The sequence below is a fragment of the Platalea leucorodia genome, assembly GCF_965183815.1.
Source record: "Platalea leucorodia genome assembly, chromosome: 6".
NCBI lineage: Eukaryota > Metazoa > Chordata > Aves > Pelecaniformes > Threskiornithidae > Platalea > Platalea leucorodia.
In genome coordinates, this window is record NC_138828.1 from 12,474,018 (window position 1) to 12,546,106 (window position 72,089).

A 72,089-nucleotide genomic window follows, 5' to 3' on the forward strand; every position below is an offset into this window, starting at 1 on the left:
TACTAATTACCATTTTATTGACAGATTGGTTCCTCTAGTCAAATGGACCTACCTACTTTCTTTGATTAACTGTTAAGGCCAGACTCTGCTTTCTTAGAGTAAATATGTGTTACTGTTTCCAGAAGGTGTCATTTATACCCAGGGGAAAAGTATAGGACTGTATTGATTTACAACTTCTCTTAAAAATATGGATTTTAAAATATACTGTTATTCAACTAGTCTCCTGTAGGTTGTGAGAGCTATTTTCATTTGCACTGGTCACATTTCAATCAATTTGCTAATTCATAACTATGTTTCTTCCTGCCTTCATTAAAGCACACACACGAACCTGCTTGATATTCACTTTTGCTCTTTTTGTTTGCTTGTTTGTTTGCAAGATATAAACCTTTTGAATTACTAGGTTATTACATTAGCTTTTTAAAAGAAATTGAACTCTAGACTTAGCCTTAAAAATAATTTATATTTATGTGGGGGGTACATAATTACACAGTATATAGATAATGTAATCAGATCTTAAGAAATTATATGCACTGCGGTCAGCAAATATTTGCTACTCAAGAGCTATCTAATTATATTCATTGGGTTGGTGGTCTTTTCATATTAATATTTCTACAGAACCTAAGATTTTCATCTTCACATACGCACAAAAGCCCCACTGACTTTTATATACAGAGTACAAATGCATAACTAGAGTATGTGTTTAAACAGACATCAAGATGTAGGCAGAGAGGCAGCAAGAGCATCTATAATTATGCCATGAGATATACATCTTCAGAAGTATGTATCAAAAGATGACAAAAATCTCTTGCTGTGGCCAAAAAACAAAACGGTAGAATTCCTTCTAACATTCACTCGCTATCTACTTCTAAAAATCCCATAGTGAGATGATAAAGTATCTTAAAAAATGACCAAAGTCATCATCCTAACGATAAGGTTCAGGAACCTGCATTTCAAAATGTGTCTGAATAAAAGACAAAACAAGCTTATGCCACACAAAAATACTTGTTTAAACCTGCAGCAGTAAACAGTTGTAAGCCTTGCAATTCTAAATGCCACCTAGCTGATTCACGCTGTGTCTTCACATCTCTGGTAAACAATACAGCTATTCCACCATAATGATCGAAGTTCATCTGTCAAAATGAGATGCCTGCAATCAGCCATCACTCGACACGTAACAGAGATGCGATGAGAATTAGTGTTACCAAAATGTATTAACAACTGTCTGTATCTGCATTACAAAAGAAATGAAACCTGAGTCCACATGGAGGCCTTATATTTGTACCATAACTATGTTGTCCTGTAACACGGTATTGCGAGTGCTAGTAACTAGCTGTAAGCTGTGAAGTGAATTTGCAAGGCCTCAGTGTTCAGGCTTCTCAGACCTGCCCTGTCTCAACTTTCCTTGAACTGCCTGCGGCGTTGTCTTACTAAGTTTTGCTGTGACAGTAATTTTTCTGTTGACTGGCATTTTTGTAATAGGACCAAGAGGAGCAGAAGTGTGAGCATAACACCCAAGAAAAGGGATAAAATCTAAGAAGCGTGTACTAAAAAGTGTGCGTGTAACAATTTTAACTTAGACTTTATATATACATACATAAGTATATTTATATGTAAGGTGTGCTTTCTTTTGCCCATAAAAAAGACTGTGAGTGCAGCAATACTGTGCAGCATGTTACCTTCAAACAGCGAGTGTGTGGTGTCACACAGAAAACGTCTGAAACTCAGCCGGCTGATGACAGTAGCTTTGGTAGGAAGTGACAAATGCTCTCAAAATTATTTCATCCACCTTCACAGTATCTGAAAGTAATTGATAAAAAAATGCTGAAAAGAACATTTCTTAACTCTTTCCTACTTTGTCCAGGCTACCTGACATACTCAAGACATACTCATGCCATTTAAAGATTTCTCAGAACATTTCTGAGTTCAGATGGCAGAATATAAAACATTTTAATCCAGGAAAAAATGCAGTGACGTACTTCTTTACTTGGTAACTATAATGTAATATGCAACCTGTCAACAAAGTAATATTTTAAAATGGTACCTGTGACAGAATATAACATTACAGGAATACATTTGTGCTCAACTGGTTTTATCAATGTTTTTAAGAAAAACTTTAAACAAAGCAATGTTTCAAAGAATGCATTATCTGAAGGATGACGCAGAGATTCTTAGGCATGGGAGAAGATACAAAGAAAAATTGATTATCTGGTTTCTGATAGCTAGATTTGCAATCTACACCACTTCTTAACTAAAATCACAGTGGCTAAATGTGTGGGGTATTGGAAAACTAATTTCTGAATTTCTTTTACAGAAATATTGACAAAGAGTAGAAGAAATGCTTAAGCAGCTGGCAGGTAACACACCATCTAAACGGCTGCACTGTGCCCATTTACAGATATGGTTTAAAAATGTTCGAAACTCCCATTTCGCTCAAAAAATACTCTCCCATCCCCCAGTTACTTACAAAGATATATTCTGATTGAATAAACTCTGACTTTTTTATGTGGCTCCTATAATACATTAGTATAATTCTTTTATTGAGAGAATCAAATCTAAGAGCACTTCACTGATGAGGTCCAACCGTCGCATCACTCATCCCTATTTCGCATTTCTTGCCTTACTCTGTGGAGGCAAGAGATTTCTCCCCTTTTTGGAAATACGTAACAAAAAGCAAGTTTTTATCTACCTCTTCTTTGACTTTGTGCATTTTATATGCCAGGTTTTCATTCTTGAGGCACACTGCTCACCTTCGTTTTGAACAGTGTTAAGTAAACATAAAATAATCAATAGAAGAAGTAGAAACGACAACGCACATGTTGGAATTTTAATATAAAGTTTGAGATCATCTAATCAAGAAATGTGCAATACATTCCAGGTAAGTTAATTGGTCTTGACTGTCTCAGATGTAATGGCCAAGGAACAGATTTCCATACTGTGCTGAGACAGGGCATCCCTCCTCCTGCTCCCTTTTATTAGCCATGGACATAACTAACCCAGGTATTTTAAAATTAGTAAGAACTGCAATTTAATTTGCATTGATTGGCACTTCTTATTTGATATATTCACATGGGCTGTTTTTCTTTGCCTGAGCTGCTTACACTGAAAAACCCACAAATGTTGTCAGTGTAACATACAGTACCATGAGCAGCGTAAGTTTAATTATACTTTTGCTTTCCTTAAGATTTCTCTTTGCAGTTGTCCTCATTTCATTCCCTTTTAATTTCACAGAGAAGATTCTGAGAATGTATTAGGATAGCCTATGATTTTTTCCATTTTTTTTTGTGTATAAGCTTAAAATTACTGCTGTACCCACTAATAATACAGACAAGTACTGCAAAAGTACCCCAAAAGTATATTACAAAACTTATTCAAAACCACTGTACTCAGCTGAGCCAAAGGTCCATTTTGCACAGTCTGCTCTGAGCACAACCAGTAAATAACAGATACTAAGGTGTGCGAGAGGCAAAAGTATAAACCAGCTCATTCCATGGTGCATCCTTTCAGTTTCTAGTACTTATGGCTGTTAATTCAGGGACAATGTAAATTCTCACTGTATTTGTGAACTAAAATATTAAAACTACATTGTTATCTTTCCATCTTGACAACAACCAATACCTTGACTCCAATAAGAGTAGGATTCTATTCTACTAAGTACAGTACAAACATATAATCTCTGCCATAAAGAGTCATCTAACAAAAATTTACTAGAGAAAATCTACAGGGCTAAGAGGAGTTTAGGAATGGGAGGAAAAAAAATACAAAAAGCCTATCTTACATGGCTTTTCAGATGAACCCTGCTGCAAAGAACAGAAGTTGGGTATTCAAACTGCCATCTTTTTCAACTGGCTAATAGCCATCCTTTGTGATTTAATTTGTGCAGTAAGACAGTAGAGACTACGTTTTGTTTGTATTTCTGCAATAACTGGCTAATCAAATGTTTCTTGACGGAGATCTCTCAAGTTGCAAAACAAAATTAAATTCCAACTGTATACAGTGTACAGAATTACTCACTAAGGGATCCAGGCCTTCTCTCCTTTTTTAATCCTAGAGAAAATATTTTAGTAAAAATAATCTATTTGCTAAAACCGTGTCAGCATAAGTAATAGCGTACAGAAGTAAAATTCCTAAGAATTACATATTGGATATTTTTCAAATTTTGTGTGCTATTTGTTTTCAATTCATGATGGTGTGAAAAAAAACAGTAGTTGTACTTTGAAGGAAAGATCATAATTCGGAAATGAAAAACTCCTGTTTATTCAATTTGATAGTAGACTGGGTACAGTGATAGTGTAGATTGTAGATGGTTATCTGAGCAAAAGCAAGGTATTTTGCTGAAGTGTAAGACTCACTCAGAGATGACAGACTCTTATTCTCACAGAGCTGCCCCCATGAACTTTCACTATGTGCCTTCAAGAACCTTATAACCTTTAGTTTATTCAGAGGATAAATCCCTTATAAGCAGTATAAAACCCTATCACCACTAACTCCTTATTTCAAATTGAAAATACAAGTTGTATAATGTAGGATTCAGTTCAAACTACTCAAAGAACATTTCAATTTGTAATTGCGCAAGGGACATGCTTTTTTTCCTACGATAGCTCTTCTGGATGCAAAGTTACAGCACAGGCAATGTTGCAATTTACAAAGGTGCTAATGAGCTTCTTTAAATAACACAGATTATTGAAGTAACGTTCTTCTGTTGTGATTTCACATTGGCAGAGGAGTTTCACACAATGTGAGAGAGCATCGTAATTTGCTTTTCTATTTTCTTTCTTTACTTCAGATAGAAAAAAAACGAAGAAAAGTGTCAAATAAAATGACACTAATTTATTTCTATCAAATAGTCCCCTATTAAAGCTCATTTTCTTATGCTAAACAAGCAAATGGGAACAGGAGGGGGAATTCCTTCTCTGGGTAAATACAAGCTCCCTTTATTGCTTTTCAGAATGTTACACGTTTCCAAAATGACAGCAATACTCACTTGTGCCATTTTAGCCAAGTATTTCTCAAAATATATTTATGAGTTTAAACACTGAAAAACATTCAGATGGGGTATGTTTTATATTTTGTTTCTCACGCTGCACTTTTTCAGGCAGTGTGAAGGAATATTGTTAATTTTTTTTTTGCATCAGAGATTTTAATTTATGGAGAAAAACAGATGCTTGACAATGACCTTTCAAATTTCAAAAGGGACCTGGCAAACAGCAGAAATGGAAAATTTTTGAAGAGGGAAAGAATTCTTTTAAACAAATGTAATAGTTCCAGGAACCATGGTAGGATTCAGATCATTCAGTCTAAGTGTTTATGAAGTTACAGCAATTTCCGAAGAAGACAGACCAAATACAATTGAAAGAAACATTGCCTCCAGTAATCTACAGATTACACTGTACCAAATGCAACCACCAGCATAAATAGGCATACCACTTTTAAGTTACAGGCACACTGAATACCTTATAGAAAACATTAATTTCATCTACTACTTAAAATGTCAAATCTCCTTTAAGTGCTTGTCATTTCTAAGGACAACAGCTACTGTTATATTATGAATATTCTTATCCAAGATCAATGACAGTCCTTGTTTATTTGGGCTTTTTTGCTTTTAAGGGAGTTAGATTGGGAGACAATTAGGCATAGATGCACAGTCTATGTATATATCTCCAATGCAATTTAAATATTATGATTTAATGGCAACCACATCTTAAGTGCATAAATAAATCACTTTTTTAAAAAAAAAAAAAAAAAAACAAGAAAAAAAAAACTACAAAATATAAAGAGGTCCCGTCATGTAAAATATTACTGAGTATTTCTCAAAAATCAAGCTTATTAAATACTCAGGTATGCCTTAAACGTTCCATGTCCTCTGAAGACATCAAGTTTCATGTATTTCTCTTTTCCTAGAACAGCTGCCTCTCATTTTAAATTAGGCATTCAAATTGGGTGTTGGATGTTCCGCCACAAGATTAATTTCTGCAGAACTCTACAGGTAACAAGAGTAAGATGCCTGAGAACAGACTGGGGCTCTGAGAAATCATGTATGACAATAGTGGAACCTATTGGATAATCACATTACCGTTTGAAATTCTCCAAATGCCAACTGTGGAAAAATAGTATTTCACAGGTATTTCACAGTATTTCACTCTGAAAGAGTTTTATTCACTTTTCATCGACATCCAGTAAACCCACAGAAAACAGGTGGAGAAACGATCAGGAAGCCAACAAAAATGTAAATATAAAATTTCACACAACTGAAAATGTTTTGCAGATTTACCAAAGGAACACATTGATATTGTTTCAACTGTTAGAAGAACATCTAGTTCAGGATTTCAAATTAAACAGCTTATTTCCATACTGTGGATTCTATGATTGCTAGTTATTCTTTAAATAGGTTTGGAAAGCCAAACTGCAAACTTGATTTAGAATCACAGGAAAGTACCTACCTACATGGCTTTCCTTGAGATTCATCTTTCAGAAAAACCTTATTTTTGCTCACCTCATTAGACAAAAATTTCTGAACCTGGTTGAGATACTCTGAGAATCCAAGGAAAACTGGTATTCCCATTCTCATTAGTAGTTTTTTTATTTAGTAAACTAAAATTTATCAGCACAGAAAGAGAACAAACCACCCATTAAAATGTAAGTGTAACTGAGATTTAACATGAATGTTTTCTAGAATCCTTAGTCAAAAGTATTTTGACACTTATTTCCACTGGGCACACAAGTTCTGGGCGCACAGAAATACGACAGCCCCAGTGAGATGACAACAGCCTCAAAAATACCAATAGCAATTGAAAGCAATGCTATCGTGAGAATGTTATGTTGCAGAAATGAGACTGTGGAAGAACACAAAGCTTACTCCATCCCTGCTCATTTGTACTAAATAGAGAATAATTTCCTTTGGTAAGAGTGGTTTTTAAAACACAAGCTGTTTTTCCCAGGAAAAAATGATTAGTTCTTGGGTTTCTAAACTCTTTTTTTCATTTTCAAACATCTCCTAAGAACAATGTACTTCAGAGTACTTTTTTGTTGTTGTCTTTTGTCCATGTGACAAACACTTCTTATCTACCATACTCTTTTTATGAACCACATAAATTTTTTCCTGATGTTAAGGCTTTCAAGATTTTAGATCCGAGAACCTTCTGATCATTAAGCTCAGAAAGTTTCAGAGCACACACTTAACAGTAGGCCAGAGCTGAAATTACGTGCTTCATAACTGGGGGGGGGAGAGGGTGTGGTAGTGACATGTCCTTGTTTAGAGAAGCTGTTCTTTGTACTTTGTATATAAGAACAACATTTACATTGTTTCCTTCGGCCTCATTCAGATGCAGAAGTTATACCACATTGTTTTCTTCATTTAATTAATCTGAGATATTCTGAGGATATGAGTCCACATGACTTATATTTTTGGCACTGATATCCGAAGAAACAATGCTTATTTCGTGATAATATATGCCATCACTACATACATTCCTTCTCATCCTTCTTTCTAATCACTTTTTTTTGTAAAGTTGATTCTTTTTTTTTTTTTTTTGCAGGCTTGCCTATGGGTTCGGACACATCGATTGCTTTCTTGCAATTGTATTCTTATGTCTGCCATTCTTCATGATCTAATTTAATCAGTAAGACAGTGCATTTAAGCATTCTCTGTTTAATATTCTGACCTTAATGCTATCGTAAGCATAAGAGAAAACCTCACATAATGGATTCCTCTATCATTTCAACATCATTTTTTTGTGTGTGTGAAGGTATAAGTTACAATATTTCCAGTCTCTGCTCTTAAGTCAATGTATGGATTTTTGACAAAATTTTCAGTATCCTTCTAGTCCATTAAGAACCTTCTTTGAGTACAGCACTAAATTACTCTTCATCTTTTCCTGTTCTCTTGCCCCATGTTCAATGATGTCTTGGGTATTGTCTGAATTAAAAAAAACAAAAACAAACAAAACAAAACAAACCACCAAAAAATCTACCAGTTGTTTCATTCAAATTCTGACAGAAAACTTACTCTAATTGAATTTTTATGCGGCTGTCCCTTCCCTTTTTTTCCAAGACGTTTTTAACTTTATGACTGCTAAACACCTTAAAATTATCTCACTTGCTCTCCTATTACATGGTCAATGCATATGATTTCCACGTATACATATTGGAAAAGTTCTTCTGCATTAATGTTGGAATGGCTATGAAGATTTCACGCTATAGCACAATTTTCCTGAAATTAGGGCTTGATAAAGATGAAGCAGAATAATGAGATTTTTTTTCTTAATTAGGAATTCAGAATTCTTGGTGGTGTCAGCACTATTTTTTTTTTTTTTTAAATTATGAAAACTATAATAATTCAAAGAGTTTTCAAACTTCACATTTTCTGTTTCATGATTTTGATGCCGATTTGGTAATGGTTTTGCTGCTTACAACTTCCAATCCACATACTAGTCAAGTTTCACTAAAGCTTAACAGCTTCCTTTGGTCTTGTCAATTCAGAAGATGATCAGAACAAAAAGTACCAAACAATATAAGAAAGGTTTTGCGTACCAGATTTCCAGTGAGCAAATGACTATCAATGTAATCTCCTTCCTTCAACATACTAATTTCAATTTTATTGTTTTCTAGTCATTATTACTTAGTATTTGACACATTTGATGCTGCAAAGTCTTGTCCATATGCCTTGAAGAAAGGCCTATTGAAGGCTTGAAGTCTTGAGAGTGTGTGCTGCTGAGCAGAGCCCTAGTTTATAAACTTCATAAAGAATCAGACACCACACATCTTGAATTTTTTTCCTGGGTTGCTTTAAGAAGCCTTTCACAGATGTTTTTTTTAAATAAACCTCAGGTGCAAACTTGTAAAATGCTCAGATTCTTTCATTGTAAGGTTTTGTATTCAACAAAATTCAAGAGTATAGTTTTAACCCAGTAGTCCCAGTATGAGCTGAAATATGCATAGCTCCTGAGGAGGACTTTGAATAGAAGTACGTGTGACCAAAAGTAAACTGCAATGAGGGACCCAGTACTTGTCAGATACTGTGCAGCAGACTAAATCCAGTTCTGTTTGTACCAGCGAGAGGGACGAGAACTACCACTTATCCTGATGCACCTTTTTCTCATTGTATTTCTCATTTCTCATTTTCCATAGCAATTTAGACAGATTTTAGTCAATCCAGCTGATGCAGGACCCTCAACTATGCATTCCCATCATCACCTTTTTGTCACCATAAATGCCACTGTGACTTCATAGGATGACAGCTCAGGGAGCATTTTCTAGATGAAAATTGCCATCTTTCCCCACCAATACGGGTACTTTCCACCCCCCCACCCCCCCAAAAAAAACCCCAAACCTGTTTTCAGCTGGATTGCTTTCCCACGCTGGCTCACTGTCCAGTCACACAAGTGGTGGTGCTAACACATGCTACAAGGTGGAGATGGTCAGGGCCACGGGAAGTCCCACAGAAACCCTCAGCTAAACGGTCTTCAGTTCTGTGGGACCTTATCGTCAAACATATTTTTGCTGCAACCACAAGGAACTTAAGCCTGCACTTCCCCTCTGGGACTTTCATTGCTTCTGTCTACCAAGATCCTTTCCAACTCTAAATCCTTATTTCCAGTTCTAAGACTTTACACTGCCTTGGAAAATTGTTTCTTCAGTGCTAAATCCAGGGTGGAGGTTAATTCATTCAACCTTAGAGCATGAAGAGCAGAGAAACTGAAGCATGTATAAACGCTCTAGCAAAGCATTTTAGTAGTCTTCAAATCATTCAAAACTTTCATGCATACGATGGCTATTCAAGATCTTATTTTTAATAGCTCACAATAATAATAATAGAGTTCATTAGCCTCAGTTGAACTCAAAGAAAGTCAGAGCACCAGATGAGAAGAGGATATTTTGAAACTGATACCTTATTCAGATCATTCTAAATGACTGTCAATTTCTTTTCAAAATTTGCCTTGAAAAAAATCTGATTTTTAGCCCATAGTAACCCCATATAAAGCCACAATACTTAACCTAATAAACTCTCTTATTACTGATTAGTGTTCTCCAGTGTTATTGATTTGTTCTTTGTTTAAAGCAAGCTATATTTTATAGAGCCAATAAAAAAAAACAATATGGGCTTTGTTGAACAGAAATGGATTTCCTGAGTTATTCTGTCACATTAGACACCCATGTCACAAAATTGCCTTCATAAAATTATTGATCCCTGTCTCAGAAGCCTCTTGTTATTTGACTTTTGTTTCCTGTATTTCCAGTGAAAGACAGCTTTTACTTGCTAGGAAGCTTTAGCAAGACATTAAGGGCCTTCTAATTTAGTTATTTTTATTCATGACCAGGTTGTAACTATTCATCTTTCTATAATATTTTTATTGCGTTCTTTCCCTTTCTCAGTGAGTAACCCTGTTTGTATTAATAGACAACAATCATTTAATCCTCCTTGCTATGTCAATCATGCCAAGTTATTCACTTATGTAAAAGACATTTCTCTCCTTTTCACTAGTTTTTGATAGCAACTTTCACTTTTCTAGGGTGTCAAGACTCTGTACACATTTGATCTACTGCAAGATAGATCTTGATGGGGTGGGAGGGATAAAACAACCACAAGCCCCTAATCTTGGTGCTTAGAAACCTCTATTTAGAGCTATAAGCAAATTGCTTACCCAACTGAAATGTGACATCTCACAAGGACAGCACAGGTGGCAGTCAGGGAGGGAGATTTTGTGAAGGAAGATGGTGAGCAGACTGTATGGACTGCAGATTCCTGGAATCATCCTACTCCTCTGCAGAGGAACCCTTGGTCGGTGCAAATGGCAGGTGACTCCTCCAAAGGCCATCCTCCATAAACAGTCCCCTGTCACCAGCCGAGGGAGGCAGCCACAGAGAGCAGTGATCCTGAAATCATTAAAGCAGCTCAAAAAAATCAAAACACACAGTTATGTCCTTTTCATAATCATAGCTCTTAATCCAACATCTGCTGTTGGTTACAATGGAAGTTCACATGTGTCAAATAGCTTTGAAAATCTACTGGCCTATAAAACATTCTGAAGAAGTTTGGTTTTCTTGTTGGTGATATGTAGCCTTAGTGAGTATACCTGTGCTGACTTTAGCAGGCCTAATCTCAAAATTATGCCAGGTTTTACAGAGATTCCAGTGGTAAAACATCTCATTTTTTATTTTTAATCTACAGAGAACTAAAAAAAACCCACAAATATATAGTTTTTCTTACTCAGAGAAGCAGAACACACTATATACTTGTATTCAGAACAGAGACACTTAATTTTAATAGCTCCATCCAGAAGCAGGTCATGATTAATATTTTGTTTTGTCACAAACCTTATTTTTTCAGTGGAATTCCTTACCACAAACATCCTCTTCATCTTCTAGGAAGAAATTTTGATCATTTCCAAAATTATGATGATAGAGTATTTCTTATTTTTTGCGATCATAAATCAAAAATAAACAAGCTTTGATGCATTTCACCTCTCCAGAGGTACAAGTGCATTACTGAGAATAAATATTGTCCTGTTGCTACAATATGAATAATTCATCATGACTAAGATCTCTTCATCTTTATTTTCCACTATGGCTCTTCCAAAACGCAGTCTTGGGAACGTAATTTATAGAACGTGTACATTTCTTACGTACTTTATCTTACTGTCTGTAATGTCACTCTCTACTTTAAACACTGAAAATGGCATGCCCATTAAATTTAATTATAAGGTATCCATTTTAATAAATATGCTGAGAACCTGTGTATTTATCAATGTTATTTGCCATTATCAGTTGTAGTAGTATGCTATTTATATACAGGACCATTGTGCTTTGTACCCTTTCTTTACTGGCAGTGTCTATGACAAGCACAAAACCATATATAATGTAGCAAGTAAAATAATAAACATTAATTTACTCAGCATCTAATATGTATGCTAGCTAAAAGAGAAGTGGTTGTTACTTAATGTAATGGTAGTTTTTTTGAATATTCCAGCAATGGGAAATACAGTGAGTTTTTGCCTGTACCATTGTTTTAAATTCTAAACATATTCTCAGAAAAGTCATTTCTTCTCTTTACTTAGTGAGCTGGTTATCATTGATTCGATTTGTTCACTCTCCAAATCAAGAATGTTTTTTATTGAATGTGAGATTTGTATTGCTATTGTTCACTTCAAAGATCAAAGTCCTTTGTCTCCTACATCATAGTCTGTGTTTGATCAGAGGTCTATTATTAAAATGCATTTTTGTTTTATGGAAAATATTTGCAGTCATATATAAAGTGACAGCTATCTTACTATAAAAGCAGTTGTTTTGAAACAAAGGTGCTTTTTCTTTTTTTTTTTTTAATTTAACAAAGAATAAACTTTTCTGTTCTGAATTAAGAAGATATGTGTTTTTCATGAAGAGAGAAAGAAAACATTGATCATTATTTAAAATAAACCTTCAGCCCAATATTGGGCCCATTTTTATGGGGAAGCTTATTAGTTGTTCAAGCTGCATATCCTTGTTTCAGATTCAATGACTCACTGAATAAAAAACCCAGTTAATGATAATTACTCAATAGCTTTCTCCATTTTTAGGCTGTAAGTATTTTAGCTCATGCTAAAATACTGGGTAAACATGGAGAAAAATTTACTCTAGACTTCAATACAGGACAATGAACTGTATGTTTGTACTCATGAGAAAATGTAAATTGCTTCAGATATTGGTACATTTGGAAACTGACGCTTCTTAACAGGTGCATATAATAGAAATAAATGAGAAATACAAGTGATTGTTGGTAGAAACAGTAGGTTAGTGAATTATCTGCGTAGTTTAGGAGTGCTACCATATGTTCAAACGTGCCTTTGGTCCTTAGCAGAATGTACTGATCTCAAAGCTGTCCCAAGCAAATGAATATGCAAGAAAAGGAGTGTGTGGTATTTGAAAGTCAAAGCAGTTTATTCAGTGTAGCTTGTGAACTCAAAGGAGAAAAAAATCAGAATGGAAAAGGAGAAAGGAATTTTACTTTCTGTGTTGAAAAAGTAGCAGAAAAAATAAACGGAGATGTTTTAAGATGACACAGTAACTACTGATCAAAGTACTATTGGGTGCATGGAAATAAAGTATGGCATTTAAATTTGAATGAAAATCAAAATGAAATCTAGGAATAGCATGAAAAGGAAAACAGTAGAAGTAGGTAAAGACAGTGCTCAAAGGTTACAACAAATTTGAAAAAAAGATGAGAAATAAAAAAGTATTTGATGGTCTAATAACTAGGGAAAATTCAAAAAGGAAAAGTCTTCAAAATCTTTCTTTCTAGAGTCATTAGGCAGGAGTTTTAAAGAGGCAAGGTGGCGATTAGTGCTTTTTTCACTGTTTGTTTCACAGAACAGGTGTTTAATTCTGCAAGTGTCTTTTAAAACCACAGCCCAAAGGATTTTCAGCATGTGAAAAACTAGGATTGGACTAACAGACAAAGAGCTCAGCAACAAAAAAAATAACAAAACTGAAGATGAAATGACTAAAAAAAAATTGGTAAGTGTACTTAAGGCTATCCATAGCTAAGCAGACCTATTTTTTTGTGTACTATAGTCTTTTATTTCAGGAACTCAACCTGTACCAAGTGACAGAAAATCCAGCTTGCGCTACGAAAGGATGCCTTCTTGCACTTTCAGCTGCATTTCAAAGAATTATCTAGTAAAAAAATTACTAACTTATGCCTATACAGCACTTCCAAAATCACATACACTCACTGTCCATGAGTGTTATTTCAATAAAAAAGAAGAGTGTATAGGTTTACAATATGCTCATGCATGATTTTTCAGGGATATCACTATTGTTCCATGTTAAATCCGAATATGACATTTTATTTGTGTAACTGGGGAGATTCCTGATATTTATCATTTCTTTGATTTTAACAACTATTTTATCATGCATCATAGGATGGGGCTATTGCTTGCAGCTGTGCATTCGATAAAAATGAAATCTGCACTTTTACCAATATAAAAAACAGTTTTACTGCACATACAGCAATGATATTTATCATGATTTGCTCATCTGAGCCAATCAAAGTCTCATCTGTACCATCAGAAGAGCAAAACAACAATGATCAATTATCAAATCCCAATAAAAGTGAAAATGAGGATTAACCTCATGTTACAGCAGCCTCTCTGACTCTCATGTTGTTAATCACATTTTATAAACAATCGTCAAATCTATGGTCCGGCGTGGACGTGGAAACCTACTCACAAAATATTTAGCATGCTCACTAATTCCTTTCCTTCTGTTCTGAATATAGGGACATGTTCATATTCCATATTTAATCGATTTCAATTTAGAAATCTGGAAAATCCTGGGATAAAATACTAATTTGAGTTAATGAACCAATAAACTGTTTATCTCTCCACAATTAAAAAGTGTGGGTTGTATAATCCTCTTTCTGTAGATAGCGATGTTTTTTTAACTGAATATCCTCAAAGGGAGTATAACTGTACTCTTCCTTTGTCTTTTCACCACACTAGGCTGTTTGAAAAGTTGATATAACCATGTGTGAGTTCAAATGGCCTCTTCCCAATCTTTTTGTGCCTAAATGATAAAGAAGCTATGATATAGAATTGTAACGCTAGCAATCTGCTAATACCATGGTGAAGACCTATTATACATAGAAGCAAGGGTGTCACTAAGAGCAGGCAAATATAGAAGTAGTGAAGGGAAGGTAAGAGGTGCCACAAAATACTATTGTTCCTTGTTCTTGTCAATTTATCAGGAATAAACCAAGGGCAGAATTTTCTTTGCTCTTATAGGAATTACAATTCAATGAGAACTTAAAACCTTCTTCTTCTCCCCCTGACATTTTTACCATGATACATACCTCTTTGAAGACCTCAAGCTCCAAGTCAGCACACGTACTTTCGCTAAGGCTTTTCTGGAGACACCCTTCAACAACCTGCGTAAAGGAAAATGGAATGCAGATGAGAGTCACTCAAAAAATTAACACTGGATTTTTACTTCCAAGCTAAAAAGATTCTTTGATTTTGGTGGACATCTTGATGCAACCATTCCTGCCCAGCTGGATGCCATTAAGAATCACAACCAGATTGCTACAGGGCATCCTGACAATGGTATTTAAAAACCCATTAAGACAAACCTTTAGTGCAACTGAGAGTTTATGGAATTAAGAAGGAAAAAGGCTCACTTCCAAATTAAAATAGCAGAAAAAGAGCTTATTTTAAAATTGTTCCAAAGAAGTTTGTATAAGGCCATTTGTCTATTCTGTTCTGACTTTTTTTTTTTTTTTTTTTTTTTTACACTTATGGACAGCCAGTGGCGGGAAGGAGGGAGGCAAAGGGAAGATGAAAAAACAAAAGTAGTAACACAATCCTGTAAAATGAATGTGTGGTTTGTAAAATAGGAATAACATTAGAATTCAAAGAAAACATGCTCAAAGTGTGCTTTTTCATTTTAAAAGGACTTACATACTAAACAATAAAAAGTATATTTCAAATTTATAATTAATATTTAAATTGCAAAAATACCCAGAAAGTTATCATTAATTACCAAGAATTTATTTCAATGAAAGAGGATTATTCAATTATTCTTTTAATGAAACTATTGCAGAAGCCATGATCATATACTGCTTTTATAAGCTTCCACATAGGCAAGCTATATTACATAGTTACTAGATATAAGGCAAGTCAGTAACAAACAGAAAGATGTGGTGGAGTCACAAAATTGAATTTTATGAATGTATGATGTACATTTCTAGTACTGGTAATTTGAGGTACAGGGACATCAACTTTTAGTTTGGACCGTAACTCGTCTCTTTCTATGCTTTTCCAAGTTTATTTTCCAGATCAGGCTTAGACTACATTTTCTCCTATAATGTTTTTGGATAACTTGGATAAAACAGCATACTAGAGGCTCATCTCTAAAACACAGCACCACAAACAAAATTACATGTGTAACATGAGCAAAGATGATCTACTTCATACATAACATTCCAATTTCTAAAGCCAGAATAGTTGCATTTCTTTGTTATCAGGAGTTTCCCTCATATCACATCCAAATCACAAAGAGATTTCTTGGGAGCTTCTTCCGTCTCCCCCTTCAACTTGTATTTCATATTACTTAATAATATTCGTCACAGAGGTTTCTACTGATTAACAGATAGTCTACAACTTCTGTTTCTTTTAATAAACAAATGAACTCACAGGAAGGAAATAGCTAGTCAGGCTTTTGACTACATTAACACACATTGCATGTGCAGCAACAGAAGTGTGAGATGTAATATTTGCTCTAAGAATGATACATCAGGGGAAAATAATGATGTTCAGTTTATGCTCTAGAACTTTGAACAGAATCCGCTAAGGGAAGTTAAATAGGCCAATAAATTGAAAATAAAGAAAACATGAAAAACATAAGAAGGTAAAATACCTACAAAACACTGAACTTGGCAAAGTAATCAAACACAGTCTTACCCATTTATTTAGTCCTGATATTTAGTATTTCACATTAAATTCTCCACACTTACTTGGAAATCATATATTTATTCTAAAGTATATGTAAAAAAGAATACCCATCATTATTTTTCAGAAAACATTAAATTAATTTGTGATGATGACTAATAATAGACAATAATATCAAACCAAATTGGCACTATTCGAATATTTTGTTGGCAATGTCATTGAAATATTTTAATTACACATAACAGGTTGAATCTCACTCACAGTATGAAAATTCCTTGTTTTTCTTCATGTCTCTCTGTGTGAAAGCAAGTATGTCTAGGCCTACTAATTTCAGAAGCTGCATAACTGGGTTTTAATTTTGTCCAACTCATTAAGTACAGAAAAAAAAAATAATTTCTTCGTATCTAGAACTAAAGTATGGAAACTCTTGGATGAGCTTAAACTGAATGTATACAAAACTGGTGCATGTCATGTCACAGACATGAACTTTAGTTCTGTTAGACAGTTTTAGCTTAAAATAGGATGTGGAAAAATATGAAATGTGAAGTATCTATTTTACATTTCCAAACAGATTTTTGAGTATTCTGTTTCAATATTTTCAAAGTGAAACTTAGAGCTCTTTATCTCAAAGCACCCTTCTTTCATACCCTGACTTAAATTAGAATAACAACACAACATGCAAACAAATGAAATTATTTTATATTATTGGTCAAATACAATCCTTCAGTATACTATCTTCCCCTTCTCCTAGAAATAGCCTTTACACCTCCTGCCAAAAATATTTCCTAACTTTTCATGCTACCTATTTTTACTATAACCTCTGGCCTAGACAATTCCTCATCTACTCAGTTCTCCAGCATGTTGACCTGCCAAACAAAAGTTTGAGGTTACAGACAAAGAAATAAAGAGAAGATGAGCTCTAAGTGCCATTTTCATTCGTAATGACTTGCAGATTTCTTTTTTTATACTGTGCCTTACAGCACTCTAATAAATGCTTAATTACCTTTTATGCTGTTGCCATTTAAAAAAAAAAAAGAATTTTCATGAATAAAAAATGATAACAGTATTTGTCTATATATTAAAATTAAAAAAAAAAAACAGTATATGCCATTTAAACCTATGACTTATGAAAAGAAGGTTTCATACTTGCTGGTTGTATCCATACATTCATTTAAGAGTTTATCTTTTATTACTTGAGCACTTCGCTCTGGGTGTTCAAAGGCTGTGTATAGCTTTCACAGATGGAGACAAGAAGCAGTGAAGCATAGAGAGAAAGCAGGAGAGATTCTCACATGACTAACTCTGCTCTGCTTCTCATTTCATGTGAAACATCCCATGATAAGTAAGAGCTGCAGAACGTGCACATCCATATTCCACTTTTGACAACATCAGTATTTTGATCAGCCAACAGAATATTCAAATACATTCAAGATACTAGATCCCTAGTGACCTGTGGTAAGGTGTCAGCACGCCTGCTGTTTATTGGCATAAGAGACTCAGCTGAGTAAATACAATCTGCTGTTTTCAGTGAAGAAAAAAAAGCATGGGAACAGACAAATATATTTGGCACTTGGCAAATGTATTAGGTATAAACCAGGGGGGATTTTCTCATATGTTTAAGGAGTATAAAATCAGATATTGATATTAACAATGGTAGAGCCACAGGACTAAGGAACAGCTAACTTGATTCAAATTGCGAGATTTTAGGCCTTTGGATGTCTGGTTACAAAGACAGTGGAACATACGAAATTCCTTTTGCTTTTATTTTGACCAAAATGAGTTCTCCAATACACCATTCTCTACACACAAAATATTAAGTAAGACAGTGAAACATCTGCAATAAATGCAGGATAAGGCCCCTAGCTTCAGCTCTTTCAGGGGCCACAATTAATTCTGAAGCTATTTGTTTTCTCTTTAGAGTGTTAGCAAATATTTGGTCAAGTCCAAAGCAGGGCTTATTTCATAGCAGAGAGCATTCAGCAAAATATGGCTACTGCCCCAAAGAGTCTGTCATCTGATTTCTCAAAAGATGTAGAGAATGAGAAGGAAAACAAGTAAAAGAAGCAACAACATAAATGAAGATGAGAAATAATGATAAGCTCAGGTTAAAGTCAGAATCACTGACAATATTATAAATTACATCTCAGAAGGCAATAATTTGCTATGTACTAGGATATGCTTCAGCTGTAAATAGGAAAATAATGAATGTCAAGCACTGTTTTTCATCTGTGTAACTTCATTCTACATCTTTTTCTCTTCTTATGGACCACAGCTTGAACACTGAAGCAGCAACCTCATCTTCCACCAAAATGACTTTACACAGTCTAGTAAAAGAACCAATTTTCAGGGATAGTGAAGTAATAACACAAATCTTCCTACATTTTTACAGCCGTATATGACGATGTCCACTGTCTTTGGTGGAAATTTCCTTTATCACCCTTTGCCAGCCTCCTGGAAAGGAGACTTATATAGTGAAAGACATATTCTGTCTCATTTGAAAGAATCACTTAAACATTTCTCATCTCTGGTGATCAGTCTTTCTTGCTATCTGCATCTTCAGATCATTGCCAATACAAAGGGAATTTCCCTTTCAGATCACTTTGCATTTCTTGCATCACCCACCTGTATTATTGTCTAATTATCTTCTGGTGTAGCTGAAGGATACAGCTACATGAGGAATGACAAACAGCAGAAGAGTTAAAGGTGACACCTAGAGAAACAAGTCTGGACCTTCAAGGACTTTACTAAATGGAAGTCCACCATTTTTTGCAGATGGATTGCATGACATAAAAACCTTACAGCTGGCTGCACATATGTACAGGTATTTGCAGTTTATTCACGACCTTATGTAGATTGGCAGTGGGGAGGAGATGCTAGGAAGGACTAGAACTGAACTTTTCCATATTCTCATGTACCATTAGATCAGATCTTCTAGTATTGTAAAGCAAAATAAGTAACTCCCCTTATGGCTATAACATTAAGCTACTCTATCCAGAGCAAGAACCTAACCTCATGTTCTCATTTATGTTCTAGATTCAGAGCCACAGTCCCTCCCAATTTCTCATCATCAGGAGATTCTTACTATTATCTGAAAATCAATGATTGGCTAATTAGACTGAAACCAGAAGAGCACTGTCTGGCATTACCAAGTAAGAGTCTGATCTCAAGGCTTTCGAAGTTTCTTCAGAAAAGGTAGTAGGGGACAAGTACCAATGACAATGATCATCTGTTTTCAAAGAAGGATGTCTTCCTGGGTGCAAGCCAGGCCCAAGTCTCTGTTGACTTTCAGCTGGGGTTCTTTAGATGAAAAATGTCTCAGGGAGCGAAGAGTTATAGAAAAATTAGTAGGAAAACACTTAAGCTGACCAGATCCACCAACTAATCCAGAAAAACTCAGAGGCACTAAGATCTTGAAATAATTTTACGGCGACTTCCTAGTATTCCTATATATCCCGACAACATTCAAAAAGCAATTAGACAACGCTCTCAGACATATGGTATGATTTTTGGGGTTGTCCTATGCAGGGACAGGAGTTGGACTCGATGATCCTTGTGGGTCCCTTCCAACTCAGGATATTCTATGATCCTATGTGATGAAATGGAGTACTTACATTAATATGATATGAATGTAATATTAATACCATATTTCAGGTATAGACAGTGATTGAGTTCAGAACGATGACCACAATGGATAATTTTTCATAACTCATTCATTAATTATGGTCCCTAATACTAGCACTTTTTCAGAGGCTTCAGTCATGAATACATTTCTCAGTTTTGTTGATTTAATGATAAAAAAATATACTGACTTAATTACAGAAAATAATTATAACCATATGTTGGAAAAATAGTTTTTCAACATCATACATATCCTATGTAGACCAAAGGGAAGTGAGGTGAACAGTATATTACAGTTATGCAGTCAATAGCAGTTTAAACTAGTTCCATGACTAAACCAGGTACTAAACTACCCTACTGTAGTCTAAATGAGTGCCTTAAGTGCAGTTAAAACAAATACAAATTTATCTTTTCTGGTGTATTTTCTTGTTTTATCTTCTTAACATGCATTATGCATATGTAAAGTTTTCTGGAAAAAATAGGTAAACCTAATACTACTGCACTTTCAACTGAGCATCTTCAGAAGAGTTAAGTTTTCTCTGCCTGTGAATGAGTCCAGTCCAACACGGCACAGAGAAAATCTTTCTCCTAGCTGATAACAGAAATGTTCCTTTTACTAAGTGGTGACCAAACGACATCTACTTGCTTGTCCATTAAGTCTTTTTCAGGGTGGTGACAGTTGTTCTAGAGTTCTTTTTATTCCGATTTCCATATGAAGTTTTCAGGAGTCAGGACTTAGCAATAAACTTATTGTAGCAAAGATAATCCTTCCTATTTAGCCTGTGATAAAGAGGTGGTGAAATTACCCACTACAGAACTTTCTCCTGATTCCTGAGGGCATAGCCTTTTCCCTAATATTCATCTGTTAAATTTAGTACAGCACTGAACTCTTAGAATCATAACATCTATTTCCTAAGGTTGTTTTCAAGTGTTTTTATTATTCATCATTCAGACTCTCAAATACCACTTTCTCCTCCATCTCTTCAACATCCCCCCTCAACACACACACCTTTTTATGTTCCACGGTTTTGCTTCAGTCACTATTTTTTTCTGGGCTCCCTCATATTTCTGACTACTTGCTCTTATCTTTGATACAGCTCTAGTCATCCGCTGAACCACATCGACTCACTGGAATGAACACAGGCTATCAACTTGAAACCTCTCCTCCTCTACGCTGATTTCAATCAGTTTTCTTCCACTTGGCCTATAATCTAATTTTTTTTAAGTCTAATTTCAGCTTTAATAGTACCTTCTCAGCAAAACCAACCAAATGTATTTCTGAAAGAGAATAAGAAGCAAATCTGTGGAAATTGTGGAAGGTAGAACAATACTTTTGCAGCTCAGGATTGATTCTTCTTTGGTTTGTAACATGTTTCTGCAGGAAATATGAGAAAATAACCTATCTTAGCCTGAGTTAATAACTTCTTTTCTGGTTTGCTTTTTTTTTTCAGTGGGGTTTCGGTTTTCCTGTACTACCTGACAAAATGAGAAAGGATAGCTGGAGGATGGAAGTAAACATATTGTTTAAGACAGTAAAAATGTAATGGAATACTGTTCTGGCAAAAGAACCAAAGATCACACAGCTGATGTAGACATTAAAAGTTACTGTTGTGTTGTTGACAGCAAGTATTACCTTCTTTGAAAAACACTGACTAGCAAGATAAGAGAAATAAAATTACTTTGGGCTACTTGCAGTTTTGATGTTGTGTGCTACTCTTCTCTAACTGCTTCACAAGAAAGCCCCAGACTTTTCTACACAGGAAGGAGCGTATATCTTCTTTCACCTATATTTGCTTCACTGAGCTTTTGACCTTGGAGTTCATCACTGCATCCTGCAGCACAACAACACAGAAGCCATGCTTTGCACATTCAGGCATCACACTGCAGTGCTTTTTAGGCTCGTTCCTCCACTGGGTGGAATAAGCAAGGAGAAAGAATAAATAAGTAATTATGAGAAGAGAATTGGTCAGGATTATAGATAAATTGAAGCCTTATGGGATTAGCAAAATGATATGTGTACTTGAAAAAGTTGCAAAAAAAAAGACAGAACCACTGAAAAATTGGGTGGAGATGGGAGAACTATACATGAAGCAAGGAGGAGGAATGCATCTGGTACTCTGGAGAGAGTGAGGAAATTGTCAGCAAAGATGGGTGGGAAAGGCTGCAAGGATTCCCTGAAAAACATGGTGATGAAAAGATTGCATGCAAGGGATCTGAAGAGGGAGAAACGCAGAGGGAGAAATCACTGGTGTGTACAACCAACCTGGCATTAGGAAGTAGAAAGCCTGTACCTTTCAATAGGGCAGGCATGTTTACCAAAAGGCTGGGACCTTCAATCACATTCTATGTGAATATGCCAGTGCCATAATTGGTTTACTTTTGCAAAATGCATAAATAACTATGCATGAAATTTAGCAGTCTGTTTTCCTGAGAAGTGATTTTATTTGATTGTGTAATGTAATCAGATCAACCCAATATTCAGGTATAAATCCCTTTTCCCCTTTTAATATTTGTACAATCATTTGTGGAATCAGTATATGCAGCAGGCTTTTATCCAAAGGCAAAGTAACATTATTAAAAAGACTATGCTGCCATAGCCTGGAAGGACTGTTGGAAACCGCAGAAAACTAAACAAACTTCCCTGTTTATTCATTGGGGTCAAACCTGCAGGCATGAAAACTGTATTAAAGTGTATTCTTAGTTTTTTATTTCCCTACTATCTGTCAATACATTAAAAATCACAACACCTTTTTCCAGTACAACAAATATATACACATATAATGGAATAGTGTGCCTACTTATATTTAAAACTTCTTTTAAATATTGGCCAGGAAAAACAATGTTGAAAAAACCCATGGTTTCTGTGACAAAACAAAATCTGTATAAACCAATTTTGGTTTGCATCTCATTAAGAGATTTATATGCCCTAAAGTGCAAAAATATAAGAAAAGCAACAAACTCCAGCTCTGAAAAATGTCCATTCTTTTGTGACTTGCTCTAACGGTAAAAGAAATGCCTTTCTTTTTACCTTTCTGACTACTCCTTGTCCCCCCATTCTCCACCTTGTGTCAAGAAAAGAAGATGACTGGGGTGCAGCAGGCAGGAAAGCAAATGCTTTTCATGTTTTCACTGCAGTGTAGGGTACATAATTTCTGGGGTCTCTTTCATTGCCAAAGGAAGGTACTTAGAGATCGTGACAACACTGCAGCCTTTTTTCTTCTGTCAAGCACATCTGAGTTATCAAATAAAAGATTTGAGATTATAACTGCCTGAAAAAGAAAATGAAAGCCTTACAGAGAAGCAGATGCTACAGCATTATATATTCCAACTGTATACTGTGCTATGCATGGCCAGCTGTAGCAGGAAAACTGCTTATTTTAATGTTACACATTGGTCTTCTGTGCAGTGTCACAGCATTACAACATCTGGCTTTCCTCCTCTGTCTGCACTATTTGCTATAGCCACCTCATACGCCTACTTATTGACATTCTCTGCTCTCTGGAAGTAGCTTTTGCTGAGGGAATATGCATCTTTTTCTGTTTGTTTACAGGCACTACACACTTCATAACCACAGTTGCCCCTCAGCACAATTCAATTTTCTCAAATAACCTTAGTGCTTGAGGTACCAGTTACTGTAGAGATCATTTTCACTGTTTACTGAAAAAAAAAAAAAAAAAAACAAAACAACAACAACTTGATGTTAAACCATAATATTTTGAGCAAGTGTTACAACAGGGAAAACTCTGCATATGAAAGCATGTAGGAAATAGAGAATTTACCCATTGTTTTCAATAGTCATGAGGAAGTGATTCTGCTATCTTTTTCTGCTATAGTGATATACAGTAAAGAACATTATGCATAACCCTGCACAACCTTGAAACAACTGATATTTATAAATTCAAATTCCATCCATGCCTGGATAAGTGTAATGGAAATTTTCTCAGTCATATTATGATCTTAAATAGGAATCTGAACCAAGCCTTATTTAAATAAGATGAAGAATACCACATATTCATTTTGTCTTGAAATTTCTCATCATCTTGTTCATAATCATACAATCTTTTCAAAGATTATCTTGTATAGGTATTGTAACCTAGAAAATAAATAATACAAAAAGCTTTTCTATTAAATAATGGGTTCATTAGCCCTACATATGAAAGAAAAACTTTTCATTACACTTGCACCAAGCATCAGGTTGGATTATTATTATAATGCTTGAAAATGATACGCTGCCCAATTTACTCTTTGGAAGTACTTCTGCCAAATGAAATCCTTTCTGTTAAGGGATGCTAAGAGCAGATGCCTCCTCTCGCAGCTCTGGCCCAGGACTCCCTCCTTGCCCAGCTGCTGGAGCCCGGCCTAGTGCACGCAGGGACCCAGGGTCTCTGCCCAGGCTGAGGGACACAGCAGCTGCTGCTTTCCTGTTTGCAGGTTCAACCAGTAGCGAAGCGGAGCATGGATCAGGTAGCTGGCTCACGTCCACTCACACTGGTACACCCCAGTAGCTGGCACTTAGTCCTTGCAGCACTCACACGTGGACAGAGAGTGAGATTATGCAGAGAGATAGTGAAGAAAGGATTTAACAAGAAGATAGAACAAGCAGGCACAGGGCTTAGTCAAACAAGCACAGTGACTGATCCCATTTTACGCATGACCAGCCCCTTTTATCCCCCTATTTCTCCTTTGTTCCTCCCCCATTCCCTTCCCCTGCACGTTCCCTCCTCAGTTTGCCTAGTCCCGCTGAGCTGCCCCCCAACATTTTGACCCCTCAGTTTTCCGTCCTTATCGGCTGCAACATTCTGGTTTGCATGCAGTTTCTTGATAGCCCATCAATTAGTGTGACTGACAAGGTCTGGTTTTTGGTTTTGTCTCTGTTAAGTTTGCCTGTCAGGTTTGTGTCATTTTGTCTACGGCTTACCCCTTTTTCCTTATTATCCCATTTGACAAGGTCGTCAATCAGATAATCTTACTGAAATAAACATTTCCACATGCCACATGTAGCAAGGGAATAAAAGGCCTGTCATGTGCTTGCACTGTCACTGTCCTCTGGCATCGAAGCATCATGAAGGAAAATGTTGCTCGGTTCAAATGTAGAGAATCAAAAATGTGATCATTGAAAGGAACACAAAGATAAATGGGATCTACGGGAAGAAATCCTGCAAATGAGAAAGGAAGTGAGCAGGGAGCTGGTGAGTGAGAACTGAGATAGGCTGTAGGGAAGAAAGCTGATATTCAGACTAAGGAGAAGCAAGGGGAATGATGAAGTCAGTATGTAGCACCTATAACCTTCTGATTACAGCGAGAATACCTCCAGATCCCCCAGCGAAACCTGGTATTCTGATGTGCTCCATCAGCAGGGAAGATGTGTGAATCCTTCTAGCAACATGCATCGTTCATGACTGCCAAAGGACTGATACCATTGGAGGATGAAAGCCCCTAGCACTACATCTGCTCTGTTAGCTCAAAGGCCAGAGGACTGTGTTGGAGATTTAAAGGCTCCAATGCTGTTGATGAGCTGGTTATGAGATAAGCTGGAATGCTTTTCTGTTTCTTGTTTGAATATAGGTCCAAAAGGTATCTATTGCACTGACTGTTATTTGATATCAATGTAATCAATAAATATAAATATAATAAACCCTTCTGTCCCAACCATACCTACAAGCTTACTCAAAGATGTACACAAAATCAAATTTAAAGCAATAGAAAAATTGAGATAATCTCGTTGTACATATCTGTTATTAAACTACTTGCTGCTGTCAACTGATGTTCCCTTCTTCACTTCAGAAAATCACTCCTATTCATGAGACCTTTACAGATAATGTACTAACATTGCATAGTCATATACGCTCTTTATACCATCAATTTACTTTTTGTTGAACATGTAGTGAATGGAAGAAGGAGCTTCAGAAATAAAAACACGGCAGCTGTATCTGCACTGCAGATCTGCATTAGATGTTAGCCTGTTCCTTAGCAGGCCCGTGAAAAAGTTTTATTCCAAACTTTATACTGACTTTTTAAAGGCTTTCTTTTGCTAGTTCTTAAATCTTTGTTTTGTAGGTTTTTCTACTACAGATCCCAAGCCAAATTCCTGAGTATTTACAAGAAACAGAGAATTCAGTGGAGTCCATATCCTGCATGTGTACAGAATTAAACTGTGCCAACCACACTGAAGAACAGGAGGTTACAGACACCCCAAAGTGAGCACCCGAAACTAGTGAATACTGAGCTTATTTGAGCTTAATTTCTCTGCATAGCCATTACCCATCTGTAAAATGGAGATAATAAAATCCCTTAACCTTATGAGGATTTTGTGAATATAAATTAATGCCTGACATTATATTAATGAGTTCCATTTAAAAAATAGCATAGAAAAATCAATAATTTCTGCTTAAAGAGTGCAGTCTGAATAGTTTGAAGTCAATAAGGCATGTCCACACACTGAACAAGGACAAGAGAACAAAATACTGAATACTCCTAATTAAGGAAGTATCATCCCTGACTGAATGAGTCAGGGATCCCACGTAAAAAAAAATACTCTGTGATGATGTAATTAAAGACCATTATAATGCATATGCTCAAGGGAGCCAAATGAAGGATGCACGGGCAACTTTAATTTTAATGTTTTCTAATTTGAGTGTTTGACTTTGTGACCTTAATATTTTTTTAATATAATTTTCTAGGTATAATAATAATTACTTGAGTAGGAAGAGAGAAATTAAAGTTACACAAGATTTTCAGATGTGACCTGAAAACCAATGGGCCCTGGACAACGAGGAAGAGAGCCTTGAAGCTGCCAGACATTTCAGAGACACTGAGAAGACAGTACAATTGCAGTAAGAAGATAAGCAAAGGGACAAGTGTAACACAAAGAGTTTCTCAGTCCCCTGATTTTTAAGTGTTTATGACAATGACATATGAAATATTTACTAATTTTTCTTTCCCAACCACATCAACATTCAGTCAGACTCCTGAAGCTCCATCTGAAAGTAGAATTAAAGTCCACTCACACCCTATAGTTTTTTATAAACAAGGTATTTTTCAACAAGGCTCTTTCTGAGGAGGGAATCATAGAATCGTTAAAGTTGGAAAAGACCTTTAAGATCATTAAGTCCAACTGTTAACCTAGCACTGCCAAGTCCACCACTAAACCATGTCCCTAAGCACTATGTCTGCCCGTCTTTTAAATACCTCCAGGGATGGGCACTCAACCACTTCCCTGGGCAGCCTGTGCCAGTGCCTGCCTACCCCTTCAGTGAAGCTTTTCCTAATATCCAACCTAAACCTGCCCCGGCACAACTTGAGACCATTTGCTCTTGTCCTATCACTTGTTATTTGGGGGAAGAGACCAACCCCCACCTCGCTACAACCTCCTTTCAGGTAGCTGTAGAGAGAGAGAAGGTCTCCCCTCAGCCTCCTCTTCTCCAGGCTAAACAACCCCAGCTCCCTCAGCCGCTCCTCACAAGACTTGCGCTCTGGACCCTTCACCAGCTTCATTGCCCTTCTCTGGACACGCTCCAGCACCTCCATGTCCTTCTTGGAGTGAGGGGCCCAAAACTGAGCACAGGAATCAAGGTGAAGCCTCACCAGTGCCAAGTACAAGGGGACGATCACTTCCCTCGTCCTGCTGGCCACACTATTCCTGATACAAGCCAGGATGCTATTGGCCTTCTTGGCCACCTGGGCACACTGCTGGCTCATATTCAGCCGGCTGTTGATCAACACCCCCAGGTCCTTTTCCGCCAGGCAGCTCTCCAGCCACTCCTCCCCAAGCCTGTAGCATTGCATGGGGTGGTTGTGCCCCAAGTGCAGGACCCGGCACTGAGCCTTGCTGAACCTCATACAGTTGGCCCCGGCCCATCGATCCAGCCTGTCCAGGTCCCTCTGTAGGGCCTTCCCACCCTCCAGCAGATCGACAGTCCCGGCCAACTTGGTGTCGTCTGCAAACTTACTGAGGGTGCACTCAATCCCTTCAAACAACAATTATAGTTCATCACCAGTTTTTGTTACCTCGTAAAAACCATGGGACATTGAGAAAGCTTTTGCTTGTGACTCAGAGTGCTCCTCAACAGTCTTAATGATGACTGGATTTTACAGAGGAGCTTTCATGAACTCATGATTAGTATCAGATCTTCTTTTCTAATATATAGTAGATTTTTCTGTCTCGCCACAAAAATGTGATCTCACTGCAAACAAGGGAGGTGGAAAGAGTGATCAGCCCACTTTTAGTGGCTGCTATTTTTTCCAGTAACATAAAAAGAGAAGACAATTTATTTTAAAAAATGTCTTATTGTATTTTTTCAAGGTAACAACCTATTACTTTGCGGGAGAATAAACAAAAAACAGTTATGCTACTCTGTGCTGCTTAAAGTTCAGATGAGGCTTTAAAAAGAAACAGATATTTAACAGAGGAGTCTCAAAGCTATTTCTCAAATGTGTCTGGTATTTACAATACTTTCTATATTTCTAGCACCTTCAAATGCCAACAGCATATTGTTTTTCCCACTTGTTTCAGAACTGTACAGCACATATTAATTAAGGATCAAGCCTAATGCTGATTCCTGGCACACCACTGCTAGCTCCTGACAAACTGAGTAGATCATACAGCTTAGAAAACAAAAGGCTGTGCCACATCTGTTCTCCAAGCAAAGTCAGCACATGACTGTGTGAACAGTTGTGCCAAGACTAAGACAGTGGTGCTACACATTACACAAGGACAAGCCTGTACTCCTGTACTCCCTTTTGAGGCATAAAATATACTTAAACCAGCTCTTTCCCCTTCCCTTCCCTGTTCCCCGCCCTGCCCTGTGTCTCCCATCCCCTTGCCTGCCCTCCCCAGCAATTCAGAAAAGGACTGTTTCTTTCGGCTATAGCACCTCATTATGCCACCTTAGAACTCACACAAAAACACAGACTGAAAATTACAGTACCATGAAAAAAAGCCATTACATTAATTAGCATGATTCATCCTTTACGAATTCTCTGCAGTAAACACAGATTCTTGTCCAGTAAAGAGTACGCTCAGCAGCAAACCAGAAGGGTTGCTACAAATGTTACAGAATGAAAGGCACGTACCTGTTGGATCTGGCAGAAGGAAAATCCAGATTAGAAACGGGGTGAACTCAGTCTGGCCAGGCACAAATCCAACTCCAAGCAGCACCTCAAATGTAATGTTCACATTTGAATTAACTTCTGTTCACAACGTGTGTCCCCTAACAGTTCTGTACCCTAAGATTAGCACTTGCATTAGCAGATATTGCTGAGGTAGGAGGATTCCCTAAACGAACTGACAGCATACACTGAAGAGAATATTGTATTGGAAAATCCACATCTATCCTGGTTTTAGAAGCTGGGAAAGAGGGCTTGGGAAATATCCCAAATATTACAGAAATGATATAGAGGATGTTAAGACCCCAGTGTAGTTATACTCTTACATGTGTCAAAGCAGACAAATTTAGTTCTTCCAGCTTTGGACAAAATTAAAATCCAAAAGACATCTTGAATGTTCTCCAAGTAGCTAAATATTACTGAGATGTATTAACGTTCCTACTCCATTTTCTTCTTCAGGAAAAGGGCAGATGTGGCCTTCAAACCTGAACAGTCTTAGGCTGTTTAGAGAGTCCTCTCAGTTCTTGTAAAATATATTCATTATCACAGTGGAATCCATAGCAGCCATATCCTCAAAAAAAAAAAAAAAAAAAGTGTTATTTTGACTCCTGCCCAACAAATTCCATCCCAATCCATGTCTGAGATGTGCAGAGAAGACGAAAATGTAGTAATTGCTAATGACACCTTAACTGCAACATGACTATTTCATTTAGTAGATCATACTGAGTGATTTTGATTTTACACTGCATGAAAGAAAGTAACAGATGACTTAAGATGCTGTTAATTAATATCTTAACATTAATCTGATTTTCTTCATGAGCAGTGTGAACAAGGTAGAAAAAGACTGGACAAAAAGCCAGAGACTTTAGAGAGATAATCCTGGCTTTGTAAATAATTCACTGAACGGCCACAAGCACTTCTGTTAACCTCTTTACAACTCAGTTTCCCCATCATTTAAGATACCAGAATACGTACTCATCTGCCTTTTACACCTGTAAGAGGGCTTTGAAAACACAATGTTGTAATAGAAGTACTCAGTATTTTCTTTGAAATTTCTGTAGCATTTCCTATTGAGGAATAACTATTTTTTTCCATAATCCTAAAAATTATGTAAGAACAGAAGGTGTACTCCATGAATAACTGAAGACTCAGGAACACTTTTATCTAAGTGAAATCATACATGAAGAAGCAATTCATGTCAAATTCACACAATACAGTTTGTGAATTAAAAATTAATGCAATTAAAACTATCAAGAAAGTGAGAGGAATACAGTTTTCAGGGTCTCCTAAAGCCAAAAGCACACAATATATTGCAGACAGTTTTGAAATCTTGGAGTGACTATCAGCATGGCAATGGGAAGTGTTACTCACAATGTTCAAATACAAACTCTGCACATTTATTTCTTGCAGTCTGTTCTTTCTGAGGAAGATTTCTTTATAATAGTACAGTACAGAAATTTTGCAATGACTGATAATTCAAATTGCCTTAATTAGGAACACTATCATGTAGACTGAAAACTAGCTAAAAGGATGTAAACAGAAATAGCACTAAAACCTGAAAAAAGGAAAAAGGTCTTGCCGATTTGTGTGAGGATTGATATCAGATTTTGTTTTCTTTAACATTTAAAGTCCTGCAACAAGGAGTGAAAAGCATGTTAGTGACATTTATAATTGATACTAAGCTGCAAAGCTATGTGATCATTACTGAAGATGGAAAAATCTTACAGAAGAGATCTAGTCTTATTGGAAACCTGGGCAGATAGCGAAATGAGAATTTCTTGCGAGACAGCGCAGCTATGGAATACTCCTCAATTCTAGGAAGAGATTTTTTAGAAATAGTAATTTATTAAATGTCAGAGATGATTCAAATAAGATATGATCCAAATAACACTATTTGCTTCCACTTGATTTTTCCCTCGTTTATCATTCTGACATATTCACAAGGAATCCTAGGTTTACTTTAGCAGAAACCAGTAGACAAAGCTATCTTAAAAAAAAAAACAAAAAAAACACAACCAAAAAAACCCACACAAAAAAATCCCTCATGTGTTTTTCATTATGTTTCTGGCATTTAATCTGGTTTATAATAGTCCACTAGATCAGGCTGGCTAATTCACCTTAGTTATGCCTTTTATACCTTTGATTATCATCTTTTTCAAGGATGATACATATCTAACTCTCACTGGTTACACAAACCACTCAGTTATACTTATGTCAAATTTCATCAACAAACATTACCTCAACATGATTACAGTATTAGAATTTCATTTTGCATTTATTAGCCACAATTAATTCTAGCAAGCAAAATATGTACTACCTTATCAAAAGTATAATTCCTCATTTTTTATCTTCTAATAAATAAAGGTGCTATATCCTTTGTATACATTATTCAATTAATTTATCTATAGCAAACTACTTGGATATCTATTTCTTTTACTAAAAAAAGAATAAAATTATACGGGGTCACTAAGTATATTAACAGTCATCTCTGAAAATAACAATGGGATTCAAATTAGAAATGCAAATGAGCAAAACTAATTAGATGATGGCATGGGTACTTTCTAAGGTCTTGTGTACATAATAAATAAGATCATGTACTTTGGGCTGACTAGCCCAAATGGAGTTGCTCAGGGCCTAGGTCTAAATGTGTCTTTTCCATCATGTAAGAATATACAGCTTAAATAATGGTGGTGTTACTGGTACAAACTACCTTACTAAGAGGAGCCAGAAGACTCTCCTGTGTAGGGTGGCTAGTGGGGGCCGGGGCACTGGACTATAGAAAAGGATTGTCAGATTCTTGAGAAGGATGTAATTTCTTTTTCCTGCCCACTTCTGGTCCCTAAGAAGTCTTATTTAAGAGCAATATCTGCTTTTCAGTTCCTTTGCTGTGCTTGGAGAGCACAGGAGGAGAACTTGTCAAGAAAGCAGGAAAAGGACTTTAGTTAAACTAGCATGTAATATTTTTATTTCTAATTTCCTGTGGCTTATTCACACACTATAAATTATAAATACATAATTAAACCACAGAGGATCAGGTACAATGCGAATACAGTTAAGGATGAGACTATAAGACAAAAACCTTAAAAACTGCACGCGTAATGTCAAGACTAGTCTAGTGACTCATAACAGCATAACACAGTGTGTCATGTTGGTCTATCCACTCAATTCCATGCTTTAATTTTGGTTTCCATTTTGAAGACCTTTTAAAGATCATTTCATTTTCAGAGCAAGACTAGCTGACCAACAATCAATTACATATTTTGTGTTTTCTTTTGACCAGAGTTTTGGAGTTTATTGATAGAATTTTTTCTCTGTGGCAAAGCATTTGTTTCATCTGTGCTTAACAGCAACAAAAAAGATTGGTTTTCTGCTTAATTTTGAAAATGTCAGAGAAACACATTTGAAAAACTTTATCTGAAGTACTATTTTATACAGGCTGCTGAGAGATTAATATATTGTCAAGGCAATAAGCTACGTGCTGTTGATTGTTTTTTTCAGTACCTTAAAAGAATTTCAGTCATATATGCTTTTCCAAATACTAACATTGAGAACAATTATTGCACTACTTTTATCAATCTATTAAATCTACAAAGAATCTTTTCTTATTAGGTATACTGAACCTTGATACAACAAACATCAAACAAGCAGGGAATAATTAACTTCATTATCATGAAACTTTCATTTCACAATCTGCATCGTACGTCTCTAAGATTCTTCTACATTACATAATCACAAGCTGGTAGGTTTGTTTCAAAGGGTTTTTTTTTCTTTGGGGTTTCTTTGGTTTTTAGTAAAAAGCCTTTTCCTTTTTCTGTTTCCTTATTCATAATTTTTGCAGTGACATAAATAAAATCCTCAAATTACTGTTTCATTCACTGTCATAAAATTATCTCATCGCATGCTGTTTCATCATACGCTACCTATCTCAAGGTAGATAATTTGTCAGGAAAGAGTAATCAGGAACAGAATACTTCTAGTGTAGCACTGTTGTATGGCACCACCTGAAGAGCTATGCACTTTATCATAAAAGTAGTGGGACTACAGAAAACAATCTTCAGTTTTGTCCCCCATTCTTTACTTTATATGCAAAATATTTGCAACTTTTTATAGTTATAATGCTATCTTAGGGTAATCGCTAGAAATATCAGGGTTTAGATACGCAAGGGATTGCACCTGAGTAATGGATTGGACATGCTGGACTCTTCAGAAGTGTCTTTCAGAAATGAAAGTCTTCAATGAATTGATATTTATATGCTATATCTGATCGCATCGTTGTCCACAATAGAAGATGTCAAAATATCACTCACCAATAAGAAGCCTGATATATTTATCCTGAGATTCAGATTTGATTTTTTCCATAAAAATCAGATGTAAATAGCTGAACACATTGATTCAGTGAAATAATGTTATTTACTTAGTTTTTTAAATGTAAATTTAATGCCTGGATGGTACTAGATTTAATGACACTGTATGAAATTTTTTTTCATCTGAACTGACACAACTACAATAAAAATGTCAATTACAATTTCCTAAAATAATTATAAAATATGTATTTGAAATTTACTTAGTGTAATATTATTATGTATACATTTAAATCAAAATACACATGGATCTATCAAAAGAGTCCTTCAGAGAAACAAGGCTTGTTTATTACTTTTCACTAGTTTAAGAAGAGGACATTAAAGAAAAGCTAAGTCCTCATCTTCTGAAGTATTCCAGTAGCTGATTTAAAGGATTTTGACAACTGACCTGCTGAGGGCAGTTTTCAGTAAAGACTGAACGAAAGCCTAGTAATTCTCCTGTTCTAGTTTTTAAAAAAAAGATCATTTCTACCTTTTACAGACCCAGTAATCCAAAACCGGATAAATCTCAGTATCACAAACAGGATTAAAATGTAACACCTAGCCTTCAAGACTGTAATATGAGACTACCGCTACATAAGGAGACTATTTCATCTCATTAACTATAACAAGATGTCTATTACCCAGACCATCAGCATTTAAAAGGATTTCGGGTTTCCATATCCAAGGTGGCTGGTTAACAACAGTCCTTCAAGATTACGTTAACTAAAAATATAGCAGTTTAGTCTTCTGCTAGTCTAGGGAGAGAAAACTGTGGTTTATAGGATTAAGGACTGAATAGAGTTAACTTAAAATCTTGGTTCTAAGGCTTTTTATGCGAAATTGTGTCACATTCTAAAATTTTTTTCATGTGATTATTATTTTACCAAGAAGACTCTTTTGAATAACCATCAGTGCTACGAATCCCCTTTTAGTCCTGCCTTCCTGAAAAAATTAATATGAACTTTTGGAAAGATTTCTCCAACCATTTCTGATTAACTACCAAGTAGACACCATGTAAATGATGTCTTTACAACATCACATTTTACATTTACAAGAGTACTTCCTCCTCAACAATAATTTAGCCTGGTGACTGAAACCCTGATGTTCATCAGCTCTGGGGTAAAGACCTTCACGTTAGTGCATCTACATCAAAACTCACGTATCATTAAGCAACTAAACGGACAACTGCTAACACTACATTTAATCGTGAACAATGTGTTTTTCCTAAGCCTTGACTGTTAGAATAAGGATACCTATCTTTAAAAAGCTTTCAGTATTCACAGTTCTGAAGAAATATCTAAACATATTGCACAAATGAATCTTACGTATTTCTTATACACCATTATAAAGCAAGTTAACAACCTTGGGTGGCTAGAATCATGATTAGTTTTTAATATCTGGTTTGAACAATATTGTGTATGGATCATCTAGTATTACCAAGAACACAACAAAATAACCCACACAAAAAGTGAAAGGATATGTTTGCTGGAGGAGGCAGAGTGTGATGGCTCTGAACAGGGGCCATACAGGTTCATTTCAACGCTTTATCTGGAAATTCATGGCGTATCCTTTCTTGGGAGAGCCTTTTACCACGACATGGTTAAAAAAACTACTTATAAAGCATCTACTTCTATCTATCTATATAACATGTTACCTTCTCTTAAAAGATAATGTAGTAGGTTTAACTTGATTTCTTCTTGATATTCCTTGTTAGCTCTTACTCATAACCCTGTTTTTTTCCCTAGGTGCTGGCAAAGAGTTTAATTATTCTCATAAATTAAGTTATATTGACAGCACTATAATTTTCTTGCTGTTCCTTTTTAAAGTTTCCCTTAAAGCAAAAAGACTCTTTTTCCAGTTTTCTGGAACCTTTCCTGTTATCTTTGAGTGATAAACAGTCAGCCTCCGAGACTGTTTCAATCATACTTTGGAAACCTTTGAATCAATTTTATCTGATTTAGCCCATTCAAAACACAATTTGTTCAAGTATCCAAATCCATCTTTCTTTAGCCTGATACAAAATATTTGTTGTTGATAATAATTGTGCTACTCATATTGAGAACATCCAACTGCATAAATTGGAGAAGACTGAACGAGAAAATATTTATTAGTTTTGTTGGCATTATCCTTCAAAGAGCTTTCCAGGACCACTGAACAGCAGACCAACACTTTCCTTAGTTTGTCTTTTACTGCTAATGCACTCATAGAATTATTTATTACCTTTTATGTGCCCTGGTAGTTATATTTCATTTTGTGCTTTAGCCTTTCTTGTCCATGCATGCTCTTAAAAAAGAGAGAATTCCAATATCAAGAAGAGTTTTATTATTTCTATACAGTCCGCTTGCATTTAGGTGGTAGTAGGGGGAATAGCTGTAAATGAGGTGGGACAGGAAACATGTACATTGGCTCTATCCATCACATAAAATTCTCTTACCCTCTGAAACAAGATAGTTGTATCCGAGCTGCTTACTGCAAATGGTCCTTGGCCCATGCTAAACCCTAACCTCTGCATAGCAACGATTTGTGACAACGGCCACTGGCGCAGGCTGTAACTATGGCAGGAACAGCAATTTAACAGATCTGGGTTTACGTAGATCACCATACGCGAGTATTCTGGACTACATGCCTTCTGTTTATTAGTGTAGAAATAAGTCGTTATTTTCTTATAAGAACGCTTACTATTACAGCATTTAGGTGAAGAAAATCAGAATTGAAATCACAAAAATATTTTTTTTTTTAAACTTATCAGGCATTACACCTTGTAAGAAGAAAAAAGGACCACTCTGAAGGCCTCTGATTGTATACCGTATTAGCAAATCTGCGCTGGTAGATTACGGGATTTCTGAGACTCATTCTTGAAAACCAAGGCTGAATGGCACAAAACAACTCATTATTTCCAGGTTCAATTTACAAAATCACTTATTCTACAAATTGAGAACAGGGCAGGCTATTTACCTTTTGTGTCTTAAATCGAACTCTACATCATGAAGGACCGCTTAAGGAAAAGAAAAAGAATTACACATTTGACTTCAGACAATCGCTAAGTACCAAGAAATGAGACTATTGTTAACACCCTTCTGGTTTGCCTCCCTGTCCTTTTCTGGAAGAAATCCTAGAGCTAGAAAGAAAATCAATTAACAGAAACAAAAAGCATAAGGATGCAAGCTCTTACACCCATAGTACAGCAACCCCATAATTGCTACTAGACTTCCACCAGAACTGTTTAAGAGCAGAATGGGTTCTATATAATGCAGTTTATAAAAAGTCTGGCTTTCATCATTACGTAACTCATAAGACGAACAGAAACTAGCTCTGGACTTCAGCTTTAGGGGAAAACAAGCAAACAAACAAAAACCAGAAAAAAAAAAAAAAGAAAAACCAAAACCCCAAAAGCTAATTTAAAAGTTACGTTGAAGGAAATGGGTAAACACAGGTCAGACTCCATAGTACCCATTCCATTTGGTCTACAGTCTCAGCTATCACTGAATAGACTATTGCAGCCCTACTACTTTAGAAAATACTATTTCAGCTGGAAGGGACCTACAACAATCATCTAGTCCCACTGCCAACCACTGAACCCACTAATGTTTCATTAGGTACTCCAAAAATTCACTAGTTGTCTAAGTTTCAGCTAGGCAAACCTACACGATGCACACATTTCTACCACTGGTCATGTGGATAATACAGCTTTATATTGCTGATACCGCTGAGCAGCTTCATATCCACCTCATTGCTAAGCTTCAACAAGGTTTGAAAACTAAGTTACCTTCAACTACAGTACAAACCACTAAACATGCAGAGAGTACATTTAATGTCTTCCATTCCAGTCTCCTCCTACACTCTCCCCTCTCCGCTGGAAAGCCAGAACTTAAATGTCCATTCTAAATCAATCTCAAGAGAATGCTCAAGCCTAGTAGCAGGGAGATTTTTTTTTTTGTTTGGTTGGTTTATTGTCAAGGAGAAAAGAAAGGAAAAAAAAAAAATTCCTTGTATTAGGCCAAAAGAATTTCACAGTGGTGACTTCCAAAGTGGGATAAGCACCTCTGCATGCTCAAGAATGAATCTTGTCTTTTGAGAGCATTTTGCTATCTCCTTCTCATGACGACCTTCAAAGGCTCTCCAGTGAGCTGCTTGACTTCTGTGAACTCTACTTAAGTTTCCTCTGTAGTGGACAGGGGAGTAGGGGCACCAAATGTAAATTTTAGAAAACAGTTGGGCACCTAACATTACATTTTGTAATGCAGAGTGTTTCACTGCCATTGTCCTTTGTATGAACCTAGTCCATAGCACCTAAATACTTGATTTGCATAGATACAGGTTTATAAATTGAAAAAAGCACAAATTGAAGCAAGCTTGAAATTGTCTGAAAATTGCTCTGTATCAGTAGAAGTTAGACTCAGACAAAGACAGTGGCTGTAGGAAAGAAAACAGAATGGAAGCATATGCTCCAAGTGCATCAAGAAAGGCAGACATAAAGATGCTAAAGGAAGAGAACTTAGTTAAAAAGAAAAAGTAATAGAAAAAAAAAAACACAATTGAAGGGGAAGAAAAAGTTTTAATAAGTTAGGCAAACGAGATTGAAAATGCTGTTAATTATGCCTAGCATCATAAATGGCAATTAAAAAAAGCAGAAACAGTGGATGCAATATAGTTGTTTTAAGTTGTTAGTGTAGCAGAAACTGCAGCACATCCCATCATCTAGGAACAATTACCAGCTGTTGCCATCAGGGAAATCATCCTTTCTTCACTATTCTACTGTACAAAACCTATGTCCAAAACAACCAGCTGTGATTAAGAGGGTGAATGGAACTCAGAATATGTAAGTTCCATTTTTTTATTCTTTCTCACTGTTCTGCAATCAGAATCCTATCCCTTCTTTTCCTTTCTCCAATACCTTTCCCAACCATTTCTTCCCTAAACTCCTGGTTCATCCCTGCCTTACTAATAGGATTACATTTTATTCTGTGTAAAAAGTTTTGGACTGATTTCTAAGAATTATACATAGGGGAAATTAAACTAAACAGATTGTTATCTTTTGGAAATTGTTCTGGTTCATGTCAGGCAAAAATACATTTCCACTGACTGGAAAGAAGAGAAATGGAGAGGACAGACTGTGGCAGAGGATAATCTACATTCTGGAGCTGACATGGACCTTGACAAGAGTAAAAACTGTATTTTCTCCTAGTTTTCATAAATGAAAGTCCTTTTGAGGGCTATGATCTATGACAGTATTTTAACCGTTACTCAGCAAGATACAGAAGAGCATAACAACATAGGGCAGGATGTCACTGATATAATCAGCACCATTAATACCATGATGATTTGACATTAAATGCAATTAGGAGGGGCCGTTTTTATGCTGCTGCTTTTTTGTTGTTATTGTTAGTTTAATAATCTCATCTTTGGTAGGCATGTTTACTCACACAGACTTTGTGTCTCTGTGCTACTGAATGGGAATCTGACATTCAGACACAGATCCAGCCTCCTACATTTTCATCTAATGGAGACAAACCTAATATAGTTAAACAGTAGGCTGCCAGCGGCCCTTTCAGATCAATTTATGATCTCATATAGCATTATCCTAAAGAAGATACATTTGTATTCTTTCATTAAATCTACCTTCTAAGGCTAGCGGGGTTTTTATATATATATATATACACACACACACACACAGACGCACATACATAGTGGCTTAGCAGAGAAAGGCTGCAAGAAAGTTTTTTACATGGGGGGGGACTGTATTTGAAGATTTAAATAATCATGAGATTGTCACAGCTAGGCACAAATAGGAAAAAAAAAAAAAAGAATAAAATCTTTCCCCAAAAAAATCACTCACAAAAATGAGTCTGAGAAGACTACTGTTGAACACTGACGTGCATACTTTTTTTTTTAATGAGTAAGTTAAACTTTGGCCAGGAATTATATCTGCTGCTTGTTTACATTTTATTAATACTAAAGCTTAAGGACTTTTATGTGTAGTAATGCATATAACAAGTAACAGCCACACCATGCGGATGAAAAAAGAAAAAAGGAATATAAATAAATACATACAGGAAAAAAGTGAAACAGACAGGGAATTATGGAAAGAAAAGTTCTTAGAAATAAAGAATAAGCCTGTGAGACAGAAGAAATAGGTTGACTATCCGGGGACCTTTAAGTACAACAAAACTCACCAAGAGATTAAACTCTGAATCTCAGACTAGCAAGAGTCAGTCTGCTCCTAAAAAGCAATTTAGAGTATTCTGATTGCTCTGAGAGGAATTAGTCAGGCAGCCAGGGATTTTCAGAGCATAGCTATGGGCTTGGGCAATGATGTAAAGCTGGCTATATTGCCTCTGCAGCCTCTACACATTCCCTTCTGCCGAAGAATTTCTCAACCAGTTACAAACTATTCACCTGAAAAACCTACAATCCATTCTCATTTCTATCATAGATTTCCTCTATGACTGGGGACTGCTTGGTCTACAGGGTATGTGTAAATGGCAGAAGATGGGAGTATTTCACAGCTGCCAGGTTCAGAAACATCCTGGGACGCAGGGTGGGACAGTATCGACCTGTTGTGCCCTTGTCCTTATCATTCAGCCTGACTCTCCAGAAGGAAACCGAGCACGCAAGCCTGGAGATGTCCAGAGTCACTATGATGGCGGGGAGCCCTGGGTGTGCTGGCTCTGCAGCCTTTCGTCACAACCTCAAGGCCATAGTTCAATGCACACTTTTTGGGCAGTTCCCAGCCCTTTGCTGATCAAAGCTACTTCCTTTTCACAGCACACCATATCTTCATTGCACTCGCACACAGCAACGATGTGAATGGGATTGGTGAACCAGCCTGACAGAAAAATGCCATTTTCTCTAATCTGTTTTAAAATTAGAGCATGTCCACGATCAACCACACAAAACAATGTGCCAGCTCAGCCAGGGTTGGAATAAGGTGTTTACAGGCCACGGAAAAAGAGCAAACCTAAGAGACCTTAAGCTACCTGGAGACTTGCTGCCACAAAAAGCCTGAGTGCCTCTCCAGAACCTGTTTTCCTCAGACATAACACTGTTTCAGTTTTTAGGTTTTACCCTATGGAAAAAACATCACATTAACAGGTAGGAAATAATGCAGACACACTGATATTAATCTGCCACAAAATGGGGTTTGTTCAACAGATTGCAATTTCCTTTTTATCACTGGACGTCTATTAGAATAGAACAGAATATTTCAGTTGGAAGGGACCTATGATGACCATCTAGTCCAACTGCCCGACCAACTCAGGGCTGACCAAAAGTTAAACCACGTTATTAAGGGCATTGTCCAAATAATGTGTTGGATATTTTCACAATTCCAACAACACGCCTCCATAAATATTTGAAATGCAAGTATGAAACAACAAATGGACAAAAAGCTATATTTTTCAGGACGATGAACAGGATTACAAACTCCTCAGATGCTAAACACACTCATCTGAATTTATTTCGGCTGCACTAAGATACCAGTAACATCCACACTGATAGGCTTGCAAACATGACACTAGATCTCCAGAAGAATTGTGCCCTCCTATCCAGTCAGTGTCTAAAATGGACTTACTGTGTTACGTAAATAGGGAGGTACCCATGTTTTGCCATCTGCGTTGCTGTAATATGGTGCTCAATTAGGCTAGAAAGATGTAATTGCTCATCTATAAATCACTCCTGGTAATACTATATATTGAAAGAGTAATTTTGGTTTTGGCCTTTGTTTACCATTATATTTTCTCTTTCAGCTATTCCAAGAGCGGTTATACCAGACAAGAAGCAGTATCTAAGCAAAAGTTTTCTCTTTATGCTGCAGGTTTTCTAAAAAAAAAATTATAAATTGCAATATAATATGAAACTACCATTTTAATGTAAACATAAAATTCAAAAGAAAAAAACCAAGCTATTTTCTGAGTTGGCTAACAATACCATTTTCCGTATTCCTGAAGGAAGTCAGAGCTGGACTTTCAATCTGCTTATGACCGAAATCCACAAAGTACTCTTTGTTTTCAAAGGAAAACAAACATCTGTGCAATATGAGCAGTCTCTCATCCTTGTTTCAGCTGTTCATTCTGATTCTTTTGCAAGACCACACAATCAGTTTTTTCCTTTTTTTCCCCTCTACCTCCATCCTTTTTTAGAGGCGTTTTAAGTAATCATGTTTTACAGGAGGGGAAAAACATTTTAAGACTTAATCACACAATTATATTCACAGAGGCAAAGTCCCTTTGTAGTTGATTGTTTGTCTACATAGAGGCTGAGCTTTCCAATGAGCTTTGAGCTGCAGGATCTGTATTTATTTGACAAGGTATGCTATCTCACATCATGACATACAAACCCATGGCTTGGCAGAGATTAGGAAGGGAACAGATATGCCAAATACTCTCCCGGAAAAGGGAAATAAAACTGCTTTCTTTCAGAGCACATCTGTTTTTCCTGTTTTGTATTCAGAAGAAAGTGATTTCTAAAATATTTTATTTTAGATGAAGTTATTAGCTTTATTCCATATTACTAAATGTATTCATTTTATCGCATTGCCTATAAGGAAAACCTTGGAGTTCAAAATGTTACTCCTGGATTTCATTAGAAGCCTTTTGAACTGACAATTTTTCCTAAAACTCTTTAAAAACAAAGGAGGAGGAATAATAACCTTGGTAGGAGTATCACCAAAGCTGTATTTAAATGGATAGGTCTCTGGAACTGAAACAACTCACTTTACACGTTCAGGGACACGCACCTAGATGTAGAATCATTACCTTCAATGAAACTTTCCATTTGAAAATATAATTGGGAAATCAAGAACTGCATTGTGTAGGGTGGGGCTGGCTGGAGACCTTTTTTGTCCTAGAGACCTAAAACGAGATCTAACAATCCTACTGTTTGAATAGTAAACAGTTATTTAAAATTTCTACCGCTTTTCTCCAATCTACCATTCAGTTCTAAGCAATTAATTATCCATTATCTTGATTAGTGTAATTAAAGTGAGGATGAAATTACGCTTTTGCTGGAATGTGGCATTTAAAAGGAATTTGCCAATTTGTTTTGTAAAGCAGAGTTCCCCATTTTACTCACTTCTTTAAAAGCCAGCTGTTATCTTTACTTTCACTTGTTGCACACTTTTGGTTATGCTGTCATTCATTAGAGTCTTTTTGAAACAGCTGACATTTTTCACTCTTAAATAGTTCTAAGAGTTTAAGCTTTAAACTCATAACTGGTCCTAGAGGTAAATTTCCTGGGAAAGCCAGTATTCTTCCCATTGGAAAAAATATTCAGCTAATAAGAAAAAGCTACATTAACTTGAAATATCTTACATTTGCCACCGTCTAATAGTACCCCACTAGTAGTTACTGTGGATTGCCTGATACGTGTTGACTTAATGCTTGGTGACAACATTTTGTGTCTGCCTGGCAGGGTCATCTTTGGACAGGTCAGTATTTCCTGCGAAAGAGAGGACAAGACAGACTTTCTAGAGCTTGCTTTCATTTCAGATGCTGGGCACCTGGACTCATATTGGGAAGACTGTTTCACCTGTTACAGAGCAGCTACTCAAATCTTCAGCTGTCTTTAACAAGACCCAAAATCAGGTGTCCCACAGCCCAGAATGTCCTAATTCTAAAGGCAATAGCTATCTACTTTTGAATGATGAAATTGAAAGAGCTTCGTTTCATCTTTGGCACAGAATGGCAACAGTTTTAAAGTACAGGAAAGTTAGTGTGACAGGCAAACAATTCACAGCTCTACTGATCTTTTTTGTTTGTTTTTGTTTTTTTGTTTGTTTGGTTGGTTTTACTATGTTTAGTAACAACTGAAGTATACAGGTTACAAGGTAAGAATTCACACGTCTATACTAGGGTAGTTCAGATCTTCAGATTACACAAAGCTTTAAGAGTGATACACGTGTTTACTAAGTAAAAGTAACTTGCTATTGCCCTCTATTTCATTTCCTCACTGGTATTTTCTGTATTGATTTTGATCTTGCAGTCTTACTTAATTTTACAGTAGTGTTCTGAGCAGTGATATGATACGTATCACACATGACTTTTACCCTCTTCTGTGTTTAGAAAAGATTTTTCATTTAAAAGTAAAATCTCAAAGGATGTTCAAAATATAGATGGTATTCTGATGGTCACCTCAGCAATTAGATTAATTTAACTATTTGTCTCAGTGAAGTGGAGTTATACTTCACCCTTCCAGGAATATTTTCTGTCTGATTTTTTTTAATTGTTGCCTTAGGCAGCCTCAAGTTATTTCCAGTCTTCTTGTTTTCTTCTGATTTTGAAGCCTCACTAATTCTTTTTTTCTGTTTTTCTCTCTTTTGGATTTATCATTTTGAGCACTGGCCACTGAGGCAAATTAATTTCTCTTTGCCTTCCCATGAAGTCCTTTGATGGGTTCCCTGTGGTATCTCTGGTTGGCATATTATGTTAAATAGGCTTTCCGCCTTCAGATTAAGAGATTATAATCTGTCTCTTAAATTGGTATGATACAGACTCTACCCTTTGAAGCTTGTAGAAGACAGAATTTAGCACCCCAATTTATCTTCTTCCACAGGGGTACAATCGTGTTGAGGGCAGGCAGCAGCAAATTATCTTGAGTGATTTTTTTTTTTTCCCCCCTCCTGCCTCAAAGCTTCCTTCCAAAAACAGACATTAGCAAGGCAAGTTTTTATGGCGTTCACCATGTACTTCAGTGGCATGGGGGGAAGCAAATGCAGGAAGAACCTGAGAGCGTTGACACTCCAATTCCCACTCAATTCCTGTTCCACTGACACTGGCAACCACCTCATGTTTGCAGCTCTCCCTTGCAGCACAGAGCTGAAATGACAGTTCAACTGAGTTGGTGACTGCTTCTGTAATTTATCTGGTAATTAAGAAATGACAAACAAAGGCACATTTGTATTTTTTTTCCTCCCAAACCCCCATGTATGCTGAGGCACGAAAACACCTGGCACCATCTTTCATCAACATTTCACACAGCCTCTGCTACCTAGTGTTGCCTTCCCTTCTCCTAGCTCAAGAAGTGCTCTCAAAACAGCACCCAGTTCCTCTCCCCAGCTTCTATTATTTACTGGTATTGTCTCTCCCTTTACTGCAGAGTGCAAATACTTGGAGAAGAACAGAGTTGCACCTGGTCAAACATCACAACAGAAATCTGTTACTTTTCTCAGTCCCATCTAGCTTCTTACAAGCTATCTTACTAAGCACAGCTATGTGAATTTTAGTGCATTTTATACATCCTAGAACAAATAGGTAGTTTTAATTGCTGCTAAGAGAGCTTATAGTTGACAGCTCTAACTTCAAAAACATTCCTGTAGAAAGTTAATGATCATCTAGGAACTAGAATAGCGTGCGTATGACATAAAAATATCAAAGTTTCATTTGGATATAAATGGAAAAGAAAACATTTCAACATTTTTATATCTTTGCAAGTTGAAAACTTTTCAGAACTTCTAATTTCAGATAATTCCACAACAGAGCCTGGAGCCTTTTGGATAATTCAAAAGAATTTAAGTGATACTGTAAAATACCCATATTTACAAATGTATTATTAAAAACTGCTAATCAAAGTAATTTTTCCTGCAATATTATAATTTTTAATGAGTAATAGCCATTACAATATTTATCAAATGCCAGAATTAAAAAGGAAGTCAGTGTTCTACAGCCATATATTAAACAAGGGCCTTACCTACTGCTTTCTTTCTGATGCTTCTCACAGTAAAAGAATGTAAAAAAGCTGCATACATTTTCAGCTAATGAAAAAAACAAAGCAAGCCATAAACTCTCACTTGGTTCCAGATAAAATAAATAAAAATAAAATAATTAACACACTATTCTTGTCATGTAAAGCTTGTGAACACGCAGAGATGTTCTCCTACTAAGTGGTTGGGGAGGGAAAAGAAATTGCTGCTCATAATGAGCGTTAGTCTGTTCAGGCAACTATGTTCGTATATGATTCATGCTGGTTTCAACTAAGTATTTAGACACATAGTTAGGTTATTTTACTGTTCTTGTATCAAGTGGAAAATAGCTTACCAAGCTTCAACTTTCATTTTGGGGGCAAGAAAAACAGTTCCTTTTGACTCAGTGTTCCATGAATTCAGTCAATCCAGTGGATTTACAGCATACAGTTGACTTATCCAGCTGACTGCAAGACTGAAATTGATAGATGCCTCAAGCACATTCTCAAGATCAAGCATGGTCTTATCTCGTTTGGGCTCAGATCCCTTTTTTCCCCCTGAGATTTTAATTTCATGATATAAAATAGTGTAAAAATACTAAAAGAAACAGGTTATTAATATATCACAAACTAATTATTATTCTATATGCAAAATTCTTTCAAAAATTCAGTGAGAAGTAAAATTTATTTTTCAGTCTGCTGATACACTTTCTTTAAGCAATTCTCTATTCCAAGTCTTTTGATAACTTACATCATAACTGATAACATATTTGCCTCTATCTTCATACCACCAAAGCATGATTGCTGGTAAAAAAAAATCCTAAAATTGCAATAGAGATGTATAACTGTTTCATTTTCCTGCAATTGATACAACCATAATTATTTGGAAACATAATTTCTAGATGAAAGTATGAAGCCTGATGAAAAGCCCTACTGAAAATACTCAGAGGTATATATTCTTATCCATGCCTCAGCACCTGCAAGAAATTTTCTGGCATCTGTATGGCTATCTTTCTATTACTCTGTTAAAATCTTTGAAAGACAAAACAACGTCTTGGGCTCCCTGCACACCTTCAGGTGTGGGAAGAGAAAGGAAGGAAGGATTAGAAAAGACTTTATTAGTAAAGTAAAGTTGACTTCTATATAGTCACTGTAGAACTACTATAGAACTAATTCCTTACTCTGCAGTTTTGTATTTGAGGACATACTGGGGCAAAGGGGCTTTTAGAGAGTCATTAAGAGATGGATTTAGTTTAAGAATCGCTCAATCCCTGCCACGGTTGTGTAACATCTGGCCTGAAACACCTCAGGATTCAGTGCCACTGTCGAAGTCACTTGAATCTTCCTTACAGGGTCTCCACCTACAGTCATACTCGTAGGACACAAAATGGTGAAAGTTGTTGAAGAAAAACAGTTTTTCACAAATTCAATGCTCTCATTTATTTTGCATAATCCCACAGATCATCTAAATTTATAAAGAAACTAAATTTCAAAAAATGAATCTACGTTCACACTTTTAGCACATCTTCAAGCACTATTTTCTAAAAAACAAAAAGGCATCATATTTTGCTTTCTATGACTGCTGATAGGCCTTTTTCTTGAATTCCGATGGGAAGTGTATCAGACATCTTTTAGATACCACATAGGATGGCATCGTTATTGATACAGACAATATACCCAAATATCTTGCTGACTGATCTACAGTACATTAAGCAGCATAAATTTATAATGCCCTGAACAAATGATATTTAGAAAATCTATCCAAGCTTACAGATGAATCTTCCAGCTATTTGCAACCATTTTCCTTTCTAACAACGGAAAGCACTGAAAAACAATTCTAGTCAGAAGGTCAACTAGCTTTAACCCCCAGATTCTGCAGGAGAGCTTTACTTTAGCTATAATAAAAATGTTGGGCTTGGAGCTCTATTAAGTTTATTAACAAAGTACAATACTTAGGTGACAGAGAGATAGGAACCCTTAGACATTTTTAACACTCCAAGACTGTAGATAATGCTAATAAAATGGGAGCGTAGTCTCTGATAAAATATTATTTTAAACATAAAGAAGTAGACAGATTGTTTGAGAAGAAATATCCTTTCATTACTTCTCTCTAATTCACTTTTTTGTACCAAGCAGAACAAGCAGAAGATTTGGGTATTTTGTGGAAGTTTGAGGTTTCTTGGCTTGTGGTGGTTGTTCATGTAACATTAGTTAGTACCTTATAAATACAGCTTACTCCTCTGTGGCTTGCCTTACTCTTGCATATAACACAATAGCCATTAAAAAGTAATTGTCACTTTAAAACAATTACACATCAGAATTATTAGACTATCATATGATGTGCCTGTAATACATCTGTTCAACATTTTCACTTAAAATACAGATATGCAGTCACCTTCATTCGCCATAAATGGAGGTAGACATGTAAACTGCATGTAAAATGACGTAAATGTTAACTCCATTTCCTTATGTTTCTTCACTGTATTGCAGCAGTCACTGGGGTGCCAACGACATTTAAACACATTTTCTTTTCATTTGACTCCTGAGAGTATCCAACTCCCATCAAGGAAGCAAGTTGTAAACAAATTCACAGAACAATCCGCCAGCTTAGCTATTTAGAAAGGTGAAGATATTAAGAGCACTAATACATTATAATGACATAAAATCCATATGATGGAGAGTAAAATGAGCATATGCCAACTAGAATCGTGGTCCAGTGGTAGCACAACACAGTGCCTAATGGGGAGCCACGAACAGAGACTAGCAGTGCCAAAGAGGTCATATATCTCTCGGGAAGGAAACAGATCGCTAATGGGAATCTGAAATCTTGCTGACTGAAGCAGTGTCATTGACATGAGAAAACAGTCTATTTTTAACACAAACGGTAAGCAAAAGAACTATGATGTAGGCCCTTTGAGGCAGAAATGATAAAAAGGAGTTTTAAAAAATGGGATGTCTGCTACTCTCCAAAGTAAATATGTACTTTAATGTAGTGGGAAGATTTTTATTTAGAATATTTGCATATTCATATTGGTCATTAGAATTGAAATGGTCTTCATTTGGATAGCACGAGTTACAATTTGTCCCACAGAGCTTGCAATGGGGACATAACTTCATAAGAACTGGTAGCTGTCATTTTCCTTTCTTCTGCATTTTCTAATTTCATCCACCAGTGGAACAAGCAGTGCTTTATTCATAAAGCAAGGTCACAGAAAGTATTTTCACAGCTTAATCTCCCATAGCATTTTAACAAGCACGACCACCCTTTAGCCCTGTTCTGTTTCTGTTATGTTTTATCTCACAGAAATATGCGTAGCCTCAGAATGTCTGGAGAGGCGTTTAAGATGAGCAGTTCTTCTTCATTTCACAGAGTGCAACAAACCTACGCACAGAGAAACAACTCTGTGTTGGCACAAGACCATAAAATCAATTGCTTGTTTTCACTAATGTGTAGGATTTTGTTGCGGCACTAAATATAGCAGCATTCGCACCCTAGATGTCATATTTAAAACGGGGACAGCCTGAGAATCACATTGCATTCAATACGCTGAAATCACATCTTTACTCCATTCTGAAGTTGAACGAGCTGCTTACAACCTTTTACAGGAACATCCCTTCAGATGAGGCAGTAAAGCCCATGGTCCTGTCCCTCATTCATTAACAGTGGTGCTGAGGGCACTCATGTCCCCCCAGCAGTTACCAGTATTTCACAACTTTACTTCCATAAGTACCACTTGGTCATTATCTGTGGGAATGGCAGCTCTGTGGGCAAGGCTCATATTTTCTCTACCTGTAAAAGCACGTGAAGGCATCTTAAGAAACATGGCCCTTCTGGGGAAAAACTTCACTCCTGTGGCCAAGGAGGCAGCAAGTTCCATTCCCAAAGGAATGGATTTTCCAGGAGTCTGAGATCAAAGTCGCCTTCAGTGGCTCCTACCCCAGCGTTATATCCTCTTGTGACAGTTTTTTCCAAGCTGTGCGATCAATAGCCTGCTCAGATGACCCGTACCTGAGCATCGGTGGAATAGCTCTGTAGAAAAATCAGCAGAAAAGGCTGTACTATCCTTTTCACCTAAGGTTTGGTTCTGAAGGACAACAATGATTTCCCCTCTGAGTCTAGCCTTATTATTCTTTCTCTTTGTCTCTAGGGATCTGCAGAGTCTGGAAAAGGAGAGAAATGGAGCCAACAGAACACAGCTTCGATTCTGGAGGGTGGTAATCTGGGTTAATTGCTTCAGTGGGAATTATTGTGAGGAAGATGCACACATAAATCGCTGGGGATATGATCTGAGATAGAGTAGCTGGGCTGTTCGTGACTCACCTTTAAAAAGAGACTTTAACTAAATACAAAAATAGCATAGTTTGTGCTCGTCCTAAAACTACTTAAATTATGAGTGAGGAGAACAGGCATCTCAAAACCCCAACGCTATTATCTGTTATGTCACGCAAGAACCATTTTAGCAGAATTTTCAGGGAAGGACATCAAGCCAGTTGCTTAAGGATAGGACACACTCCCTTAAGTACAGCCAAAGAGTAATTTGGAAAAACGATATAATCTTTTTAGATCTTTTCATGGTCCCTTTCCTGTGAACTGTCTGGCATGCAAGACTCATGAGTAAAAAGGGCAATAAAATCAGATAATCCATGATTTATATATTAGATTCTTACACAACTGTCTTTGCAAGGAAATTTCCCATTGGAACCAATACAGTTAAAAGAATCTGTCTTTAAGACAATGCATAGCTTGTGACAGCAAAGACTCTGCATGTTTGGTAGGCATAATTTGCTATGTTTTTCTAACATCTGGAGTCAAAACGTCACATCAAAGTGACAGTTTCTTTGTACTTACAGCTAAATGAATACAGAAAGTCAACAACAAACTGTTAGGCTGAAGGCAAACAGAAGATGTTTGCTGTCCTCTCCTACAGCTCCAAATTAGTATTTTTAAATGCCAACAAATAAGGCACATAATCTAATGCAGTTAAAGATAGATCAAGACTGACCCATTTTATGTTTCACAGAATTTTGGTGAGCTTTCTCTTGCAATGTTAAGTGGAGTTTTATATACAGCCATATTTTTTTTTTTTAAATTCAGTTTCTGTAACTATTATTCACGTCTTAAGCCAGTAAGTGATGATACAATAAACGGATTAATTATTGTGACCATGGTACTTAAAACAACAATGCCAAGCATTTTGAAAGCGCTGATGTTTTGATTAGATTGATGGGGAGAAAAAGAACATAATTACATGGATATTATCTTACTGAATATTATTGTTTATCATAATGTGGAACTGTACACATAAAGTGCTTAGCTATCATCCCCCATAAGCTGATCACAGATTTAGGCAGAAGGTCACCTCCACTTAAATGTTTCCAAGATCTGACAGACACAATTGCACTTTTGACGTTTTTAAGACAGAATTAATTCCTAGTGAAAATCATGCTAGTGCTCAGTTTCAGAGCTCCAATGATACTCTTTGGACTGCCAGTATCTGGTTTCAGTTGCACAGGTTGTTCTCAGTTCTTCTAAATGTTAAAATTAGAAACTAAAAATGCAAAGGTTCTCCCCTGCCCCAAACCACCTGTTCATACACTGACGTGGCCACAAGAGCTACTTCTAGTTTATCGTCATCCAAAAGGAATCTAATTCAGGTGAGAGTGACCAAGGATCTTCTAGCTTAACTTCACCCGAAAGGAATCCAGTTCAGGTCACAGTGGCCAAAGTGCAATAACTGGGAGTTTTTCCTCAGAAGTGCACTCCTGCTCCAGTCCAACAGCAGAAGTCTAAGATGGGTGCAGTAACACCACCAAACCCAGTCCTGATTCAGTGATGAACTATGTTCCTCAAGCGTCATTTTCTCAAGACTTAACAGTAAGCTGATCTTATCTCTCAGACTACTGACATCCAAGACACCTCTTCTTGCGGGAAACTCTGCAGCAGGCTCTAATACAGCCAGTCCTACTGGCTTGTGAAAATAGGTCTGTGGCACTGAATATGTAATTCATGGTAACACATCGTCCTTAAAATATTAAAGAAAGCCTTTTATAATCGTTAGGTTGTATCTTCTCTGCTTACACAAATATAGTAATCTGTGGGGTTATAAGTCATTTTGCAACTTGTCCTGTGTAGAACTGCAATTAGAAACTGATGAATATGAATAGGTTCTCTGCAGAAAAATTCACCAAAATGGCAAATTCCTTTAACTGTACTCAAGCAATTTCTACTTCAGTTTTGAATAGATGGCAAATTTATAGTGATGTGAAATTATATAATGAAGTTCACACATAGAACGCTTAGAGTTATTCTCTAACGTGTCTATTTTCCTGAGTGACATTGTTCAGTACATTCAAAAATGTGGAAGAAACAACTGCTTATTATTCCCAATAAACACTTTAAAAATGATCTTAACCTTCTAGTATTTCTCCTACTTTTTTCTCCAGTAAGAAAACTCTTTTTAAGATTTAACAACACAAGGAAACTTTGAGCAATTTCTAAAGACGTTAATTCTTTCAAGAATTGATTTATAGCAATTTATAACTATTAACACGCTTGCAACTTATAATACAGTTTTCAGAATCTACAGATACAACATAATAAAAATCTCATTGATTTTTGTTATTAATCAGAGAGGTCCAAAACAATTTATAAAGCAATTTCTCTTAAAGGTAGCATAGTGATTGGATGTTATCTATACGCATCACCTCAGCAGAAACTCACTGGCTGCTACATATAGACCCACTTTAAGAGCAGAACAGGGTACCAAGATTAAAATCTCTACATTTTGAAAAATAAAACTGAGAATTTTTTGGAAGTCAACCAAATTGGAAACGACCTGTATAGAACCACGATACACTTTTAAAATTATTGCTTTAAATATTGCATTCTCCTTTAAAAACAACTACACAATTCTTAAGATAAAAGGTGCTGAAAAAATATAGTCAGCATACTGCACGTATTCAAAATATAGATGCCGTATCTTTCATGTCACTTGTGCACCGGTCTGAGAGCGTATTGAGATTAATTACATCTATTTCAAGACTAATTCGGAAAAAACTGAGCTGCACAATACATAAATGGAGCAAATTATCTAAAAAGAAAATTAGGTCCACCAAGCCTTCAAATGAAAATCATGCTCTTATTTGAAAGTCTGGTTGATCCATAACTTGCTCTGTGTGTTTATGAAGGCAGTGTAGGGGAAATACCAAATAAGTCCAGCAATTCCCAGCTGGCATACAGTTCTTTCAAAACATGCAGAGAGGAGAAGGATATCACTCTGTCTAGGTTATTGTTTGGACTATTAGGTGGTCCTGCGCCTAGCATTCAGAGTCATATTTACGAAGGCAATTCTACTGCTGCAGTATCCAACACATCTCATTCTTACAGATTTCTGTAGTGGCAATTTTCTATGCTACCTCTGCAAGTGATAGTGCACACCTGCAATTTATATCCATGAGGCACCTGTGCCCAACCAAGTTGCTGGGAAGCTAGTCTGGAACTACACAAATTATTTGGTAAGGACTGCAATAACAACAATCTTCTAAGCTTTAGCAACAATCATTTAACAACTATACCAGATATTATAAATTAGCCACATATCAGAATTAGTATAGAACAGATTATCTTCAAGCTGGTATTGCGTGATCATGATTATGGGAGTCCACTGAAACTTACTCAAACTCATGTCTTTATTAACTGATCGAGGCATACGGAAATGGGATGCAAAATCCTAGATGCACAAACTCTATTGCAAAATTCAAAATACCTTGAATTTTGTCTCAGAATCTTAAATATACTCTAGGAAGAAGTCTTAAGCCTTGTGCAATTCACACATATCATTCTGTCCTACTTGGAGCCTAGAAATGGCAACGCAATTTTGAAAATTACATGCATTAAGCCTCTCTGGTTTAGTAGACTGCAGGGAGTTGTTACCAGTCAGTCTGGACTCAGGACAGCTGAATACTAGTTGTCATCTTATAAACTCAACTCAATTTCCATGGAGTTTTTCCAAGGGTAGGCTCAACCACTCTCTTCCCTGTAGTCCAAAGAACACCTTTTGCCTGCTCTCACTCCTTACAGAAAGAGTATGTCCTCAAGAAGACTCATGACATCTAAATGTTTGTGTGCACACACATAAATTTTGATGTGTCTCCAGACCAGCGACATGTTTTCACTTGTAAATATGTATTGCAAGTAAATATGGGATATTAGTAAATGAAATATTTGTAAGAATTGCTAGTATTATGGAGCTCACATCTGCTCTAAACTATCACAAATCATTTGTAGTGTCAGTAGCTTGGTTTGTTCCTAGGTTTTAATTCAGAGCCTTTTTCTGGCTCAGCTTAGTACATGAAGCAGGCTTGCATGCCAAAGCTGTAATTAACTTTATAGATGCAGTGGAATTATGGAAATGCATCACGCAAAAGTGCGTACTTGCCAAAATTATTCCATGACCTTGTGCTTAAGCTGAGTTTTAAATAATTCAGTGATGTACTGAATGAATAAATTTGTGCTGCTTGTTACTCTAAACAGTCATGCTTTCACTTTCCTTGCCATTTTTAATAAAGCTTCACTTTCTAATATTCATGAAATATTGCATTTCAATTAAATTACATACGTATTGAGAAAATAGTTTGCCCTAAGCTGTTTAGTGTTGACACCAACTGTCATTTGCCTTTTCTTTTTGTATAATAACCATGGAGGTTTTATGTACAGGCAATATAAAGCACTGTCACACTTGAACAAGAAACTTTTTTGATCATGTATAGCACAAGAGAGAATAAATGTAAGCTCTTCTGTTATTTTTTAAAGTCTATTAATTTAGCTTAAATAGTGCATGCTCAATGCAAACTTAAGTTTTCCATTCCTGGTTTCATGGAAACAGCATGCAAAGTCTTCCAGTGTTTCAGGTGCTCAGTAAAAACTGCAGAACTCAGGCCTTTGAGCTGGTTCAGTTTGAGCTGAACCTGTTTTTAAAATGCAAAGGTACCAGAAGAGCCACAAGTTAAAAGGCTAGTATTTTAAATAGCATAAGAAGGTAGAAGAGGATGCAGATATAAAACTATACCTGCATTGAAGCAGGAAAATACTGTTCACCAATTTGTCGTTATTTCATTGTAGGTAAATTGATCAAAATTCTTGTGGCTCAGTGTATTTCCCTTTTAAAAAGGGAATCCTATCACCTTCTTATTTATAAGTAATAATTTCATACTTTCAGATTAAAAGTAAAGTTACCTCATGATATCACTTTGGATAATAAAACTCTAACAATATTTTATATTTAACTCTATCTATGTATCCATATGGTTCCTCCCCATTCTGCCTGATTTCATTTCCCGCCATTTGGCCAAAATAAACAGCAATTTTTTAACAAGACCAGAAAGATCTCATGAAGTGCATATTGCATATCAATCTCTAGGCCTGATGCAGAGAAAGAAAATTTGTTACAGAGCTCAACCAGAGCCTGGTTCACAAGCTGAAGCTGTAAAGGCTTCTCTGTTTGATACAGAGACCTGAACCAGAGCTACAGCGCAGCTGCAATGCGCTGGCTGTTGCAGATAGCAGGTACCACAGAAGTTCATTCCCAGAGCGCAAGTGAATAGGTGTTGTGAAGAAAAAGCAAATATGAAATAAATGTCCCATTAGCACATGCTCAAAAGGCCAGCAAACTCCTCATAACTCTTCTTTTGTCATTCCTTGCTGTTTTCAAATATCAGGGGGCAAGGGAAAAAGTGTTTGCAAGCTTCACCTGCTAGATAAAGATTTTTCATTAATGTCTGTAAGTGAACGTGGATATAGTTACCATACTGCATCTCTAGCCATCTTAATAACTTTAAATTGGCCCTAACATACTGATAATCTTCACCCACTACTGAAGCAACCACCAGCACCATTTGTCATAATGTTTTCAGCAAATTACCCCAAACTGTTCTGGTTGCCTCAGTGTAACTAAGAGGCCACAAATGTTTGCCCTGAAGCATTTACAATCAGTGTTAGGAAGACAGCAGCAGAATTAGAAAAGAGCTAGGCAAAAGAAATACATTACAGGAGCAAAAGCTTTTGATTCCATAATTGAAGCTATTTCACAATATACAGGAGACAGTTTTAAATAAACAACCTAAATGTCATCCATTTCTTATAATTTCAGGAAAACAGGTTGTCTTCAGCAGAAATACTCAAACTACCAGTTCAGGAGAACTTTAAAGTAAGCCAGATCACGAGCCTTCTCATACAAATATCTTCTGTTTGACGCTTCTGGGAAAATGTGGGAGTTTACTTGGCACATAGTTTCTTGTTTAGGTGCCACTGACACAATTACTCATGTGACGGATGAAAGAAAGGCTGCACATCAGCGTTTAGTGTTTTCAACTCTAGCTCCACTTTAACTTCCTTTAAGTAAATACAAACCTTTGAGTTGATTTTAGCAAGTAGAAGTAGTGCTCAAGAAGGAAAGAAAGAATTGACATAATGACTGAGAATAATATAGCAACTCCACTATAGACTGGACTCATGCTGCTTCCTTGCACTGGTCCTAAATCAAAACGTAGTTTTATAAACAATGCAATCTTAATATCAGCAATGTTCTCTGGAATAAGACAAAGCTATGATTTTTTTTTTTAAGCAACCAATATTTCATTACAAATCAATAGGATATCTGTCAATATTTAAAACCAAAACAACACAAAGAATCATATACCTAAGGGCATAATTAGACTAAAGCTGAAGGTCAACTAGGCCTTCAAAACTTTTGTTTTCTTTCTCTGGGATCACTAATTTGAAGGATTTTAGAGTCTACCTTAGTCAAAATGGTAATTTAAGCCTAGACACTATGTTTCCCATCTTCGAGAGTTTTAAGTCAGATCATTAATTTTACTTTGAAATTTTTGTTAACCCTTAAATAATTCCTTATTATCCATATTTAATAACTCATATTGTATACCATGCGTTTTTACACAAGATATTAAAACCTTACAAGAATCATTGTGATCTCTCAAACTAACAGTAATTCAGGTTATTTTTAAAGTATTCTTAAAGATTTCTGGTTTTCAATACATGGTAGGTGTTTCAAAGCCAGTACATGTGTCCTCTAGTCACTGACAGAAAAAAAAAAAAAATCATGAAAAAAAATTGCGCCTTCCCTTCTCCTTGGCTACAGAACCAGTCTGCAAATGCAACCCCAGCATAATAGCTACAGCAGCTCCAGTCAGCCTTTTTATGCTGCCCTCCCATTATAGTATCTGTCAAACATTCAATGCAGTTTTGCCTGGTGTACAGGCCAATGACAGCTAAGTGCTGGGCTATGAAGATGTGAAACAAGAATGAGCACTAACAGTTATCTAGGCATGTAGCCTCTTTTCATTTCATAACTCATGGTAATCTACTATGTTAGTGCTGTCCTCTGACCGTCACCATGCTACCCACAAGCTTTACAAAAAATATTTTCTTCCATGAAAAATGACATTCAAAATAAATCTTTTTTTCAGAAGTCTGATGTGAAGTGGTGGGGCCAACAAGTCACTAAGCAAGAGAGTCTCAGGCTCAGCTTCTATGCTACGTGCCAACTGAACTGCAAGTGAGGAGGGGAATCTGAGGAGACTGGCAACCGCACAAGCTGAACAAGACGGTGCCAATAGCCTCTATGTGATTTCCAATTTAGGTTTCCTGATTTCATCTGATTTGTTCTAGCATCTCCTGTAAAACAACCAGCTTTATTCCTGGAGGTCCAAGGATTTCACATTGAACCTGAAATGTTCTTTCTTACCTCATCAATGAAACTGTTTACATTCTCCTTTTCTCTTACTTTCAGAAAAGCATAGATAAAATATCCATTTTCAATGAATTTACCACACCAATAAAAATTCACTATGAATTAAGGGCACGGCATTCAGTTCCTGAATGTGATAAGTACCATTTACAACAAAGGGGGAAAAAAAAAGAAAAAAATCCTGACCCTACCAAAACTGTTCCATCATACAATGAAACTAAGATTCAGTATTTTATAAGGAAACAATTAAAAAGATTGTTTGATCTTACTTTGAAAAATAGGCTGAACACAGTGCTAAATAACTTTTAAAATTATTTTTATGAGTATTTTGCCAACCTCAAAATATTGCCAGAAAATAATCTGTATTTTGGTAGAAAATATGATTTAAATTTTGATGTTTCCATAAACGAAGTTTTTCACTACCTACAACCATTCACCAAAGATACTTTGCTACCTTCAAAACCTCTATAGTCACAAAACAGCGAGCAAGAAACAGACAGTACAGACATATGTAAGTCTTATCTTTGCCAAACTTTCAGAACTAACTTATCTTCACAGATCTTTTCTGCATTCTTCCAATTTCCCAATATAAATAAATATAAATCAAGAAAATATGATTTTAAAAGCGAGATTGTTAAAGCAATTCCAAATATGTTAACGGAATTAATAATAATTTTGACTTCACAAACCAATCTTATTATTTATTGCAGTTTCTATTACTAATAGTTGTTTCTCCTCGGTTACAAAATCTCCAGAAAATACAAGAAAAAAAGCTAGAGCCAAATACAAATATAAGGCAATATAGCTTGTAGCCATGCAGCCCTGCAGTACAGTATTGCAGTAGCTAAAAACAGGCCATAAGCTTCGCCCTGAATTTGCAAGGCCTCAGGACCGAGGCTTGTCAGATCTGCTCTGTCTGAACTTCTCATGACCTACTGCAGCTTTGCTTTACTTGGTTGAGCTGTGACAGCAATTTCTCCGACTGCCCAGGTGTCAATGGCTAATTCATACCACTTGCGTTTATCTTTGTATGCTACAACCACAGGATTACACAGATAGCTGTAACAAGCAGTTATTCTGAATAGCGTGCGATACTTAAGGCTCTAACAAAATGAGGCAGTGCAGAGAAACACAAGGGAGCAGCCTTGGGACGTGGGGACACAGGACATGGCACAGAGGAATGCAGGCACGGGACATCCCACGGCTATAAACAACTCCCCACAGTCACTCAAAGACATGCAGACCTAGACCTGGACACATCTGGTTTTAGGGACAACGAAGAGAACAAAGACATCATATCTAACATAAGTACAAGGCAACATATATTGTAAATTTGGATGCTAGGTAAAGCTGTGGACTAATGAAGAACAAGGGAGTGTAAAAGCCTGTTAGCAAACATAAAAATGACCCCCAGTGGATCCTAAAGGGAGGAAGAACAATTCCTTGGCATGCACATCATATTCCTCATGGTGAAGGACTTCACATGTTCCCAGCTTGCTGTCTACCAGCATGAAACCTCCAACCTTATGGTCCAGAGGAGCTTGAGAAGGGTGAGCATAGCACCAGGAAAAGGGGGAGAAACTAAGTTACTAAAATATTTTCTTCATAGATGTGTTCTTTCTCATTCACTTGTAATTGTATCTGGCATTAGACTATTAAGACTTCAGTTAAATTATTTCAATAAATCCTTGGGTTTATGTGTTACATGTGTGCCCCAGGTTCACGTGGAAGGGGCGGGGGACAGGACGGGACATTTGTATTACACTGACATTCTTTCAGAGCTTTTTATTTATATTTTTTCATTTTCACAGTTAATATTGAGAGCGTCCATGAGCCTGCATATGGTCTGGGTACACATTTTTATGGTAGTCACCTCTTGATTTTAACATTTCCTACAGCACTGGACTAAAAGGAGATGCTTCTTAAGGGACACTGGCAGGATCTTCGCAATTATCCTCTATTGATCACTACTGGCAATTTATGTATAGAGGTAAGACAATATAAAAGACCATTTTGTTTGATAACGGAGACTTCAAAAGGACTTTTCTGATTAAAATATCTCTGAGGCCAGAGAATGCCAAATGCTTCCGTAGCTCACTGTGACTTCAGAGAGTCGCATTTTTATAACAGAACAAGCTCAGCATTTAACTTCCAAAAAGGATGTCGAAATGAAGCCCATCTGAAGTACCTCTTTTTTACAAAAAAACCCATATGCACGTAAACTAATAAGGATTGCTAAGCCAGGCATTTTTATCTAAAGATCTGGGCTATTCTAAAATAGGGGCTACTTTGGAGATGGAATAACCACTTTCATCACTTGTAATTGTAAAAATACTGGGGGGAGATAATCAAAACACAAATACAATGTTGTTCTTTGCATAAGTGCTCTCCAAAGTATGACTCCACAGTTAGACAAATCAGAAAAGGGGCTGAATATGTCAAGAAAGGTGGCAGCACTGCAGAAGTTAAATTCTGACATATATGTCATGATCATGTAGGATTTGTAGAACATATAAGCCTCAAGGTGATATCTGCTTGTAACTCAAGTCTGTGTAAGATGAATATTGTGGCATGGTGGCACTTGTTAAGTCAAGTTCAATATGTTCACTTTCATGATGCTCAAGTAAGACATTTGAAAGGACTCAGCATGGATCATAGGCATAAAAACATAGCAGTGTTTTCAGTATGTTAAAAAAAGCTGCTTGTATTCGATGATTCAAAGTCTTCAACATATATTCTAAGTATTTGTTCATTTTTTTTTGTCTTAATCACTAAGATGAGCGTGGCTAGGACAAGCTACTATAAAACTGATTCACGTAAAATATGAAGCCATTGATAAAGCATGACAGAGAATGCAGCATCTTAGTGTTTGGAGAGGTACAAGTTCTATTGACATGTCACTTGTGTACTGCAGTCTCACAAAAATGACAGAAAAGATATTTGAGAATTCTCACATTCTATATGTTATCACTGCCCAAGACATCCATAGCCTTTTGTCCTTGAATACAACAGAAAGCCATTTGGCCTTGTCTTTTAATTAAGTATACATAAGAACAGTTTTACCAAAGCAGGCCAAAGGGCCACTGAACCCACGACCCAACAGTGGCCACTGGAAGAGTCTAAGAGCAAGGTATGCATACAGAGTAACAACTCCAATGTATTCTCCCAGTCTATAATGTCTCCAAACTGAAAATACCTTCAGCCAGAGGCTGGATTGTGTAAAAATTAAAAAATATATTTAATGAAAGAAATGCACAAATTGAGACATTTTTCTATCTATTTTATCTATCATTCTATTCTATTTTATCTATCATTTTTCTATCAGATTTAACTTTAGTCTATCAATGTGGTGTAATTTAAAACAGCAAACCAAGAACAACTGCCCAAAGATGCAATTGTCTGATATCAAAGAAAGAATGTTTGGTTTTAATGTTTGTTTCTTCTCCGCATTTCAGTGAATTTTAATTTTCATTATGCAACACACACTTCAGAGGTTTTTTTTCACCTGTAGAAGTGTAATACCCAGTTTAGCAAAGCACTTATCACACACTTATATCTAAGCATGTTCATATACTTGCTTATATTGAATACTGCAGTTAACGAGCTTAAATACTTTCCTGAACTAGGTCCATTCTAAAGTGTCTGGATGACAAAAACCTTCAACATGTTAATACCAATTCATACACAGCTGCAAGCTAAAGATGCATGGGCACAGTAATAATAAAAACAAATAAAACTGAAAAATATATATTTTTTGCAGATAAGAGAAGAAAATGCAACACTATGAAGGTTTTGGAATTTTGAAGGGCATTTCAAAGTAAAACACCTTTGACTTGATTATTTTAATTAGTTACCCAATTCTCTTTCATCATTTGCTCCAACCTCTTTCTTTCCTGTGTCTACACTGTTCAGCTTAAAATAAAATACAAAATGATTGGCTTGTCAAAAAGCATATTTTAAAACAATCCATGATAATCAGCTCTATGAATAATTATTATTTTTTAAACTCAATCTTACCTTTTTTAAAGTCAATGACATATATTCAATTTATTCCAGGGGAGTGGGAGTGAGCCCTTGATTCATTCATTTGCATATAATCTGACAGAGATACATGCTTTTGAATATAAAGTAAAATAAATCTGTTTCTCTTTGCAGTAACACAGGATAAAGGACTCCCAGGGCAAAGAACTGATGAATAAGTTTAGTTTGTCAAAAATTAAATTACTATTGGAAAATAAAATCTCAAACTCTTTAAAAGAGTGCAGTCTAGTAACATTTTCTTTATGAATTCTGACTTTGCAGTTTGTGTAAACAAAGTTTCCTAAAGTGCTTATAAGTGTGATACAAATAGCTTATGACCCGTTTGCAGATATAAAAGCCTCTCTTCTATTCTGTGGCCCAACAGAAAAGAAAATATTGTTTAGGAATAATAACTAAACCAATATAAACTTAATGCTCTCTTTTTAAAAACTTAAACTAGATAAAATAAAGTTTTGGTATTCCATTGGTTAAGTGTGTGAATAAAACCACAGAATTTAAGGAGTGGAATACCCATTATTATACTGAAAACAACTGAAGTTACTTAGACAAGAGCCTATCTTTTAGTGTGTGAATGAAGCTACAGAAACTGAAGTTAGCCTCTTGTATAAACATCTGTCTCAGTCACACCTCAAAAAAAAAAAAACATAAAAATTAGGTGCAAGAATAGCAGTTCTTTATGACTTAGTTCATAAGGCAAATGAGAAGGAAATGGAAGTGTACGTGTGTGTGTGTGTGTAATTCATTTTTCAGAAAGTAAACCAATATAGGAAAGTCACATAAATGGATGTTAGTTCTACTTTACTTCAGAATAACAGTGGCAACTAAAGTCACTGGAACTTGAGAGCTACTCAGATTAATAGCTATTTTTCAAGAGCTGTCTGGTTCCATTTTCTAGATTGATAAAATTAATGAAAAAAAAAAATCTCTATAATAGAGATCAGTAAAGGATTCCATACCACCTTTTATTAGAACAAATTTAAGGGCCAAATTTAAAAAAACAAAACAAATTAAGAGAAGAAACATTTCAATTTCACTTCTTTGGGATTTCATAAATAGCAGTAAGGAAAAAAGTAGTTTTAAAAATACAATTTTAATGCAATATATTATGTGGGCAGCTGGAAATATTATCAAGACAAAGTCATTCCATTCCTCTTATTTGAAAATATTCTCTGCCTCTTAGATATCAAGCACATGCTCTGTCTTTTCAAAGAACACTGGAGGATATCACACAGATGAGATGCTCACTAATATCCTGCACAAGCTCCATTGATTTTTCCAAATACTCTGTATTAGCACTGAAGAGTCAAGGAAGGTTCTATACCACTATTAGTTTTTCCAGTGTCCCCTGAGCAATTTATATTATTTGTCCATTGAAACATCACAATATAAGGAAAACAGAAATAACATGCATCTACAAGAAACAAGACACTGATCTCAAGTGTATTTTACACATCATATTGAACTTTAAACTCAGCACTCTAAGCTTTGTTGCTATTAAATAAACACAAAAAAAAAAAAACAAAAACAGGTGTTACCTTGTCTAGTAATATTCATAACACTTCAAATTTTATCAGTTTTATTTCTACACAGAAGTGTGGGAGTTGCACCCAAATGGTGCAGAGGTAAACGAACATAGTTCTGTGCTGGCTTCCAGCAAACCCTCTCTATGACCATCCCTTCTGCATCTTTTCGGACCACGTCTCCTCACTCCCTCTAGCATCTGCACCAGCCCCTCATATTTTGCATCTATTTGAAGCTTTTAATCCTCATCTCTGAAAGACTCTGAAGCCTGCTTGAGTTTATTTCTGTCCTGATCTCCTTCATTTTCTCCTGCTTCACATCTTTACTCCTACCCAACCAACCCTCTTAAATAACTTTGTATCCTCTTCCCACTCTTGTCTTTGTGCCTTGTGTGTCAAATTAACACAACTCTTTTTTTCTCAAAAGGTATTGGTCTGCTATGTAACCCACTTACAAAGAAGTGTTTTTAAATCTATACATACAGACATACCTATATAATATGTATGTATATACAGACACACCAGCCTTCATAAATTATCAGCCTCCTGTAGACTCAGTGCATTATGTTTGACATTATTGATAGATTTATAGGTATCCTCTTGGACAAAGAGTTTGTCTCCCCTGTTCTGTGCAGAAATAAAAATTTCAGTAGCATTCAACTGATAATTATATACTGAATTTAATCACCTCAATGTGCCCTAGAAATTACTCATGAAAAGGATTATTCATGTATTGCCCTAACACTTGTCACTCAGCCAGAAGTGATGCCTGACTTAACTGATTGATTTCCTACCCTGAAATTTAATTTTTTTCAGAAGTCATTTACAATGTATTTCGTAGCACCAGCCATAGAAGCTAGAGCATTTTAGCTTTAATCAGCACTTAGTTCACCCCTGCTCTTCTGTCATTCTATCATTCATAGACACGTGAAGACAAAGACATGTTTTTAGAAGCCCTTGAGGAGCGCATAGATGTGACTTTTAGAGTCTGCTCCACAGAGCAGAGCAGCTTTTAACTGAGTGAAACATCAGGTACATGTGAGCATATCTCAGGCCTCATTGAGGCGAAGTTTCAGCAACAGACCCAATAACAGTTCAAGAAATTATAAAGAAAACACATAAAGAATCTAGAGCACAGGCTTAGGTTCCACATAAGTCTGCACGTTGTAAAATCATTTTGTGAAGAGAAATCTACTTCCATATAGGACTAAATATTTTTTGAACTGGGACCCTGGAGTCTAGACAAACTGATAACTATATGGAACAATAATTATTCTAACTCTAGGATACTGCTGCCGTTAGTGATTTACTAGGTAATGAAATAAATTAATGACTTAGTGTTAAACCTTGCCTTTCATTTTAGGTTTCTAATATCCAGCCTTGCAATCTTCAGACCAACACATATATGAAGTTTAATTCTCCCTACACCATATGGGAAGCCTAGATACCTAACTCTGGGCTTTGTCAAAATTTTAAAATAGATATTCTCTGCAGCATTCTCCTCCAAGCTCTGGTCTTCCACTCATCAAAACACTATGTCTGGTTGTAGAGTACTGTAGCTTTTTCTATGTATACCCTGAGCTTCTATCCATGGAAACACAGTATAAAAGAGAATGGAGAAAGGTATTACACCAAACCTTGAGTAAGGATCAAGACCCACACTAAAGAAAGAAGTTTTGCATATGTTGCAGAGTGCAGCTTAGATGAGGTTACTTTTGAAGAAGTTAGCACAAATCTCGGAAACAGCGAACGCACGGCACCCTTAAAGTCAGCTCTGGCTAATTACTGCAGTGAGAATGGGCATTTTGGGAGCAAGGGAGACAGCTGCGAAAAATTCCTTTAACAATTCAGATCATTCAGATCATAAGCTAGCATGGCAAACGTGATTTTAGCTTGTCATCAAGCCAGAAGATGAAAGCTGATTTAACAGAGTGTGTGTTACAGTGGGCATTTTTCTCAGGGCAAGGAAAACTTACAAGAACTCATATGCTTTGGAATGGTCTCATTCTGGTAATAGATCAAGTATTTCTGGATCACGGAGCTGTCTACAGTGATAATACAGCAGCATTCACCAAACGAGGAACATACTCACCAGATACATATATGCCATAACAGCTTTGAAAACAAACCTCAAATACTAATTTAAAATATTTTTTTCCTATGACTATTTGGTCTGTGGGAATGCATATCATGCAGATATGACCATTATTCAATTATAAACTCTGTTTCCTTTATCACAATACTAAAAGTACAGATCATAGTTATTCATATCAGAAATTTCATTTTCTTTATAATTTAAACCCAAATGATAACTTGTTTAACCAGGTAATAAAATTAATATCCAGCTTAACTTCCACCTTTTTCTTAGCCATTCTGAAGCAGGACAAAATCATAAATTACAGTTACATTAATAAAATTATCCAACACAAGTATACTTCCTTACTCCCTTAATACATCTTCACTTGTTCCCAGACACAGACTCCCAGGTCAGGTTTATATCACTACAGACTTAGTTTCCACAGTAATTTCATTCAGTAAGTGGCAGATGTGAAAACCTCTTCAGTCCCCACCTGATAACTGACAGACATTCTGAGTCTGAGTAGATCCATTAACAACATACAATGATCTACAAAATCAGTTTCTGGTATATATATTCAAAACAATGAACAAGAATCAATATCATCTTTAAAAAATCTAAAAAAAAAAATTCACGCTGCCAGGCTTGAGAAAGATGTGTGAGTACTATACATTAAGCTAATATATGAATTCGGGCTTCGTATCATCCATATCTTTAGTCTGGCCCATAGTTGTCCTGATTCTGGATTTCACAGTTTGCCACTAGTCAACGAGAGTCAGTGCAGGGACAGCAACGCAGGATAAGAACATGATTGTCATGAGCAACTGCTGAAGAAATTGCTCCTTCACGCTGCCCATATCCTGGTTACTTCCCACCCAAGTGTGGGCTCAATTGCAAATTCTCCTGTCGGTTCCACAAAAGCAAATATCAGCAGTTTCCTGTGGATTTCCTTGGAGGCAAACTGAACCAAGGTAAGCTTCAATCACCACCTTCAACCCCAGCCATGATAGCAGCAGGTCATTAGGCTTAGAGGTTAAAGCCCAGCACTTAAACATCTAATGCATACATAGTATAGGCGCAAGCCAAAGAGATTTGAATAAAGTTGCATCGCTCATTTTTTTATGTCTTGAAACATTCTTGGAAAGCAAACCAAAAATCCCAGGACATAGCAACAAGGATGCCGCAGAAGCCTGATTTTTAAGCTGCATTCTTACACAGTTAAACTCATGAAATAATACAGTCAGATCCCGCTTTTACTTTTTTTGTTTGGCTTTTTTTTTTTAAATTATTTTTTTAACTGCAGCAGATAAGCACATAAGTGGATTTCCACACATAAACTACATGTTTTCTGATTAGGACACTTGTATATATGCCAGAGGGCTGGCAGGCAAAGACAGAAACTGAGGGAAGGGAAGAATTTCTGATGTAGCCTAACATGAAATAATTTACCACTTACTTTGAATATTCAGCTTACTTGAAGAAAATGAACAGTGTCTGATTATTCCTAATGACAAATTATTCTCTAACACTGAAAGAAAAATGTAAAAGCGCAGGTAGGTAATTATTCCTTAAAAGCAATCCAGACTCACATTTATAAATGACAGCATTAATCACGTGTATTCGCTGTAAGTGAAAAAACCATGATGATCTAGAGCAAATGTTTTTTATGCACGTGGTTACAGAGTCAGCAAGCAGAAATTTTCAGAGCACAATTTCTTATTTAGAATTGCATAGCTATCCATTTTTTATTAGTTGCAAATGCTTTCAATTGTCTTTTGAATTTCTGCATCCAAGTGCCACTTCAAAGGAGATTACACTCCATTCTGGCAGTGAAGATGTAAAACTTAACATGGCTTCCAATGCATACTTTAGGAAGTTGACTTGTTTCCGGATATTTGCATTCTTTAGCTAACCACTGTCATATAACAGATTTAAAAAAAAAAAAAAAAAAGATAACCCACACACAATATAAAAGACTTTTTTCATATCTATGTTTTCTCCCCACACTTCTTAAATTAAACCAACTTTGGTGTTTAAATCTATTATACTGCAAGAAAGTAAGGTTGGGTAGATAACTAACTGCAGCCCACGAAATCCTTTAGTTAAGCAGCAAGTTTTCACTTATGTTATTTTCGTAATATCTGTATTTGACATGTCGATTTCAAAGGTGATAGTTTCACAGCTAAGAAAAGCAAATTGCAGAAATTCAAGCATGTGTAACAGAGATGAGGCAATGCACCACCAGCAATCTGAAACCTTTCAGAAGTTTGCACGTCATTTTGAATTGTAGCCCTGGAAGTTCTTACAAATGTGTTTAAGACAACAATGCTAGAAAAATACCCTTCTGTGAAGATTTCTTCCAGTTATTACTTATTTTTCCTCCTCAAAGAAATGCAGGCAATGAAATGGTTGTGTACTTAAAAGCTAGTGATGAAGGCAGAAGACTGACCAAACTTGTAAAACTGAGTTTTCATTTCTCTCAACATTGCTGGATAATCATCATTACAGAGGATCTTTATTCCAAACATTTAGAAAATATGCAGTTTCTAATAAAATTGTATGTACTGACAGAAATTTTGCTGACAAGATGCACAATTCTTGTAGGAATTTTGAATATTTTCACTACCGATACTTAAAAAAACAGCCCTATCACAGGTTTCCAGCACTTAAAGCAGAAAGGTTAGTAAGCAGCGTAAAGCAGTTTATAATAGAGTTTCTACCAGAATGGCACAGGCAGATTTTGGAGATAAGAATGTAGATTCCATGCCCTTAAGAAAACTGAAAGACAGCAACTGTTTTTTATGTGCATTGCACATGAAGTGACATAGTTGGAGCCACTGCATTTGCAGGGAGTAAAGGTCCACTCCAGAGAAACTAAACAGGCTTTCATATATATTCATATACCTTCAGGGACATAAACTTCTAAAAATAACTGACAAAGTGACTGAGAGTGTCTCTGGAAATATCTATTTTGCCTGCATGCTTATCCAACCAAGAACAAGACAGTTGTGATTCAGAAGCTATGAAGCTGCAGTTATTTTGAGAAGGGCGCCAGCCACGACCACAAAGCCTCTGCAGTACATTCAGCTTGTGTGCAGCAGCCTTGCATGAGCTCCTGGCTCCAATAATCTTGCAAACGCCTGGGTCACACACTACGCGAGTCAAGCAGGCCTGCCAAAACTAGAACGAGTTTGTTTAATCACGCTCTACTTCATGGATCTTCCACTGCTCTAAGCAATATAAAGAAAGACAGGACTCCAGGCAACACAATCCTCTATTTACATTACCCGAGTTGTAGAATTAGTCCTAAAACGTTTAGCTTGGCATAAGACATGCATCCCAAGTACGTTACGAAGAAGTAAAGAGGTAGGAAAACGATAGGAAAACCAGTCCTATAAAGGAAACAGATAGGCTATTTAAAATAAATAACTAGATTATACATACACACCAAGTTATAGCTATGTACTGCAATTGATTTGTTTGGCAGGAAATATAAAGAGACCAAACAAAATTTCAGATAAAAGTCCCAAATGCAAATGAGCAACAATCAATAGTTGCACTAGGTACTTCCACCAAGGATGAGGTAAGTAACCATTTTGAATAATTTATCATTGTAACAAGAGTCAGTTTGAAATAAAACCCAGTACATTTCATTAAATGGCAGCAGTAGCTAATTGATGAATTGTTCTGATTTCTGGGATAACAAAATGAATACAGAATCCTCGATCTTGACTAATACTATTTTTATTAGTTAAGAAAATTTATAAATTGAGAACTTGTAAGGGGCCACATGCTGTACATCAAGTAATTGAACACTACTCTATCTTTCATTATAGGTCCTGAGAAAGGAATGACTGAAATCAGTTTTTTATTTAATACGAAAATTCTGGTCAAATAAGTTAACATGTAAGGAAAATGTGATTCTGACACTAAAAATTTGTTGTATAAAAGTGTTGTTTTTATTATACAGTTATGCATGAAGTGCTATATATAAGTAGCACCAAACCAAACCTCCTTTCAACTAAAGCCATATGTAGAAAAATATTTTAGCATAAAATTGTGATAAGATAGCTGTAATTACTTTAGTGCCCTGAAGACACGAAGGCGCATAGCTGTCACAAGTGATATTTGCTCGTGGTAATGACTTAAAAACTACAATGAGCTTTTATTTTTTTTATTTTGTCATTGGTTGTAGAGTAGTAGTGTAGCTGCACAAGAAAAAATATGATTCTTCAGCACAACTGAGAAGTTTTGGTAACTTCACCTGCAGAAATCCACTGAAGGAAATAAGGCATAAAACAGCTGCCATTACTAGACTATAACCAAAGGCATTTTTTGCAGACTCTTGGTGTAAGATGACAGACTATTTTTTGGATTTCAAGTTAACTTTCAGGTCCACTAATTAGATCACAAATCCGTTCTTTCTAATCAAGACAGATTTCAAACAAATGACCATATGAGACAACTAAAAAGGAAAACTCAAGTTATTGCCCTCAGAGTCAATATTCAGTGTAGAACAGTACTTGACCAATGATTTAAAGCATGTATTTTATTTGACACTGGACTGTCACTGGATAAGGGAAGGTAAGACTGAAACTGATTTGTTTGTTGACACGTACACTACAAGTGTTAGGTGTACGTTTAAACTTGATACAATCTATTTACTATTTCCATTCAGCAGTTATGCATATTGAGTAAGAACATCTGCCCACAATGGAAGGTGTTGACTTTCCCTTAACTTCAAATTCAAGAAAAACTTTGACTATTTAGCCAAGTGAAGAGGAACGGGAATTGTTTGTTGTGTTTGTAAATGATTACAATGAGGTATAGAATTTCCTGGCCTGCTAACAATAAGGTCCGCTGATTAAATCAACATGTATCCTTGCTAAAACCTATCTCTGAGTACCCTGCCTTTTAAAATCATCACAGTGCTCTTTCAATCTATTAGCAGAGATGACAAGTGTGCTCATAAAGGACTTATGTCTTACATGGTAATATCTGTGTTAGGTCAAATACAGTAACATGCAGAAAATCCTCCTCAGCAGTGCCACAAACTGCAAAAGGAAAATGTGATAGAAGATATTCAGTACCATCTCCACTGGATCAATTTCTAGGTCAGTTGTTTGTCCTTTAAAAATGTCAAAGCAAGACATATGTTCACAACTGTAGTCCTTTTAAATAATATGCTACATTTGAAACCTAAAATATGCCTTATGCTTCTGAGATTAGTTTGAGTTGAAGAATTAGTTTGTCCAGTGTGAGGAGAGAAATGTAAAATAAAAATACAGAGTCCTCAGGTACTGTGGCTCTGACGCACATCAGATACTGCAGCAGAAAGATCACTGGTGATCGCATATTTTCAGGGCAAAGGATTTAGAGAATGGGTCACTGCTACCTGCTTCTTTAAACTACGCTTCTGCCATTCATTCCGTATACTACTGCAGAGCTTTCATCCATTTAAGGAAGTAACTCTGTTTGGGATCATTTGTAAAATAGGTAATTTGAGCTTTATTAATTTTTTGCAGGAATTTCCTTCACTTGCACAGGAGCTAATTAGTTTAAGTCCTGAAACAATCTGGAGTGAAACACAGAAGTTTCTCACTGAGGCAAAAGAGCATTTTCTTTTGCCCACGCTAAGTAAAACAAGGTTAGGCTTCCATTAAAGAAGGCAGGTTCTGCTTTGAAAAGCCTGGACACAAAGTTCTGAAATATGAATACAATTTCAGTGAGGTAATTCAAGCCAGGTGCTACATAGTGACAGTTTTCTAGTCATGGTATTAAGCACATACCTAGTCCTGTAAGGATTAATGAGACCCTTGAGAATTAATAAGTCTTTCCATGTAGTATTAAACAACCTCACTCTCACAGATGCTGAATGTCCTATTGACCTAACGAAAATGCTTAGCTTCTTTCAGCATTTCACATTATTCATTTTAACTGCCTTCATACTGAGGGATACGGAACATTTAATACATGCATGTATTCAAAGCCATTTTTTTCAGCCTCATGATCTTTTATTTTATTTTCCTTCATGATGATCAGCAGATTGCATTGGCTTTTACCAGGAGAAACTTTGGGCCACTCTTTCTCCTACCACTCTCTGTCCGTGCAAAGCTGATCCACTCATCCAGCCTCACTGTTCCATATGGATCAGCCCAACACAAGGTACCACACAGTACATACAAAACTTACTTTAACTCACTTTTTATGAAATAATATCTCCATGTAGCAAAAAACCTCAGCATCTGACTTGAGTTGAGAAAGGATTTCACAAAGGGAAAGAAAAAAAAAAAAAAAAAAAAAAAAGAGAAGTGCATTGCACAGCAGGGTAGGCCAAGCGACACAAAAGACACCTTTTTATCTCTCCAAACAGTTCTGTACCAAGAGAAATGCGGACAGAGCCAGCTGTTAGGATTGCTATTGCTGGACAGAAAGAGGACAAAAATAAGCACTATTTTACTTTACATTACTTTTTCCATTGACCAATCCATTAAGCATTGACTTCAATACTGAATTTATAACAAAAAATGGCACACATTAATTCAGAGAAATAAAATATCAAGCATCAAGTTGTGCTTGTGACTGAGACAGCTTACAATAACAGTCTATGTCTATGCACCATGTAACATGTGGATCCTGAAACTGATACGCTCCTCCACCCCAAACATGAATCACATCAAGTGGGATGATGATTAAACAATGAAGTGATGTTGCAATGTGAGGTTACTGTATCATAGGACAATATAAACAACACAAGGATACTTGCCAATACAATAACTTCCATTATGTAAGCAAATAATTCAGATGTTTAATTAAAGTTAGGAAATAGTATTAGCATTGTATGTTTAAAAAAAACCAACCAAACAAATCTCATCTTTGTTATTCAAGTGGAAAAAGCAGCAAAACACGAACATTCTGATCAGTTTTAAAAATCAGCACGTTGTGAAAAAGTGTTAAATTGCAGGCTTGAAATTTTTATAAACAAAACAGAGCTAGAAACATTCTGTTGTCCCTTTTGACTTCTGATAACTGGGAATCAGTGATGCCAAAGTTGGCAGAACAATAGATCCTAACAGGAACTGTGAAAAGGTCAAAACTGACCCATCTGTCTTAACACAGAATGAAAAGGATATTTGATGAAAGCTGTTAACACCTACACGTAAGAGTCTTTGTACCTTTTATACATTGAAAGAAAAGAATAAATAAAATTATATTAAAACTGTCAGTTTAAGAGTTCTATGAGTATCCTTTATTGCAGTTTTTCATTGGCTTTTTGGTTAGCATCTGAATTTGAATGAAAAGTGCACTCTACTTCTCCAAATCCTAGCTGTTCAGAAACTGGGCTGAATAGTTCATGCGGAACTGAATAGTTTGTGAATAATGAAATAGTTTGTGAATAATGAAAGTTTGCTAATAACTAGAACAAATAGCTTTCAAAAAAAAGCAATTAATAAATGGTGCATCCAAGATTCCCCATTAAAAAAACAAAACCAAACCAAAACAAAAACCCCACAAACTTAAAGCCTTCCTAA